The sequence below is a fragment of the Arachis stenosperma genome, chromosome 10 (assembly GCF_014773155.1).
Source record: "Arachis stenosperma cultivar V10309 chromosome 10, arast.V10309.gnm1.PFL2, whole genome shotgun sequence".
In the NCBI taxonomy this organism is placed as follows: Eukaryota; Viridiplantae; Streptophyta; class Magnoliopsida; order Fabales; family Fabaceae; genus Arachis; species Arachis stenosperma.
The window spans coordinates 5,586,190-5,656,015 of NC_080386.1; the positions used below are offsets into that span (position 1 = coordinate 5,586,190).

A 69,826-nucleotide genomic window follows, 5' to 3' on the forward strand; every position below is an offset into this window, starting at 1 on the left:
TGAATTTTTTTATTAATTAATAAATAATTAAATAAATAATACTCTGCTATTACTTACTTCAAAACATTCATTTATAAATAAATGTTAAAGAAAATGTTTTAACACATAAAAGAGAACACATAAAAATCAGCAAACATAGCTATCTATTTCAAATATTTTTTTTTAGTTTTTTTTTAGAAGAATATTGTATATGTAATATTAGTGTGAATGTATTATATTATACATTTATATTAAGTGACACTGTTGCATTTGTTTTTACTAACAAGATAAAATAAGACACTGAGAATAAGACATAAATGATAGAAACACAAAAATTTGTATTTTTATATTCTGTTTAGTAATAAATTAGAATAAATTATAAAAATTTAATTTATTCTTATTTTATTCGTTTAAAAAAATTGAGAAAAAAAATATAATAATAAAAATATAATTATAAAAAATAATAAAAAAATTGTGTCATTTATTAGTGTTTCTATATCATTCATATCAAAATGAATATAAGATATATTAATTTAATATCTCTAAATATAATATATTTATCTATGTCTAATCTATTAAATACAATTTTATATTTTATATCTCTATCTTAAATGTCCTATTTTTATAAACAAATAGAGTCTAATTTCTTACCACCCAAATTAGGCAAAATTGGGAGCCCCAGCCACCACCTAGTAAAAATTAATGTGGATTCATCAATTTTCTAGAGTAGTAAATAATGGAGGGATGGGTGCAATTACAAGGGGATGGGTTGGGCCAAATTCTAGCCGCAACAACATGGCCCATCAACTGAACACTGGACTACTGGAGGCTCACGAAGCTGAGGCCCTTGTTGTCTACCTAGGGATGAACTTAGCAAAAGAGTCATGACCAAAAAATCAAAAAAAAAAAAAAGAACTTAGCAAAAGAGTGTTGCTTCTTGGAGATTGTTGTGGAGAGTGATTGCTTCGAGGTGGTGAATGCCTTCAAAAACGGTAAACCAAATGCAACTTACTTTGGTGCTTTTGTGACTGATGCCTTGTCCTTAGTGCGTGAGTTTAGATCAATGTCTTTTAATTATGTAAAAAAAAAAAGTGGGAATAGAATTGTTCATAAATTAATAAACATAGCTCTTACCAATCTATATGTTGTGTGGATAGAAAGGTTTCAAATCAAGTTCGAAATTTTGTCTGGTTGGACATTATAAACCCTGTGGTATGGATACTCTTTTTCCTGTAATATATACTAGCGGTTTAACACAGTGCCTATTTAGCCACTTTTCTATTATTTTTAAGAGATTAATTTTATTTTTTTGTTAATATATTATTTACTCTTTAAATTTATTATTAGATAAGTATTTTTTATTTTAATATTGACGTAATTTTATTTATATAATATTTTATTAAAATTAAAATTATTATAAAAAAATCTTTAAAATATTAAATTATAAAAATTCACAATAAAGAGGTATATATATATTATCAGAAAAAATATAATTTAAAAAATAATGATAATAACATTATCCTGATTTAAAAAGAGTATATATAAACCAAAATACATATTAGTTATTTATAAAAGATAAATTTTACTTAAATATCATGAATATTTATATTTGTCTTCATCTTTTTTAAGTAGTAAGTCAAAATATGGATCTGAATATGAAAAAGCTTTCATTTTTTTTATAAATAGTGAAAAATAGAAGTAATGAGAATGCTTAATTTTTTTGTTTTTAAATATCAAACTATAAGAATAATTAATAAGCAAAATAGGAGAGTATAAAAATTGTGTATCCAGAAAAAATTATTCATAATTCATCATACATCTCTTTATCGATAACTTCTCGATTCTTGAAAAACTGTCAGATTTATTGACTATATAAATAACTATATAAACGCTTCAAGATTATTAGTTAAAAATTATGTGTAACAAAATCAAAATCAAAATTTAAAAATATTATTTACAAATTAACTATTTATAAATGTTATTAATAAGTTTAATTATTTATTTTTAATTGTAGTTAATTTGAGGTCGAGATAAAAATTTATATTCAAAAGACTCTTTATCTTCATACATAATTTCAATTGTTAAAAAATATTTTTTTTTTAATTTTATATTTAATTTTTTAAATTTTCTTTAATTTCATTAATTTTTTAAAATTATTAATTTATATTTTTATTATATCCTCTTACTATATTAAACAATATTATTTCTCTTACTATTATTCTCTAAACACATACTTGTCATTGTCTCATCGCCATTATTATATTTTCTTGTTCTTCTTTCTCATATTTTTCTTCTCCTTCCACATTCTTGTCACCCGATCGTAATTAATTATCACCAACTATTATTATCGCAACTTTTAATCTTGTCTATCACTTTGATTTATAATCATATATTCTGTTAACTTTTATGAGTTGTTGAAGTTTCGCTAAAAGAAATAAGACATAAAGCATTTAAAATTTTTACACAAATTATCAAATTAACTTTTAGAATGTATAAATTTATAAATTTAAATTAAATAAGATATTAAACAAATTTATTATGTTGTTATTATGTGTAACAAAATCAAAATTAAAATTTAGAAATATTATTTACAAATTAACTATTTATAAACGTTATTAAGTTTAGTTATTTATTTTTAATAGTATTTAATTTGAAGCTGAGATAAAAATTTATATTTAAAACACTTTTTATTTTCGTGTATAATTCTAATTGATAAAAAATATTTTAATTTTTTTATTTTATATTTAATATTTTAAATTATCTTTAATTTTATTATTTTTAAAAATTATTAATTTATATTTTTATTATATCCCTTACTATATCAAACAATATTCTTTCTCCTACAATTATTCTCTATACACATACTTGTTATTGTCTCATCACCATTATTATATTACCTTGTTCTCCTTTCTTTTTTTTTCTTCTCCTTCCACCTTCTCTTAACCCGACCGTAATTAATTATCACCAAGTATTATTATCGCAATTTTTAATCTTGTCTATCACTTTAATTTATAACCATCTATTCTGTTAACTTTTATGAGTTTTTGAAGTTTTGTTAAAAGAAGTAAGACATAAAGCATTTAATTTTTTTTTTTAAATTATCAAAATTTGATGTCAGTAATCCCAAAAAATAATCTCAAAATATATTATTTTTAACTAAAATAATAAAAAATAATACATAATTGTATGTTTTTTAATTAATAATTAAAAAATTAAGTCGCAATTTAATATAGTACCTTAGGACAAAAGGCAACCATTGCTATTCATGTTTGACTGCTATTATCTAAGTTTCACATTTATTTTATTGTGCACATTAATTAAAGTGTATTTTATTATTTTATTTTACATGTTTTGAAATAATGCCACTGTATTATAAGAATGAGATTAACTTTTATAATCTAATGCGAATCTTTTTATTATTTTGTTTGTCATTTGAATACTATTCATTTAAGATAGTTACTTAAAGTGAAACATTATATAAAGAAAGATAGAAAACTTTTAGATTTATAGTTTTAGTGTACTTCTTATTAATTCTCACATAATATACTCAAATTTAATAGTTTTTATGGTGGTGAATTTTTATAATTAGTTAAAAAATTTTAAATTTTTCTTTCTCTCTGTCTCTCTCTACGATTTTGAACAAACTCAATTTTATTAGTAAATAATTTTTTAAGTTCAGAATATTTTTAACTTTTTATATAATAATTAGACTTAATAAATTACTAAAATTCAAATTTATATTCTCTTAAACTACTTCTTGATCATATAATTCGAATCGTTTAAACAAAGATCGTTAGGCCTTTAAAATTTTCAAAGTAAAAGAATAATACAATAAAATAAATTAAAAAACCTAATAAAATAAAATAGTTAAAAAATAGAATATATATATATATAGAAAAAATAATAAATTAAAACTTACATGACTCATGAGATAGAAAAATAAAGAGAAGAAAATAATCATAAAAGTTAAAATAATAAAAAATGTATAACATAGTTCTTATTTTGTCACATTTAAATGTTATATGTCAATCTAATAATTAATAAAAAATAATATTATTAAATATAAAATAGATTAAAAATAAAAAAGAGATTAATAAAATTAATTAACAAAATTCTTATCTTAGATCGCCAGATTATTTGAAAAATTAATTAACAAAGTACTTATATTGCTACATTTATTGTGTTATCTGTCGAACTAATAATCAATAAAAAATAATATTATCCAATGTAAAATAAATTACAAATAAAAAATTAACAAAATATGTGTGAGAATTTTTCATTCTACCATTGGTAGATGTAGGTTTTTTCATCTTTTATATGTTAATTATGTGACAAATAAATAATATTAAATTAATTAATTTTCTTGCAATACAATTTAGGAAATTAATAAATGTCAAACCTACTCCTCTATATAATTAAATATTAAATGCAGTACTTAGATAATTTAGGAAATTAACATATTAAAGTTTTTAACGAATCTTTGATAAGAGCGAACTTTCTTGCGTTCTATGTATATGCCAATCGAATAACTTAGCCAATATACAAAACAAATAATATTGTGGTAGATAAAATTAATAATTTAATTTAGTTTCAAAGTAAATATTTGTGTATTCAAATTTCGAATATAATACTCTACATAATCAATATTATAGAAAATAAAAAAAATTATTGCAAAGCAATTAAAAAAAATAACAAAATATTTATAAAATTTTCACATAGTCAAAGACATATAAAAAAAATAAAAATAGATATCAAATAAAAAGAAACGGTTTTCTTTTGCATCAAATTGATAAGACTAAAAAACTTATTTCTTTTTATATTAAATTGATAAAAATAAAAGGTGATATAGTACTATTTTTATATATCAAAAGTTGGGAATAAATTAAAAAGGCAGAGAAATGACTGAAAATATAGATTAGATAAATAAACTAAAGAGGAGAAGAGATATAAGTGAATGTTACGCGCGTAAAAGTAGTAACTGCTGCAAATTGAAGGCAATGGAAGAGGATGGAGGCGAGAGTGTTGAAGAAAGGAGAATAACAGAATAGCAAGACAAATATAGAAAAGTAAAAACCAAACTGCAGTGGATGGAGGCAATAGAAGATGTGTTATTATAGTTATAGAAGTAACAAAAGTGTTTTTATTTTAGTGGGAAGTTATTGAATTTTTCAAAATAAATTTTATATCTATTTTATCCTTATAATTTGCTTTATGAAATAGTTTATTGTAGGATTAATATAGTCCAAAAAAATTGGACACCAAAATCATGGTCAACTCTTTTATTGGCTTTATATATTGTTATAGATATAAAATTCAGTATTTACTAAATTCGAAGAGCGGCAGCGATAACTTCCAAATGACGATTCTACAGTAGCGTTTGTTTTGAGATATTGAGATGGAGAATAAGAGACAAGTATTTAGTATTATATTTGTTGGTCTAGAGATTAATATTAAAATTTTAGTCTTCATCTCTAAAATTTTAAGATTTCATTATTTTCAAAAAGTAAAGACATAAGACTAAAATTTTTTAAAATGATGACTGAAATTTTAATAATATTTTATATTTAAAATACTTCTATTTCAATTAATTAATTTTAACTTTATTCTTTGTATAAATTAAATTAAAGTTTTATTTTTATTTCAGTATTTATTTCTTACTTTATACCAAATATAATACCAAAACTTATTTTAGTTTCTATCTCTTAGTTTCAGTCTTTCCGTTTTTATCTCTCTTTCAAACGTTACCGTATTAGTCGAAACCTGTTGCCTCAGTGATAGAATAGCAACTCTCTTCTTGGAGAGAAAGTGAGGACATTAAGTTATTAAAATTTTTATTTTAACGTATTAAAAAATTTCCCTTTTTAAGGGGCAATTTTGTTGTCTTTCTTTGAACTTAGTAAGAATGTTAACAGTTAAATTCAATGAGAAACAAAAATCTAGTTATTCTTGAATAGGGAATAGAAAAATTCACATGTTATGGCTTTATTTTATTTTATTTTTTTGAATAAAAAAAGGTCAACACAATAATGTGGAGCATAAAAAATACAAAATACAAATTAAAGCACAATGCACTGATCACATAAAAAAGTATAATTTGTTGTCATTTTCGGCATAGCCATCAACAATCAAATGAATCAACACCACACCATTCTCTGTAGTTCAAAAACGACCTATTTATAATTCTAACAACATCTGTCTCAGACTTCTGGAAAGCTCTGCTATTTCTTTCTAGCCAAACGTTCCAAATAACCGCGAAAAAACCTACTAACCACTTCTTATGCTCTGAATTATGACCAGTTACTCCAACCCAACTCTCAAAAATCTCTTTAACAATTCCCGAAATAACCCAATTTCTATCGGCATACCTCAACTAAGCGCACCACACCTGCCACGTAAACTCACATCCAAGAAACAGGTGATGCACAAATTCTACATCTTTTTTGCACAAAACACAAACATTATCATTTTGATGAATAATTCATAACCTACTCAATATTTTTTTCGTGTTAACTTTTTCTACTAAAACAAACCATGCAAAAAATTCCACTCTTGGAGGAACCAATCCTCTCCATATGGTGCTAGTGAAGCTGTAACTTGTGAGGTCCTCCGAGATAGTATCTTTCTGCAATACCTGCACAAAATTATTAGTAGAAAAAAATACCTATTCTGTCAAATTTTCATATAATTGTATCCTCTCTACTAGTTGACAATCTAACTAGCCTTAACCGGTCATGAAGTTGATTGAGAAGCTCTAACTCCCATTGGAATAAATCTCTCCTCCACTGGAAGTTCCATACCCACTCTAACACATTCCAGAACCCACAATCTCCTATAACAGATCCTTGTTGGTTTGAAACAGAGAAGAGTCTCGGAAAACTTACTTTCTGTGGAGCATAAAAAATACAAAATACAAATTAAAGCACAAGGCACTGATCACATAAAAAGGTATAATTCGTTGTCATTTTTGGCATAGCCATTAACAACCAAATGGATCAACACCACACCATTCTCTGTAGCTCAAAAATGACCTATTTATAATTCCAACAATATCTGTCTCAGACTTTTGGAAAGCTCTGCTATTTCTTTCCAGCCAAACGTTCCAAATAACCGCGAAAAAACCTACTAACCACTTCTTATGCTCAGAATTACGACCAGTTACTCCAACCCAACTCTCAAAAATCTCTTTAACAGTCCCCATAATAACCCAAGCTCTATCAGCATACCTCAACCAAGCGCAGCACACCTGTCACGTAAACTCACATTCAGGAAACAGGTGATGCACAAAACACAAACATTATCATTCTGATGAATAATTCCTAACCTACTCAATATTTCTTTCATGTTAACCTTTCCTACTAAAACAAACCATGAAAAAAGTTCCACTCTTGGAGGAATCAATCCTCTCCATATGGTGCTAGTGAAGCTGTAACTTGTGAGGTCCTCCGAGATAGTATCTTTCTGCAATACCTGCACAAAATTGTTAGTAGAAAAAAACACCTATTCTGATGAAGTTGATTGAGAAGCTCTAACTCCCATTGGAATAAATCTCTCCTCCACTGGAAGTTTCATACCCACTCTAACCCTCCCAGAACCCACAATCTCCTATAACAGATCCTTGTTGGTTTGAAACAGAGAAGAGCTTGGAAAACTTACTTTCAAAGTGTCACCTTGTAACCAATCATCCTCCTAAAACCGAACAAGTCTACCATTTCCCACCTTTATAGACAGACCGCTGATAATCTTATATCTCACCTGTTGATTCTGAATATTAAGCTAGCAGATATCTTTTCACGGACCAACTCTTGTCGGTAATGGCTGTTTTGATAACATTATATACGGGTTCAACTGATTACAAGAACATACAACCTTCTTCCACAATGGGCAATCCTCCTTCGAAAAGCGCCATCACCACTTGAACAGAAGCGATGCATTTCTAATCAATGCATCCCCACCCCCCCAGGCCCCCTAGTTTTTTGGAGCTTTCACCATCTCCCATTTCACTAGTGGTATACCGCTGTTCCCAGCTTCTTTACTCCACAAGAACCTCCTCTGTAGCCCAATAAGTTTTTCTGCTACCGACTTTGGCATCTTATATAAGCTAAGGTAGTAAACCGACAAGCTATTTAGAACAGATTTTATGAGAACTAGCTTGCCAGCCTTGTTGAGGGACTTTGCTTTCCATAAGCTAAGTTTATCTTCCACCTTCTCTATGATTGGTTTCCAGGTCTTCGCCAGCCGATGGTTCGCCCTTAGAGGAATAATTAAGTACCTGACAGGTAAAGCAACTTCCGCACATCCCAGCAAACCACTCATATCCGTCACCCAATCCTGCTCACAGTTAACCGAAATCAAATGTGACTTATCAAAGTTAACACTCAAACCAGACATAAACTCAAAACAACGCAGAAGCCTCTTATAATTCATGACTGTCTCCTTTTCCTGAGGGTAAAATAAAATTGTATCATCTGCGAACTGGAGATGTGACAACTCTATGTTGTCCCTTCCAATCAGCAGTGGAGAGATGCGTCCATTCCTCATTGCCTCACCCATCATCCTATACAAGACGTCAACGATAAGAACAAACAGAAAGGGTGAGAGGGGGTCTCCTTGTCTAAGACCTCTCTTCATTCTGAACGGCTTGGACGGTGACCCATTAATCAACACCAACATAGACATTGTAGTCACACATTCCTTTACCCATGCCCTCTATCTAAGTCCAAAGCCCATCTTCTGTAATACGATATCCACAAAGCTCCATCTCACCCTGTCGTACACTTTCTGAAATTCTGACTTAACAATTGCCGCCTTTTTCTTGCACAACTTCAGCCATTGGACTGTCTCACAAGCAATAAGTGCACCATCATGTATTTTGCGGCTCTGTACAAACACCGACTGAGTCTCTCCCACTAATCTTGACATCACTACCCGCATTCTTCTCACCAAAACTTTTGATATCACCTTATACACACAACCAACCATACTAATCGGAGGAAGGTCTTTTATTTCCTTAGCTCCCACAAATTTTGGAGCTAACGATACCCATGTTATATTAGCATCCGTTGGTAACCTCGCATTTTGGAAAAATCTCATCACCGCTTCTGTAAACTCTTGGCCAATCTCACTCCAACATTTCTTGATGAAGTTCATGTTATATCCATCACAACCCGGCGCCCTACTGGATTCACAGTCCCAGACCGCCTGTCGTATTTCCTCAGGCGATGGCATCACCTCTAACCCTGCTGCCTCTTCCTCACCAATTTGCTTGACCAACCCATCACGGAACCCAATCAAAGGAGCATAGTCCTACCGGTACAGCTCCTTATAAAACTCTCTGATTGCAATCTTAATTCTGGCCTGATTCTGCACCAGCCTTCTATTTATTAGCAGGGAGTCGATTCTGTTGTTCCTCCTTCTACCTGATGTTAAGTTATGAAAGTACCTCGTGTTCTTGTCCATATCTTTAGCATGTTGTGATCGAGACATCTGCTTCCAATGAACCTCTTTTCTGGTGTACCACTTCGCACAACAAGTCACATGAGCCTTCCGTCTAGCCTCCACCGTCCCGTCATAAATACCAGAACTAACCATGTCATCAACCTTTTTAATCTCTTCCTCCAAATTCTTGATTCTGTTCTCCATGTCTCCAAAGTTGTCCTTATGCTATCTTCTCAGCGGTACAGACAAGGCCTTCAGCTTATTAGTGAACTGGTCATTCCCCTACTTTCTCTACTCATCCTTAACCATCCTAAAAAATCCTCCATGAGTAAACCAAGAATCCAAGCTTCGAAGAGGTCTAGTGCCCATACTAACTCTTGTATCTTCTAAAATCAACAGACAATGATCTGATAGACCTCTAGGTCCCCCTTTCATCCGAGTATTCGGGAACTTTTCTAGTTACTCTAAACTGACAAGGATTCTATCAATCCGGCTACAAGATCGACCTCAAAACCATGTGAACTTTCGATCTGAAAGCGGTAAATCTACTAGCTGTAAGTCTTGTATCCACTCCTTAAAGTCCTCCGCAGATACTGGTAAACTAGTAGTGCCCTTCCTTTCCTCCAATCTTAATATCTCATTAAAGTCACCCATCAAGCAAAAAAGAACCTGACATAATCCCACCATATAGCTTAACTCTTCCCACATCACTGATTTCTCATTCCGAACATGGGCTCCATACACCAAGCAGAAAGCACAGTTAAAGTTATTTTTTGTCAGCAGCCCTTCATCGTAAAGCCAACCATCCCCCTTATAATAATTCGATCGTTTAAACAATAGATCATCCCACATGAATAATAAACCTCCGGAGGCACCTACAGATTCTAGGTAGTCCCAGTCCACCGTGTCACAGCCCCACAAACGTGCTATATCAAACTTAGTCACAACCTCTCGCTTCGTTTCAATAAGTCCTAATATATTTAATCTATACTTTTTCTTCAACTTTTTCACCATACTCCACTTTCCAATCCCTCCTAGTCCAGTGATATTCTAACTATAAATCATTTTAATAAAGTTTTACATATCTTATTATGTTTTTTGGGTCTGCTCTTCCTACCTTTTTCCTTCTGTTTTGCCATTCTTCTTTTAGCTACAATAACGTTATTTTGACTTTGCAAAATTGTCATAATGTCTATGTCTTCATCATACAAAACCGCATCAGACTCCTCTGTCAATTATCATGTTTTCTCTCATTCTTATTTTATTTTAATTTTTTATTAATTTTTAACTTCAAAGAAATTTTTTGCTTGAATTATATGTTACAATTTCTTATATTTTTAAGAGAGAAAGGGAAAAGAGTCTTAGAAACTTGATAGACAAGACAAAACAAAACTTGTCGAGCTGTTTCAACAAGTATGATGCGTTTCTATAAGTCCACTGCCCATGCACCCAATATGGTCGCCATCGTAAATGAATCCACGAGCAACATCCAAAAAGAGAATTTGCAATGTATAACCCAAAACATATGATGACTTTGTAATAATAATAAGTGAATTGAGTTTGAATTCATAAAATAAAATATAAAAAACAAAAAAAATGGAAGAAGGACAGAATTTGGACCAGGGAGATATAAGAAACAATAGTGCTGGTTGAAAAACAATAATAATGACAGCTAAAAAAAACATAATAATCAAAAAAATATAATTAATAGAAATATCATTTATATACAAGATTTTGTTTGAGCAAACAGTTTAATTAAATTTAAAAAAATAATTTAAATAATAAATATTTATATTAATGTTATTTTATATTTATTTTTTTTAAAATGTTTATTTTAAAAAAGAGTGATAATTTTTTTTAATTTTTATAAAAAAAGTCATTTTTTAAAATTTTTTCATAAGCACTAAAATAGATTTTTTTAAAAAAATTACAATTTAATTTTAAAAATTATACCATTGATACTATACTTTTTTTTATAAATTAATTTTTTTTTAAGAATATATCTAAATTGAGCCCTAAATATAAGTAACAATGGGATTAGTGGGCAAATTGTGGTGGACAAATAAGTGTGTGTGGATTATACTTTATAAATGGGGTTTGCATAAAATTGATTTTGTAAACTTGATTTTAATAAAAAATAAGTTTGTGTTAAAGTGATTTATGTTTGACAATTTTTGTATTAAAATATATTATAGTAAAATAAATGTTGTTTGGATTAAACTATTTAAAATCACCTTTAAATACAAAAATTATTAAAATAAACATCAACTTAAATAATATTTTTATATTATCCTATCATTTTAATTTAGACATTTAAATATATCTTATTAGTTAATTTTATAATAAAATTAATATTTATTTATTAAAATAAAAATAACATATAAAAATAGACATAATATATTTTTAAATAAAACTAAAAAAATATAAATTTTAGATATATGTATAAAGAATATTTAATCAAATATGTTATATTTTTAAGTATCAACATGAGAATGTTAATTTAATATTTTTTTTACCATCTTACTCTTATTTTAGTACTCTTAATAATCTTATTCTTAATATTATTTTGAAATTCATATTTTGATGATTTTATTATTATCTATGATTAACTTTTTATTTAATTTATCTTTTCTAATGAAATTATAATCTATATTATAAAAAAATTACGTTAAAACATAGTAGACGAAAATTACAATGATAAAAAAGAGTACTAAAAATAATAAAAAATTAAATATTTATCTTGTAGTGATCGAAATAAATCTGAAAATTCTTAATGATGTTTATTATACAGTATATTTTTAGTACGTTATAATTTTTTACTATTATTATTTTTTACAGTTAAATTTTTGTTTAATTTACTTTACCTAATAAGATTAATAAATCATACTATAAAAAGATAATAACAAAAATAATATACAAAAATTACAATTATAAAGATGTATTTTTTTGGTGACCACAATTATAAAGATGTATAATGTCAAACAAACAGTTAACAAAAAATAAAAATAATAAATAATAAAAAAAGAGTTCATATCAATAAAAATAATAATAATTTCATAACTAATACAATAACGTGTATAAAGGTCAAGGATAAATTTAGTAAAAAGTAAATAAATGTCTAGTATTAATAATTAAAAGTCAGTTAAAAAAATACAGAAGTTAAAACATATTACTCCTTATAAATGTAATTTTGGTAACAAAGTTATTTATGCGTTCATAAATAAAAAATTTACTCAAACAAAAAATTAAAGTTTTTACAAAATTTAAACATACTTTTTTTTTACATGATTGTCAAATACATCCTAAATAATTGATTAAAATAAAACTTAAAAGTAATTAAAAAATAGTAGAAAGAGATGAACAAAAAAGATTGAGACCAGACAAATCAATTTATTTAAAGAGTTATGTAGTTATGCTTATATTTATATTAATAAAACATAAACAAACTTTTTAAAATATTTGAGCATTTTTAAAAGAAAAATAGAGTTTCCTAGTAAAAAACAAAACACAGCACTGACATGTGAAATATAACAAACTGTTAAGCGTGGAATAACGTTTGAAATTTCAAAATTTTAACTACCAAAACTCCTTTTCAAAAATTTTTAAAATACTAACAAACAATACAAAATAAGAGGAGAAATAAAAAACAGTTATTTTTTTGAAAAAAAAAACTTCTAACTAAAAAATAAATCTTAAAACAACTGAATAACAAATTAAGACGTTAAGTCACCAAAAAACAAATTAAGACGTTAAAAAATGAAAATAGTATCCGTTACTAACTCAATTACAAATTCAACATAATTCTTATTTAAAAAAAAATTTTATTCAACTTTTAAATTTATGCCATCTAAAGAGTGTCTTAAAATAATTATTAATAAACCTTTATAAAAAATGTCATTTTATAAAAATTGTAAAATCAATAACGTGGAGTACATAGAATCATAGATAATTCATGACTATAACAAAACATTTAATTTAAATTTTAATATAATAAATTTTTATTTTCATCAAATTTAAAAGAAATTGAACTGAAATAGAAAATATTCTTATATATTATATAAATTAAAAAAATTATTTTATGGAGTGATTTAAGTTATTTTATTTTTAAGAAATATAAAAAAGAACAAAAAGTAAATAAATAATGTTTGTTTTGTAAATTAATAAGAGTAAGAATTTCTATGAAATAGATAGTACATAATTAGGTTCATTGTACAAAAATGGATTAAATGAGGGTGTCAAAGGAGATAAGAAGGGTGGCAAGGGCATATATTGAAATTGTTGACTGATGAGGCCGAGTTGAAAAGTCAAATGTGGGAACAAAGACCAACCTTAATTCCCTTCTTATGAAACTTTTGTCTTTCATCATCTCTTAACCAATCCGCACATGCGTCACATACTTACACCTCCTCTCATCTCTAAAAAAACGCCACAAAAGTTGTCATCCATTTCTCAAGTCTTCCCAATGTCAATGTCACTTCCAAAAGCCAAAGAGAATCTAATCTAATCTACCCTTCTTAATTTCTAGTTTTCTACCGAAATCTCCCCACACTATATATCAAATAAAGGAACACAAGCCTAGTAATTATAAGCTAACAAAGAGTAAGTCCACCACCATGTGATCCTGTTTACTTGTTTCTTACCTCAACTTCCCAAAATACCCCTCACCTACACCCTGCTGCCGCACATTTTTCATATCCTTTATGGTCAATCCACTCTATTTTTCTTTTTCATTTCCATTTCTTCCCCCTTCTATATACTCCTCATTCAGCACTATTATAATTTACCAGTGCTTAGTTTAAGCTTAAAGCACAAAACACAACAGGAGCGGCAACCAAAAAAAAAAAAAAAAAGACAAAACAGCGCCGTTTTGAGTGTGAGACAGTGAGAGTGAGAGTGTTTTGGAGAAAGAGAAATCAAATCAATGGAAGGGGGGAATAGGGCGGAAGCGGAGCGGTGGCTGTACACGGCCAACAAGCTCCTGAGTGCACGTGACCTGCATGGAGCTCGGTCATTCGCCATCAGGGCCCGCGAGTGTGACCCACGCTTCGAAGTCACAGAGCTACTTCTCACCGTAATCGACACCCTCGTGGCCGGCGAGGCCAGGATCAACGACCTCGTTGACTGGTACAGCATTCTCCAGGTTATTCGCTACTCACATAATCTCGACTACATCGCCGCCCAGTACCGCCGTCTCGCTGCCATTCTTGATCCACACCGCAACCCATTCGCGTTCTCCGCCTACGCCTTCTCCCTCGTCAACGACGCATGGTCCGTACTCTCAAACCCTTCCAAGAAAGCAATCTTCGATAACGACCTCAGACTCCTTACCGAACCTCCTCCTCCTCCTCCTTCCCAACCTGCCCCTGTTCCTATCGTCCCTCAAGCTTTTCCAATCTTGCAGCAGAGGCATAATCTCAACAACCACCAAAACAATCATAACCAAAGCCACGACTTGAACCAGAACCAGAACCAGAACCACTTCCTCCACCAAAATCCGAATCAGAATCAGAACCACCTCATCAACCAGAATCAGCAGCAGCGACAGCGTCAGCAGCAGCAGCAGCAACAACAAGAGGAGGAACGGCAAAGGCAAAAACAAGAGGAGGAACGGCAAAGGCAACAACAAGAGGAAGAACGGCAAAGGCAACAACAAGAGGAGGAACGGCAAAGGCAACAACAAGAGGAGGAACGGCAAAGGCAACAACAAGAGCAAGAGCAACAGAAACGGCGAGAACAAGAACAAGCGCTGCAACTTCAACGGCAACAACAAGAGCAAGAGCAATGGAAACGGCAACAACAAGAACAGGCGAAACTGCAACTGCAACGGCAACAGCAACAGCAGCAGCAACTGTTTTCACTGAGTAAGAACGCTATATCGACGGAAGCTCCCAGGGTTGTGGTGGTTGAGGAGGAGGAAGAGGAGGAGAGGCCGAGTCAGGACAATGTGACTCAGCTGACTGAGCCAACTCGGCCGGCTAGGGCTACTGAGTCGATTGAAACCGAGCTGAATGGAGCTTTCTGGACTGCGTGCCCTTACTGTTACGGTTTGTTTGAGTATCCGAAGGTGTACGAGGAGTGTACCTTGCTGTGCCAGAGCTGCCGGAGGCCTTTCCATGCGTTGGCGGTGAGGTCGCCGCCGGAGTTGACCGGGAAAGACGGGTTCATGTCCTTCTGCAGTTGGGGTTTCATGCCGCTAGGGTTTTCTGGTGATTTCAAGGATATAAGTGGTTCTGCTTCTCAATGGAACCCTTTCTCTGCTTTGGTTCCTTGTCCTCTCAAAGGTGCTGACAGATGGAGACATCTGAGAGGGCCTTGGGCTTACTATGATGATGAGGCTGCCGCCGCGTTTGTCGAGCATTCCGATACGACGGAAGATGATTCTGACGATGAGGATTGGAGGAATATTAATGCGAATAAGAAGGTGGGGAGGAAAAGAAGAAGAAGAAGGAATAGGAAGAGTTCTGCCACCACTGCTGGTGGCAATGCAAGCACACCAGTGGAGAGGCCTAGGAGAGGGGTTCGTAACCGTTCTGGCAATGCTGGTGTGGAAAATGGTGAGGCTGTTGGTGCTGACTCTGCAGCAGTGCCCATTGCAGCTAGGCTAGAATCTGGCAAGAAAGCTGCATTGGCAAGTTTGAGGAGGAGGGGTGCTGGTAATTTGGGGAAGTTGGATCTGAATGTGGAGTTTAGTAATGATGTGGAGGAGACTGCCAATGGAGTACGCGATAGGGCGAATGCAGGTGGGACGGGTAATGCGGAGGATAACATTGAAGGGATTGGTTTCTTTGAAGGGCTTGATGAGTTCTTGAGCAGCTTGCCTATTCTCAATGCTGTTGCAGATGATAAGGTTAAGGGTCATTAGTCTTTCAGTGACTTTTTTTTTTTTGTTTAGTTATTATTGTAGACTTTTGGTATGGTTGGTACTCATGCTGAACTTTTGTGAATTCTGGTTATGTTAGTCTATAATAACTTCAGCAATACCTCCTTATTTTTGTTTTGACCTGTTTGAGGAGGATGACTTAATTTTGTGTAGATTCTGCATGTTTTTTTGGGAAGCATATAATGCTCATTGGATTTTAGTTTATTCTCGCACTCCTCACAGATCCATGAAAGTTTGGAGTTGAATTTAAGCTTTATACATCACAATAATTTCTGGTACGTTGGCATACTAAGTAAGTACTAACCATGGCTGTGAGCAACACGAATCCTTAATGTATCTAAGTGTTTCATTTGGTGTTTGAGCTTTATTCTTTCAAGTTGTCCATCCTACAACATAGAGAGATACTCTTTGTTCTCTCTCGAAACTTGATTATCATGTTAATCACGGCGTGAAAATTGATTTGTGTTTAGTCTTCTTTCATTTCATCCTAATTTGTCTGTAGTTTTTTATTTTCTCTCTAATGGGTCCATTAAGATATGTGTTTGGTGGAGTTATATTAATGTTTACGTGTTTATACTGGTGGAGTCCTTCATCTTTCATAAGGGGCTGCTAGCTGCTTGTATTCTCCTTTTGACCGTTATTGTATTCTCCTTCACAAATAGGCTTTTGATTACATCTGTCTTGGAAATCTTTGTATTGCAGTATGTATTTGGTTCAGATTTTAGGTGTAGTATCTGGTCCTGTATATATAGGTTTTCTGTCAGGTTAATTTTTTACATCCCACCAGGTTGGTTTTGGTTAGTACTTCTCACAATCTCATAAGAATTGTTTATAGTATCTACGTTTTGATGAAGATGATATTGGTTTATATATTAAGCTCTGCGAAGTGCTACTGTGTATTGTCTTTCCTGTTTTGATTTTTGATCATGTGAAGTTGTGGTACTGATAAATTGCGAAGAATTCTACATATGTCATGTGCTGCTACATGTCACTTTTTATTTTTATAATTGGGTTGACAATGATGTTTTTTAACATTCTGATTTCTAATTTCAATTTTGGCACTATTTAAAATTTAAGGTACAAAAATAGAATTCTTTTAATTTTTTATAGTATAGAAATAGAACCCTATGATTTCTGTTTCGAACAAAATTAAAAAAAAAAATCTTAGGTACAAATACAATAATTAGACCCTTCGATCTTTGTTCCTTTCCTAATTTAAAAAATATAAAAAATAGTTTTAATTATTTCATTAATTTTTATAGTTATAATTTTATCAAATTTTTAATTAGATTTTTATATTTTTTTATGAGTTTCTACATTACTTTTAATTTTGTAATTAGGTCTTATTTATATTAAAAGCATTAAATAAATAGAATATTTTTTTTAATATATATGCGGTCAAAAATGTACTTAGAATTTTAATTATGAATATCTTTAATTTGTAAAGAAATATTCTATTAATTTTAATATTTTTTACACTAAAAAAAGGATTTAATTATAAAATTAAAATTAATATAAAAATTTAATTAAAAAAATAAAATATAAATAACTAATTAAAAATTTAGTAAAATTATATAAATCAATAGAGTAATTAAATTACAAAATTAACCATTATATGTTGCTTTTATTTTATTTTTTGGGTTTGACTTCACTGCTGTGGGTCTACCTTCTCTTTTCACTCAACCTAACCTGCCAAGTTTGGATTGAGCTCTTGGATCGAGAACATTTTTTACTTAAATTGGGCCCATTTAGGTGTTTCCTGGTGTATGATAGGGTACTGATTTTTCGGTGATCGTTGTCCAATACTTTTAGTCCATACATAGTTTTCTTTTTGGTATTGAGTCCATACATAATTTCTAACAAAACATGACCCATTCTACGAGCATGCTTGCTTCATAAATTTTAATCTGTAGTGCATTGTTATATTGTTGAAATAACTCTCTTGTCATACCAAAAAAAAAAAAAAGAAATAACTCTCTTGTACAAAACTTTGATTAGTGAAATTTAGCTTCTTCGCAAACAAAACTTTTCATTAATGAAATTCAACTTTTTCGATTATGTGAAAAAGAAGAATTAAAATTTAAAATGGTTTATATTTATATGGAATTAGGGATTAACAACATATTCAAGCATTCCTTTTTTTTTTCCTTCTCATAGTACATTTTGTACACAATCATAAACTTGTTTTCAGTAACAACGATGATTTTGGTACAGTTGTTAACGCAAACTATAACCTCAAGAATTTGGGTTCTGTTAGAAAAAGAAATTAGACAATTTTTTTGATGCTCTGATTAAAAACATTCAAATAATAATTTAAATGTAAAAGTGGTCAACACCACCATGATTATAGCTAATTTCAAAGAATACAGTTGTAGATCCCATAGCATAGTTCAAAATGAAGCGGGTACAATGTACTATGCTTTATTACTACCTTTCCTTTTTTCCTTTACACGTATTTGGCCTCAGATCTGCCACCAGGTTTTAATTCCTTTTATGTAGTGTACATTTTCGTCAAATAAAATAGAATCTTCCGTAGCAATTAGTACTTGTTAAAATTACTTAAAATAGAAATTTCTGAAACTCTTTATATATATATTGAAAAACTTAATTGTAAGTATTATTTTTAACATGAATTTTCTATTTTAGTTAAAATATTTTACAGTTGAATCCATTCGAGTATCCAGAAGTTTCCATAGTTTTACTGGCCCATGCAAAAGCGGAAAACGCCAAATGAACAAAAAGGAGGGTTTTGGGGGAATAAAGAAAGTCAAAAAAAGTTTACAACTTTTTCATTGGAAGGAATCATGGAGAAGTGGTGGTGCACACTTCACAGGCAACTGTGCATAATTAAAATAATACAAAAAAATAAAAGTATTTTGTTATGGTTACTTAAGAACCTTGGTTTCTCCGTCTTTGTTGGAGAAAACATGTAACCAACTTTACCTACTCATTTTTAATAATAATAGTAAGTACGGTCCTAACTTCCAACCAATGACTGTTTTATTCAGTTTCCCATTCCTAATTATTTTGAATTTTCATATTTCTATTTGTTTTTGTTCTCTCTTTCTTCAATGGCAGCTCCTCCTCCTTCTTCTTCCACCAATTGCTTTGTTGAGCCTGCCACATCACCGGTACTATTCTCTTTTCTTGCACATGTCTATTTGTTTTGTTATTGTACTTGTGAATTAGCTAATCATTGTTCAGTGAATCTGATGTAGCAGATATTTGGCGGTGCTCGCAAAACAGGAAAAATTTTTGAGCAGCCACATTTGAGAATTTTGCCAGCTTTAAGGTTAGTGATCATTGACTAACCTCTGTTTTTAGATATGTTAGATTTGCTTACTTTATTTTCTAGTCTTGTGAAAATTTTCATGTTATATAGTATGACAAATAATTACTTGAAGAACATGTTAGGAAATGAAGGACTCATTTAGGATCATTCGGTTGAGCATTTTTTATTGTTTGGATTTCTAGTTTTCTTTTAAACCAAAAAGGAAAAAGATTTTACATCCGAGGTTTATCATAGAAGTATTTAGTTTTCTAAACTGAAACAATAACCTTTCACAATTTGGATATGGCTATGCAGTTTGACTCTCCCCTGAACATTGAACATACAAGTATTCTAATCTCTGGCCATTTCATTTTGGTTACTTGAATATTTCAATCTTTTCTTGTTTCATAAATGATCTAATCACACTATTCTATAGGCTGATATTGATCATTGGCAATTGCAGTCATGGTAGCTAAATCTATACTAGTATTCTAATCTCTGGCAATTTCATTTTGGTTGGTTGAATATTTCAATCTTTTCTTGTTTCATAACTTATCTAATCACACTATTCTATAGGCTGATATTTGATATTTGGGAATCACAGTTATGGTAGCTAAATATATACTAGACTGATTTGCTGTGTTTTTGTAGCTATATTTATTTGAACTAAGAACAACATACTTACTAAGTCAATATTATTGTCATGAAAGCCAATGAAACTTTGTTTTGTCTTCCTTTTTTCCATGTGATTTCATGCGTCTCGCTCTAATGTTTGCAGGAGAAGTCAAGGTTTCGCTTTAAAGGCTTCTATGGGGTCTCCAGGATTTACACAACAACTTAATAAAAGCAAGCTAGAGACCTTATCTAAAGCTGAAGACAGATGTGATATATTTGATATTCTGAAAAATAGATTTTTAAGTTTTAAGAGTAAATATATGTAAGCATCTGAAAAAGGCCACACTCTAACTCAGTCATGTTCGTTTCTGATGCCTAACAAAAGGAAGAAACTTACTTAATGTTGATTTCTGTTTTCTGTTAGTGAAAATGTTGAACAGTTTGAAAATCTTGCTAAGGCTCAAGCACCAAAGGTAATTGTTCTTCCCTTTTCTATCTTTCATTTTGCTGAGTTTGTTTCTTATTCCTTTTACAGCATTTCTCTCCTCTCCCAACACTAACAACTCCCGGAACAGTTCATGGTTATTGCCTGTGCAGATTCCAGGGTTTGCCCCTCGAATATTTTGGGATTTCAACCAGGAGAAGCATTCGTGATTCGCAATGTTGCTAATTTGGTTCCCACCTTTGAGGTATCTATCACACTGTGTTCAATATATTTGGGTGTGTTTATTTACCATTTTGTTATAGTTGAAAGAATGAAAACAGATAACATACTTGCCTCTCTAATTCCTTTTCCCTTATGCAGAGTGGACCCTCAGAAGTAAATGCTGCATTAGAGTTTGCTGTAAACACTCTTCAAGTAAGCATCATTTTGTTCCCTACTCTAGGAATTCCTAATCTTATTCACTTTTTAGTTTGGACAAGTATTCATGTATCTAGAGTTGAAAATCATTTTGATTAAAATAATGGTTGATCTTGATCTTATGATAATTGCAACTTTTATTGGAAAGATTAAGAGTTGAGCAGAATAATTTTCATTATTGCAGGTTGAAAACATCTTAGTCATTGGCCACAGCTGCTGTGGAGGTATACGAGCTCTTATGAGTATGGAAGACGATGCCAACGGAAGGTTGGATTGCTTGATTTTAGTTGTTGGCTCTCATATATTACTTCCTTTGATTAAAATGTACTATACATTGCTAAGTTCAACATTCTTTATTTTTCTATTAGCTTTATACACAATTGGGTTATTGTTGGGAAGAATGCAAGAAAGAAAACTGAGGCTGCAGCTTCCACCCTCAGCTTTGATGACAAGTGCAGGCATTGTGAAAAGGTGATATTTTTTGTTGTCCCGTTTGGCTGTTGAGATTTCAAAATGTTGAATAATTTGAATGGTTCTAAAATAGTATGTTGCACTGAGAAGGGAGTGCCTATGGTATTTAGAGAGAAATAATCTTGAGGCCTTATCTGTAACTTTCTTAATATGATTTTGAATATACAAGTTTTGATGTATTCTTTTGTCTTTTGAATTTAAATGGAAAATTGGGGGTATTGAGGAATTGCTAACTTGGAGGCATGTCATGAAATGAGACACCTATCAGATTTTATCTCCATGAAAATGAGACTGCATTTCACAATACAGAATGAGTGTTTCTATTTATAATTTTATATTGTCTTCTTGCTGTTCAAATTGAATGTGTCCAATACTGTCCTTTCATGTTTCATTTGATCCCAATTATATATAGGATTGATGAAATATTAATCTATGTACAAATTGATTATATTGAGTGACTTCAAATTTTAATTTGTCAAGTGATTTTTGTACAGGAATCAATTAATCACTCCTTAGTGAACCTACTAACTTATCCATGGATAGAAGAAAAGGTGGCAAATGGAAAACTTTATGTTCATGGTGGCTATTATGACTTCATTAAATGTTCATTTGAGAAATGGACATTGGATTACCAGGGAACCAAACTGGAGGAAGATGGCAGAATTGCTGCTAAAAACAAAGTTTTGTGGTGCTGAGATTTTACACCTATTTTCCCTGTGGAATGTATTCTTATTTATTGTCTTGAGTTTGTATTATTAGCAATTTAAAAGCATAGGCTATGCATTTGATTACAATTCATAAAATATTGTATTTTAAGTAGTTAGAACTTATAAGAGACCCATGGACCATTGCAAAGCACGTGAACGTTTATCTGTGCATTCTAAATAAAGTCATTATCAGCCTTGGCCATGTGAAGCAGTGATGGAATTTTTCTTATTCACACATTGTTGTCTGTTGAAGCTAAATTGCTAACAAGTTATATGCTTATATTTGTTGTAAAAAAAAATGTGAAATGTTATTTAAAAATACCTCATCCACATGATGGTGGATGGAAGTATGTGGCTATAGTTTTTATGTAAAAAGTTACTTACAAAAAATAACATTTCTCCTTTTATGGTTCCATGCTTCCAAGTTGCAATAAGCAGATGAACAGGAATGACATTTATATGAACTACTGCTACATCTTGATTATTGGTTTCATCAATTATGAATGAAATTCCATAAAATTTAAACCTAGTTGATGAACATAATCCTCAGTATGGCAGAGAAAAAGCTGATAGGCTGATTTACAAGTGGCTCTACAAAGGTTTAAAATGTCTATCAAGATAACTTTTTTCATAAACCACATATTGTTTTACACTTGTCCCCATAACAGGACAACTAGCCTTACCATGTTCATGTGGTTTGTTCCATACCAGACGGATTCTGTGGATTTGGGCCTTAAACAAGACAATATTTCATCTCATCACCTATAGTAAAAACAAAAACCAGTGTCAGACAGCTAAGAGCTCTACTGGAATTGTTTTGTTGAATGATTTTATCATATAATGATTGCATTAATCAATTATTGATATCCTGCAATAACCAAATACTAGAACCCTTGGAAAATATTAGTAGGAATTTGCTACATCTAACATCAAAAGAAGGCATGCACAAGGAAAATTAGTCCTAGAAACACTGCAAGTTGAATTTTCCAGCAGATTCAGCATTTCATTAGACTTATGTTGAATGACAATTGATATATACTAACTACATTCTACAATATTAGTCCTTTAAGATTGTGCATTAAAATTAAGAAAATGCTTAAATGTTCTAAATTTTCTAAAACAATAGATATAAATGGCTGAAATAACTACAACAACAACAAAACTTTAACCTATGCAGAACAGATTACATAAATCAAACGATGATATTGAATCCTATATTGTATCATGTCTACAGTAAGACTGTTTACATATAGATTTCTTTTGACCATTTCATATATGGTTTTCTTAGGTCTTTTCTATTTTTTATCTTTCTATCTTATCTACCTTTTTAACTGGATGCTTTGTTGTTCTTTTTTCTACATTTTCGAACCATCTGAGACAAAATTCTACCGTCTTTTTAAAATAGGCACTACTTCTCTCTTAAGACTGTTAATCCATCTCTTATATCTCCACCTGAAATATCTAGTGCTAAGAAAAAATTCCCTTATGATATATATCATTATCATTATTAAGCAGCTGAATTAGTGACAGTAGCAACTTATCCTGAGTAGCAAGCTGTCCATATGGGTCACAAGTTTCACAACCTGGTCTATATAAAGGCCATGCTATAACATCCCTATTCACAAAAACATTACTGCTACAAAAGCATATATTCCATAACAACCATTTGAATAGACTAGAAACATGGCTTCTTTCACTTTCTCATCACTCCTCCTACCAATTCTGCTCCTTTCTTTCTCACTAATGATCACTGACATTGCAGAGGCACGTAATGCTCCCAAAGTGCATGGCACCAAGAAACTGGAGCTGCCGCCTCTGCCGGAGCTGCCGCTTGTGCCGGTGGTGCCATCACTGCTGCCTCCACTCCCAAAGCTTGATGTGCCAGTTTCAGGTGTGCCAATTCCGGAACTGCCAATTCCACCTGTGCCTGCTGTTCCTCTTCCTTCACTGCCTGTGCCTATTCCTGCAATTCCTAAGGCCATTCCAACCACTACTCCATGAAAGAACTAAAACTTACTATTCTTTGCTCTTGAATTTGTAACTTAGTGGTTAAGTTTCCTGCATCTAAATTTGGGTTCTGCTTTCTACTCTTCCACTGCATGTACTATCTATGTATTGTTTATAATATTGTTTGTGTGTGTAACTCTACGTGCCTCTCTTGTGGATTCCTTTTGTAACTGTGTGTGTCCTTAAATAACAAGTTATCTTCATTTTTTAGCATGTTATTGAATTCTTAGATACTACTACATGGTATTGTTTACTTTACTCCATATATATATATCCTCATCCATTGTTACTCAAGTTTAAAGTACTAATAAACCAAACCCAACTTAGTAGTTTATTACCTTTTTATATAGTTGGATGATGAATATTTTATATCTCAAAAAAAATTAGGAAGGCAATTTGCATGAGTGAATATTATAAGTTTCGTTAAATTTATTAATTCAACAATTATTTCAAGGCATGAAATCTACAATTCAAATTATTTAACTTAGTTTTTAAATCGTTCTTACCTTAAAGGACCAAAATCGTACGGAGGTGGCGGCAAAAGGAGAGATAAAGATAGATCATGGACAACTTCTTTTTCTTCATTCCTTCTCCCTTCCTTCTTCTCTTCTCCTTTTGTAAGAGCAAAAATACTCTCTTTCTCTTATTATTTTTTTTATTTTATAATTTTTTTGTTATAGGTAATTAGATTCAAAATTTTAAGATTTAAGTAAGAATAAATGCTATGGTGCCTAAAAAGTGGTGTCTATTTACTAAAAAAAGTTAAAAATTAATATTTAATTTAAAAGATATAAAAATAAATTATTTTTAAAAATTCAAAACTTACCACAAAAGATAAGTTAGGCAAAAATTAAGTAACAATTAATAGGTACCATAGAATTAACCTTAAGTAAAAAAGACAATTTTAAAATTTAGTTTTAAAGCTTAAGGAGGATTTTGTATGCAACAAAAGATTAGGCACGAAAAAATTTTTTTGACCTATACGTAGTTAACCCTTCTAGAAATCAAAAACCACATATTTTTTGTACTAGTTGGCCATAAAGGGACAAAACTTACCTTATCTAGTTCTAGTGGTTACATAGAGCACCCTCTCTCTCAGTAAATTCGTCTCCAAATATGACATTATACCTCGTATGGAGTTTGATGGTTCAATTATTTGAGTAACCGGCCTTTGCTGAGATATTACAGAAGCAATACATTTCGTGTACAAGGTATATAATGCCTTGTCAACTTATCAAGATTCAACTATAACCCCACAAAATCATGATGCAAATCACTCCAATGTATACATTTTCTTTTATGTATCTTTATTTTTTTAAAAAATATACAAAATAAAAATAATAAAAATACCAGGCCTCTACAAGTTGTTACTACTTACTATTGACAGGAAGAAAACATTAGTTTTGGATTAGAATAAATTAAACATTCATAGTCATCTTAACACCGAAGTCGTTGTAGTATAGTGGTGAGTATTCCCGCCTGTCACGCGGGTGACCCGGGTTCGATCCCCGGCAACGGCGTTCTATATTTTTTTTGCAGCAAAAAAGAGGTTGGTTGTCCTAATTTAGAATTTGCAACGCTACACTATCCAGTATCCAAGTCCAAGGAAGGTTAACTAACAAAACCAAATCTCTAAACATGTTTACCCACAAATTAATTAAAAAGCTTTATCTATAAAAAGGTCCCAATTGATGATAATAATATCTATCAAAACCAATTAAAGGATCTGCAATAATGGCCTCTTACCAGAGTTGGTTGATGATGGCAATTTTGGTTGCTATTGTTTCATTCTCAGGCATGAAGAGTGGCGTAGGAGCACGGCATCTTATGCAAGCAACAAGTGTAACATTGCCACCATTTCCAACACAGGGGAATGTTCCACCATTGCCACAGCTTCCACTTCCAAAGCCAACACTGCCCAACATTCCTTCTTTCCCAATCCCAACGACTATTCCAATCACTTTCCCCTTCTTCTCCCCACCACCTTCTACCACCACCACCACCCCCCCTTGAAAGTTGAAAATATGAATATGATGATTATTATAAGCGCTGCATATACCTTCTTATATATATGTTATTAGTTGTTCACTACTTAATGAGTTATTGTACTCGTCATTTATGTCATTTTTACCTTTCACTTTATTTGTTTAATTTTCTTGAGTCTTTTCTATTGTATGCACATCTAGATTATTGTATTTGGAGACCTATTGTTTAGAATATATTACACTTTATAATTAATATAATTCCCATTTTGTGTTTAACACATTATTTTGCAAATTATATATAACAAACTAATGAAATCTTGCACTTAAAAATTAAATTTAATAAATATTATATTACATTTATATCAAAATAAATTATTATAAAAAAGTATTAGTTAAAACATAAAAACATAACATCCATTACTAATTTTACTGAAAAAAATATGTATTTTAATTAAGAAACATAATTTTAGATTGAAATTGATCTACCCAATATATAATTTAAATTTGACCCAAAAAAATACCGAATAAAAAGACAAATTTAAACTCTATAAAATATGTCTCATATTCATGTTGGATTTATGCATCCCCCATTAAGAGCATGAATATGGGGAAAAGGTTAAAATGTTTACACCCTTCTTTTAACACGGTAAGTAATTACAATTAACTCTTAATATGGTGGATGAATTGATATCAATTATATATATATATATATATAAGTTAGACATGATTGTATAATAAGATTTCGATGATATTTTAAAATGCTCATTGAGAAACAAATTGAAAAGGGCAAATAATTACATTTAAATTTGAGATACTCAAATACTCCGAGTCCGAGAGCTATCGATTTGGATTTGATTATTATATAATTAAATGAATCTTGAGAAGTAATAAAAAAGTTAACTTATAAGCAGTCAATCTTAATTTTGGATATAAGAATTTTTATTAGAATTTAATTTTAATGCATAGTCAGTGTTAAACTATTTTATACGTGCATTCAATCACATAACCCATATTAATAAAAATAAGTATTTTTATATTGATAGTGTAAATAGTCATAAAAAAAACAGTTATAATTGCATAACTGTGTAAAACACTTTATAATTTATACTATTTATTGACCAATTATTTTTTATTGATTTTTGTTGTTTCCCTAACAAAAATCGTTTATAATTTATTTTCAATAATGAAAACATGAAAATAATTAATCAAATTGGAGCGGCTTACTTTAAAAAATTAAGTTTCTTAGTATCAAGTTAATTTACTTTATTAGTTATTATAGATGAACAGAAAAATATAACGTCATTCTAGTTTAAAAACTCTGATATTCCTATATCTTATGAAAATTTATCATAAGAAAATTTTCCAACTACTACAAAGTACAAACACTGCATCAACACATTTCTGTAGGAAATAAAAAAATAAATATAAAATGCCTCTTTTTGTTGGTCAAATTGAACTAATGGTAACTTTGAAAGTTATGAAAAGCTATATGCTGAACTCCATTAGATCAACCAACTTTACTAACACACAACAAATAATATAATATTCTTGTAAATTAGGCAAGAAATAGCAAAACTAGTGTTGGCCATCCTACATTTGAATATTTGTCTTCATAAATTATAATCAGTTTACACAAGTTACAATAACCAAACAAGAAACAAAAATGATTTATTCAAATTAAGGAAGGTGAACTAACAAGACCAAGAGTCTCTAGTTAGTTCTCCAAACTTTTGAGTTGAATAATTGAAATCACACACTCTAGCTAGCTCTATATAAGAACAAGCACCATATTCTGGCTTCTCATCCAATCTCAAACCAAATCAATTTACCATATATTCTCTTCTCTTCTCTCATTTCATCAGCCATGGCATCATCAGCAAGAAGATCTTTGATGACAGCATTGCTTGTTGCTGTGATCACCATGTCAAGCATGAGCATGAGCCTAGCAGCTCGCAATCTTTTGCAAACAAGTGTTCCAAATTTGCCTGGAAATATTCCCAATCTGCCAAAACCAACAGCATTGCCACCATTGCCTACAATTCCAACATTGCCTTCAATTCAGGGCAATAATGTTCCACCATTGCCAACTATTCCAACTCTTCCACAACCATCAACTACCCTGCCTCCACTTCCAAGCATAAGCATCCCTAAGATCCCAACCGTCCCACAGACGAACCTTCCCCCGTTGCCGGCCACTTCACTTCCAAACTTTCCCTCAATCCCAACAACTATGCCCTCCATTCCTTTCTTCTCCCCTCCACCTTCACCCTCTGGCAATTAAATGCTTTCTCTTGGTGGTTTATTATGCATGCAATGGATATTAAGCTAGCTTGATTTCATATACGTACGTTTGTGTGTGTGAGAGAGTTTTATGTTTGATGTTATCATTATTTCTTCTTTATAGTTTGGTGTGAGAACATTGTACTATTTATTTTCCAGTTCATGAATTTATTGGTATTGCTTGTACTTTTTTCATACATTATTTATAGATTGTGACTTATTATACAATTATGATGTCTTCTCCTTTTAAACTAATGACTTATTCATATGTATTAGAAATTTAGAATTTAGAGCCGTGACCTACCAACTGATAACAAAATAACTAATATTTTACCAAATATTGAAGTGTACATTTCAAATGGAAACTATATATCACCATTAATCAGCAACAAAATTGACCAGTCAAGGTTGGAATTTATGAGATTCAAAAGGTGTCATGATAATTCGAGCTTAAATCTATGCTTTCAACTAATGAGAAAGGTACAGTCCATAGATAATAAATCCAAAGATTAATTCTTGAGAACAAGACATGAATATCCACCACATATTAATCTCTTTAGCTAAAATGCATTTTAGTACTCTAAACTGCTGATCCATCATTACGGCCGTCTCTTTAGCTAGCCTAATTTTGGTCACTGACAGCCATTAAGGTAAATAAGCTATGAAGGGAAATATAACGAACCATAAGGTTGATCAAGAGGCATGAATCTTGTCACTTCTGCATCTATAGCAGACATATCGATGGCTCAATTAACACAGTCCAACATTTGATGCCATTTAAAACCAATTTCGATTAGGTATAACTCTATGAACTAATAATTTCCTAAACCGGGGACTCAAAAATCCAAGGGCAATACCTTGACTAAACTGCAAATCCCCTTGACCTTTTCAAAATAATCCTCGACACTGTCCACCTTTTCATACTAATTTACTACAATCATATACTCCAGCACTGACCTGTTCCCATTTAGGTCTCTTAGCTTTCTTCATTGGCATGTCACTTTTGAGGATTGGCAATGTCCAGGCAAGCGGGAAAATTTTGGCACCAACATTGCCTGATTTTGTAAACATTCCTGCCCTGGGTTTTCTTCCTTTTGCCCCCCAGAAACAGAGTGGCCAGAATAAAGGTTGCCTCCAATTACCACACTTCCTTGAGAATAATCTGGCACCTGTATGCTCCACAGCAAAGAATGTAGCATAATATAGGCTGCATAGCAAGTATATGCAGTAAAATAAAGGTTAAACTCTAAGTCTTCTAACTATGTTTATTTGCCCTCATGCCCATTAGTGGCCTTGTTAGGTAGTGTATCATACTATCATATGATTCCCTCTTTTATAGAGCATGTGTCTCATATGTATGGAAAACTCTATTACTATTGAGTAGTTTATGTTTATACTCTGCTGTTACAAGCTTCAGACTTGGGGGGACTATGGTAAACAAATTCAAGTCAATCAATAATTCAGACTCTTAGTTAATCTAAACAACTCCATCGTTAATAAGCACTTTACGCTGGCATATTCATCGGTTAATCAGACAACAACTACCATTCCATGCACTATAGGCCAAGAATGATGGAGCAATTTCTCGACCAGTAGACAGAGGGACACAATATCTAATAAGATTCAAGCATGCTTTTAAATATTGAAAAATGTAATTGGCATAAGCCACAAAATTCTGGTTTCACCAATATTAAGTCATATAAGCTGACCTTACAGGACCAAATCAATCAAAACCTTTTGTCTCAAACACATCAGAAAATTCAAAGTATTCTAGCTAGCTTCATATTTGGGGTCGGCCACGACCAAGTGATATGCTATAACCAAAGCAAAAATGAAAATGCCAAGAAAGTTGGCAAGGAATCCCAAGACTTCATCATCAATCATCTCTAACTTCCTGAGGTACACAAGTAACATTAAAAGGAGATAAGCACATCATCAAATACAGATAATTAACATAATCTAAAATATCATTATTGAATTAAATCCACAAACAAATATAATTCCCCATTGGCCAAGAAACTAAACACCAAAAGTGATAAAATTAACATAATTGAACTCTCTGTAAATATGATTCAAACAACTTACAACTCCATTTAACTATGATATACAAGTCATAACACTACCAAGTTTGCCCCAATATTCCAACACTACCAAATTCAAATCTCAAAAACCTTGCCTCACGATTATAGCTATCACCTACCCATGACACCATTTTCACATTCACATTGCTTTTAAATATACAATCCAATGCATCAGCTAAATTTTTAATCATGAAAAGAAAAAGATTTCAAAATCACATATCGTTGACAATCACAACGAACCAAAATGAAATGTCGTTCCTGCGATGCTTTTTCTTAACGGGAAAAATCAGCACTTCAATTAAGGGATAAACGACGAAGAAGTCGTTACCGAAACACAGGAATAACGAAATTAAAATAGAAAAGATGAGAATTTTGACCTTCTTGTGACGGTGAAGCAGTGGAGATGAGATGCTTTGTTTTGTAAATTTAGGATCGGAATTTGATATCAAACAATTGAGTTTAAAACTCGCTCTAGCTGGTTCAGTGGTTGACCTTGACCTGAAATAAGGCGAGTTGTTAAACGCCGTCGTTTTCACATCGGCTTTCAAAACGTTACAATTAAAAATAGAAATCTGTGGCTGCTGGGATTCGAGCCCAGGTCTCCACGGCCACAACGTGGAATTCTTACCACTAAACTACAGCCACTTTGTGCTGAGTTTTTCAACAATTAAAAGAAGAATCTGATTCTATTTACTACCCTCTCATATCTGATTTTTTTTTTATTTTATGCAAGCATTGTAGAAACTAGAAACGACATTCAAGGATAAGATAGAGAGTGGTGATTGTGATTGGGGTGGGACACCAATGTTTTGTTTTGGTTCAATAATTTCAGCATAATAAATCATTTTGGCTGAGGGTCTTAAACTAAACATAATTATATATGTGTACGTGTCACTTTGTTTGCATCTATTATCTTATTTTATGAAAAAATTATTCTAAAAGACTGTTATAGAAAATTTAATTATTAAAAAAATTTAATATCAAAATTATTAAGAAGGATTAAATTTTTTTATAATATTTAAAAAGAATCAAATTTTTTTATAAAAAATAAATATATTTTTAATTATTTTTTATTTATTTGTCATAATTTTTAATAAATGCTGTTTGATCTTTAATGCTATATAGATATGTATGAATATTCACTTGAGATTAATTAGTTAATTAATTTAAGAAAAATTATTCTAAAAAATCGTTAGGGAGATTTAATTATTAAAAAGAATCTTTAACATTAAAATTATTAACAGCAACCAAATCTTTTTATAATATTTATAATATTTAAAAAAAAGACCAAATCTTTTTATAAAGAAACAAATATATTTTTAATTATTTTTATTTATTTTTATAATTTTTATATTAACAATTTTTTTTCTAAAATTTTAGTAATTTTTATTATTTATTTATTTATTTTTTACTTTTCTTATTTTTTGTCTTTTTTTTCGTTAGGTAAAAATCACAAAAATAAAAAAATTAATAAATTTTAAGAAAAATAAATTTTATCAACATAAAAATTATAAAAAATAAATAAATAAAATAATTAAAAATATATTTATTTTCTAATAAAAGAATTTAATTTTTTTCTTAAATATTATAAAAAAATATTTTTTAATAATTTAATATCAAAATTTTTTTAATAATTAAATCTTCTTAATAGTCTTTTAGAATAATTTTTTTTATTATATTTCACATAAGGATTTATGGCTAATTTTTTTTTTGTTATAGAAGTAGAAGTGGTGATATACCTTAATATTGTAATTTTTGGTATTTTTTAAAACTGTAGAAAGTACACAAATCGGAGAGTCCGATTTTTGTACTTCAAATTTTTTATTTTTTTTTAAACACAAATTGAACAGTCCGTACCTCTAGAAATCGGACTCCGATTTCTGTACCTCTAATAAATCAATCCAATTTCTGCTTCTCTAAATAAACAATTCCACATTTGAGTATAACACCCCAACAATCCACATTTAAAAAAAAAAACAACACTACCACTCTAATATTAAAAATAAAAAGTTCAAGAACCTATTTCTTTTCCTCTCTCAGTTTGTTGTCCTTATCCGGTATTAGGTAACATTCTAGTTTAGTTTCTTTTCCAAATCAGCTCCTTTGTTTTTCTCTAGAAAAACTTTATCATGATTGAGTAGTGAGACAATCTAAACTGATCCAAAGTATTCTCTTTTCAGCTGTTGTGGCTTGGTGATGACCTTTTGAACTCTTTATGATTTTCTAGCTTACAAGTGGGATTTGGATTTTTCACCTGCTGTGATTCTTTTCAGGTATTTTGTCTCAACAAAATAGTTCATTGCTCATTATAGATTATACTGCATTTTCTTGTATGCTTGGGTTCTAGAGTTTGATATAGTGCTGAGTAACATATTGTCTGAGTTTGTCATGTGATTAAAATTCTGAGTTCTTACTGATCCACTGTGTTTTTCCAAGTTTTGCAACTTTGGCTAGTTCTTGTAGTTATAAATTGTTATAGTGAGATAGATATCTCTTATCTTGTTTTCAGACTCTGTACCAGAACTATTTTCTTGCAACTTTGTGACAAGAAATGGGAAGTTGCAATGAGGGAAAAATAAGGTTCTGCATTGACAGAGGTGGCACCTTCACTGATATTTATGCTGAAATTCCTGGACAAGCCAATGGCAAAGTGCTAAAGCTTCTCTCAGTTGATCCAGCCAACTATGATGATGCTCCGGTTGAAGGAATTAGGAGGATCCTTGAAGAATACACCGGGGAAAGAATTCCTCGAAACTTGAAAATTCCTACTGATAAGATAGAGTGGATTCGAATGGGGACAACTGTGGCAACAAACGCACTTTTAGAGAGAAAAGGAGAAAGAATTGCTGTGTGTGTGACTCGTGGCTTTCGCGACCTTCTTTACATTGGCAAGCAGGCTCGTCCTAACATATTCGACCTTACTGTCAAAAAACCATCAAATCTTTATGAGGAGGTGGTAGAGATAGATGAAAGAATTGAGCTGATCCATGAGAAGGAGGAAGAATACACAAAGCAATCTTATTCTGCAAATTTAATTAAGGGAATTTCAGGTGATCTTGTTAGAGTTGTGAATCAGCCTAAGGAAGAAGAACTGAAACCTTTGTTGAAAGGCTTGTTGGAGAAAGGGATAAACAGTTTGGCTGTTGTGTTTATGCATTCCTACACTTATCCTCAACATGAAGTGATTGTTGGTAAGCTGGCTGAGAGCCTCGGATTCAGACATGTTTCTTTGTCATCGGCTTTGAGTCCGATGGTTCGAGCAGTTCCTAGAGGCCTAACAGCTACTGTGGATGCTTATTTGAGTCCAGTCATTAAAGAGTACTTGTCAGGGTTCATCTTAAAATTTGATGAGACTCATGGGAAGGTGAATGTTCTGTTTATGCAATCAGATGGAGGGCTAGCACCAGAAAATCGATTCTCTGGTCACAAAGCAGTTCTATCTGGCCCTGCTGGTGGCGTTGTTGGTTACTCCCAAACACTTTTTGGGATTGAAACAAGCAAGCCCTTGATTGGATTTGATATGGGAGGCACTTCTACTGATGTGAGCCGTTACGCTGGACAATATGAACAGGTTCTTGAAACTCAGATTGCTGGAGTTATAATACAAGCACCTCAACTTGACATAAACACTGTTGCTGCTGGTGGTGGATCTAAGTTGAAGTTTCAGTTTGGTACTTTTCGCGTAGGGCCAGAATCCGTTGGTGCTCAACCTGGTCCTGTTTGCTATAGGAAGGGTGGAGAATTGGCAGTTACAGATGCCAATTTGATCTTAGGATATATTATCCCTGATCATTTTCCTTGCATTTTTGGTCCAAAAGAGGATCAGCCTCTAGACATCAATGCAACTAGAGAGGAATTTCGGAAGCTTGCCAACCAAGTAAATTCCTACAGAAGAAACCAGGATCCAGCTGCAACAGACATGACCATTGAAGAGATTGCACAAGGATTTGTGGACGTTGCGAATGAAACAATGTGTCGTCCAATACGGCAATTGACTGAGATGAAAGGCCATGAGACAAGGAACCATGCTCTTGCTTGCTTCGGTGGTGCTGGACCCCAGCATGCTTGTGCCATTGCCAGGGCACTGGGCATGAATGAGATACTTATTCACAAGTTTTGTGGGATCTTAAGTGCATATGGAATGGGACTAGCTGATGTTGTTGAAGAGGTACAAGAGCCATATTCTGCTGTATATGGTTCTGATTCTCTCCTTGAAGTGTCCCAAAGAGAATCCTTGCTGATAAAAGAGGTAAAGCAGAAGTTGAAAGAACAAGGATTCAAGGAGGATAACATAGTGACACAAACATATTTGAATTTGAGGTACGAAGGGACAGACACCTCAATCATGGTTAAACAAGAATTTGAAGGTGGAAATGCAAGTGACTATGCTGCAGAATTTTCGAAGCAGTTCAGGCACGAGTATGGATTTGATCTACAGAACAGGAATATCCTCATCTCTGATGTTAGAGTCCGCGGGATAGGAGTTACTAACATATTGAAGCCTCAGCCTCAGGCACCTGCTTCTGGAAATCCTAAAATTGAAGGTAATTACCCGGTTTACTTTGGAAGCTGGCATGATTCACCTCTCTACAAACTTGAAAATCTTGGCTATGGACATGTTATTCAAGGACCTGCAATCATCATGAATGGAAATAGTACAGTCATAGTAGAACCAAACTGCAGAGCTACAATTACCAAATATGGTAACATCAAAATTGAAATTGAAGCCCCTCTAAGCACTGCAAAAGTGGCAGAGAAAGCTGCAGATGTAGTTCAACTCTCAATTTTCAATCATAGATTCATGGGAATAGCTGAGCAGATGGGAAGAACACTGCAAAGAACTTCCATATCAACAAATATAAAGGAAAGATTGGATTTCTCTTGTGCCCTTTTTGGACCTGATGGAGGACTAGTTGCCAATGCTCCTCATATACCTGCACATCTCGGAGCTATGTCTACAACAGTTAGTTGGCATCTAGAGTACTGGGGCGAAAATTTGAATGAAGGAGACGTGTTGCTGACCAACCATCCCTGTGCTGGAGGTAGCCATCTCCCTGACATGACTGTGATCACACCTATTTTCCACAATGGGAAGCTTGTGTTCTTTGTGGCGAATAGAGGGCATCACGCAGAAATTGGGGGCATCACTCCTGGCAGCATGCCTCCTTTGTCAAAGTTTATATGGGAAGAAGGTGCTACAATCTTAGCATTCAAGCTTGTGGAAAAAGGAATTTTCCAAGAAGAAGGAATTGTTAAGCTACTCCAGTTCCCGTCGGCTGATGAAGCGCCATATAAGATCCCTGGAACTCGCAGAATTCAAGACAACTTATCCGATCTAAGAGCGCAGATAGCTGCAAACCAAAGAGGAATAAACCTTGTTGGCGAGCTTATTGAGCAGTATGGTCTTGAGACTGTTCAAGATTACATGAATTATGTAAGACTCAATGCAGAAGAGGCAGTGAGGGAAATGCTCAAGTCAATTGTCCCTAGAATTAAGTCTCAGACAGCCATACCTGGTGGTGAGAATAGTAATATTCTGACAGTTGAAGAAGAGGACTACATGGATGATGGTTCTGTTATTCATTTGAAACTTACCATTGATTCTGATAAAGGAGAAGCAGTTTTTGATTTCAGTGGAACAAGTGAGGAAGTTTATGGCAACTGGAATGTTCCAAAAGCTGTGACAGCTGCAGCCGTAATATATAGCCTCCGCTGCTTGGTGGATGCCGATATTCCTCTCAACCAAGGCTGTCTAGCACCAGTGAAGATTCACATTCCACCAGGATCATTCCTCTCTCCGAGTGACAAGGCTGCAGTGGTTTCTGGCAATGTTCTAACATCACAGCGGGTAACTGATGTTATACTTACTGCATTTCAAGCATGTGCTTGTTCACAAGGCTGCATGAGTAACCTCACTTTTGGTGATGATACTTTTGGTTACTATGAAACAATTGGAGGCGGTGCCGGGGCTGGGCCAACATGGGATGGAACCAGTGGTGTTCATGTTCACATGACAAACACTCAAATCACTGATGTGGAGATTCTTGAGCAAAGGTATGCTGTGATTGTGCACAAATTTGGAATAAGAGAGAATAGTGGTGGAGATGGATACCACAAAGGAGGTAATGGAATTGTTAGAGAAATAGAGTTCAAGTGTCCAGTTACATTGAGCATTCTCTCTGAGAGGCGTGTTCATGCACCAAGAGGATTGAAAGGTGGGAAAAATGGAGCTCGTGGAGCCAATTTTCTTATCAGGAAAGATAATAGAAAGATTTATATTGGTGGAAAGAACACAGTTCAAGCACAAGCAGGGGACATCATTCAGATTTTAACTCCTGGTGGTGGTGGATGGGGTTTTCCCAAGTGATTATTATTATTATTTACTTCATTACTTGCATTTTACTATGTTATTTTGTATGAATGAATATTTGTGTTGTGTTTTAAATACCTTAGTATGGTCTATACTATCAATAAATCTTGTCTAGCATGGATGATTGTTGATTTCTTAAGGAAAGTTTTTTGCAAAAATTAGAGGCAAACAAATCCTGAAGTTATATATCTTGAGGGAACCCCAAATACTAATTTAACTTATTTTTGAACCATACACAACTTCAAAGTTTTGCCCTATAAACTTGGAATCGTTTTGAATTCCTCTCTGGCTTGACAAGAACAAAATAAGTTCTTCTCAATTCCACTTTTTGGCCATCGGTGCAGTTTCTGCTGTCAACAAAATCTAAAAATCAAAATGCTGGACATTGTTAAAAAATATATAAATAATTTCTAGCTCATCCTAATACTTTTTAAACATTTTAAGAATGAAAATTTTGATATATATATATATATATCACTAGAGATCTGCATTGTATACTAGCATATTAATCAAATTAAAAAAAAAATAATCTTCTTAGCCTTTCTGCTAAACCAAGGCAATTATATAATGGCATCACAAGCTTACTACAGCTCCATTGAACAGGACAACAAAAGAATCAAGGAAAACAAGCCTTTATTCTTTATTTATAGTACGATCACATCACAATGACAGAGTACAACATGCACCATTCTTGGCGTTCCTTATTGACAAATTCCAAAATACAGAAAGAAACTAGAAAGAGGACAATCATCAAATCATAATATAACACTGGAGAGTGGTGACCATTCAGCGAAACACAAAAGACTACGCACCTTAATAACTAAGTTCTCCATTCAATTCAATTCAAATTCAACCCCACCATTGGTGAACTGCAACACCCTCATCTCTCAGCCTTCCATACAAGGCTAAGCACTCCCAATATGCTCTTCGTCTTCGACTACTCTTTCTCTTCCCCTTCTGCCACCACTCATTCTTACACTCCAAGAAGAGTTCATCCACCAAGCACACTGTCCTTTTCTTTATCATCTCCTCCACCACCTCTGCTTCTGCCTTCATCACAACAAACTCTTCCTCCTTCACATGCTTAGACAACCAAGCAGAAGCATCATCAGCATTGATACTACGAGTCTCGAATTCTGTGTTCTTCTTGGGGTAGTTATGTTCAAACCATTGTATTACACCCTTGTTTTCCTCAGCCAAGCCTACTTCAATGAATAGTCTTCTACTATAGCCTTCAAGAGAATCACCCGACAAGTCAGGTAGGTACTTGAAACTCTTTCTATACTCCAATTTGGTGTCAACCTCTCTAGGTGGCTCAAGGAGCACATCTTCAAGACCTTCCAACACCATTTTCTTTTCTTCATTTCCAAATTTGCAAAGCTTCCTCTTTTTGGAAGAAGATGAATCATCAGCCAACTTAATAGTGGCTGGGCTGGTCTTCCTCAATGCAACAATGATGGAATCATATCTCCTAAGGTACACAATTCTATAATTGGATTGTTCTCTGAAAGCTGCATTCAACGGTTGAGCAGCCAATGGAAGAGCCACAATGCCACCAACTTTCAGAATTCTATCGACAAACTCGGCGTCTTGGGAAGAAGTGAACACAAAGTCATAGGACTCATCAGGGAACAAGCCTTTCTTCATTTCCAAATCAGAGTCCATGACCACATCAACCTCATTGTTATTGAGGATAGCAACACTTCCAAATCCAAATCCAAATCCGCCATGGAAAGAGCTCAAAAGCAGAGCCTTATCATCCTTCTTGAATAGACCTTCTTCAGCCAAATCATGAACAACCGAATTCAGCAGCCCAGCATTGAGATAACCAGAATAGGTTCTGGTACCGGATACAGAAAACAAGGAGCTTGAACTCGAACTCGAAGAAGGGAATCCCGTAAGAATGGTTCCCAAGAAAGGCAAAGACACAATAACAATAGCTAAAAACAAGGATCGTGACAAAATGCGCAAAACCTGAGCCTCTGGGATCCTAATGACAAGAACAGCATCGGGATTGAAAGCAATAGTTCCACCATGAAAATGCATCCTTTTCCTCTTACCCTTACACACCTTACCGAGCTCCATTCAGACGCAGAAAAAAGGAATGTGATTGTGAAAACGAGAAAGGAAGAAAGAAATTCTGAAATCCCCAAATTAAGAAATTAAAGGAGGGAACTTTGTAGTTTCTAGCGAGTGCAGAACCTGGAAGCGGTGTGGTTTCCACCCACAAGAGTTACACGATTGCTTAGAATTCTGCAGCAGAGGAGCAACAAGAGCATGATCCTCTGGACCTCCATTGGCTCCGCTCAGATCGGTGGCGTGATTAAGCAAGTTGCTGTCATCTGAGAACACGTGGCGCACACGAGGAACGAGATTAGAGAAGACGAAAATGATTGAAGTTTTTGCGAGCGAGCGAGAAAGGGAAAGAGAGAAGAATGAAAAATTTAATGGAAAGGGAAAGTTGTTGAATTGAAACTCGAAATCTATGTTTAGAAATTTCATGGCGTGTGAGTGCAGTGTTTCCGTTTTTTTACTTTTACCAGACTCTGACGCTGGTTCCCTTATTTTTAGCATTTTCATGACTCTTGCTTAGGGGTGGCAAGCGGGGAAGCCCGCCCCGCCCCGCCAGAAGTCCGCCCTTTGGCGGGCTGGCCCACCCCGCCCCGCCTAGTGAGGCGGTCTTTCTAGTCCGCCCCGCCTAACTGCGGGCTGGCGGGCTGGTGGGCTAAGCCCGCCAAAGCTCCTCTTTTTTTTTTTTTTTTTTTACTATTAACTATTAAGTAATATATAATTTCACAACCATATTAATAAATTTATAATTTCTAATGGCATAAAAAATTATATTTTTTATATTCACAAACATTAAAGTCTTTGTAATTATAAATATCTAATAAATATAATTATAAACCAAATTTTTATTCAAAATATAAGTATAAATATTCTCTCCAAAGCAAAATAAATATAATCCAAAACATAATTATAAATATTGTCTCAAAAATAACATAAACATAATTCAAAACACTCAATTTTTATCTTCATACTCTTGTAAGTTAGGTTGGGGAAAGTTAGGTACTGGCAAAAAAATTACAAAAATACCCCCTCACTAATAAAAACCTTAGCCCGGCGGGAAAGCCCGCCCCGCCCCGCCAAAGCCCGCCAAAACCCGCGGTTTAAGCGGTGCGGGTTAGGCGGGCTTTTGCTATTTGGCGGTCCCGATTTTCCAGCCCAGCCCGCCTTTTTTGGCGGGTTACGCGGGCCGGCCCGGCGGGTTTAGGCCCGTTTGCCACCCCTACTCTTGTCTTGCTGTTATCGCCTTTGCCAATTTTATAACAATTCTCTCTTATTATTCAATTATGTTTTTTTATTTTTTAAACAATAAATTTGAGAATGAGTTATTTTTGGCTAATTTTTTTTATATTGATTAAATATATGTGTAATACATTGTTATTAGAAGATTAGGTTTTTTTTATATGGGTTTTTTTATTGGTATTATTTAAATCGAAGAATCCGATTTGTTTGAAGAAAAAAATAAACTACAAATCATCTCCGATTTGTATTTTTTATGTTTTTTATTTTTAAAAAAAAAAATCAGACGGTCCGATTTTAACATTACAAATTCTTTTTATTTTCGAAAACATAAATCGGACCGTCCGATTAGTTTTGTTTTCTTTTTTTTTTTCTAAAATCAAAACGGACCCTCCGATTAGACTTTTTTATTTTTTTTTATTTTTTTTTAAATCAAAACGGACCTTCCGAATTCTATTAAAACATCCTTGACATCACATACAGGAAAAGCATCCCTCTTCTCCATAATGTTATATCACCCACTCTCTCCTTCATATCCAAAATAAAAAGTGGTTATTTTTCTAGTGTAATAATTAATGTTTGTGTTTGCTTTTAGAGACAGAATATTGAGATAAAAATATAAAAATACAAAATTATAGAGAGATTGAATTAGTATATTTTGTATTTTTCAATAAAAAAAGATATTAATAAGAGATATAATTTATTTTTTATTTTTATTGTTTTTATCAAATTCTTATAATTATATTTTTTAATATTTTTTGTATAAAAAAATGAGAATAAATAGACTTTTATAATTTCTTTTAGTTTATCATTCAACAAAATATAATAATACTAATTTTATATATTTCTCATTTTTTTATTTTGTCTTGTTCTTAGAACCAAATAAATAGTTTGAGTTTTTTATATAAATTTTTTTTATACTAACAAGTAACAACATATAAAAATTAAATTCATTTTGTTAATATTTTATTTTGTTTGGAAAATGTTAATGTATAAAAAAAATTAAAATGAAATTGAAGTGTAACAAAGAATTTTGGCCCTTTATTATTTAATAAAATTGGAATATGATGATGTGATCTTTGTCCAAATAAAATTGAAATGTTATAGTTAATTCATTTGGTTCTATTTGAGAACATTGAAGGACAAAAATGCTAAGTATATATATATAAATTGGCCCCCTAAATAATTATTATGTATTTGTAAGCAGTGGCGGAGCTTGAAACGAAATTTTGGGGGGCCAGATAGAAGATAACTGTCAAAATACTTTTTATATGGACCTATTTAAGATAAACTCGTCTAACTTCATTTCTCTGATTTGAGTAATATTGCCAAATTTGAAGCCATTTTCAGGGCATTGTTCCAAAGAATTAAGGTCAAACTCATCAGATACAACTCTTTAAACTTTTGAAGGTTGTATCTTACTTTCTTCGTGATTCATTAAAGTAGAAGAACTATCTACAGATGTTGATATTGTAAAAGTTATATGTTTTACTTCTTAAATATTAGCCTTCCTCTTAAAAAATGCATCATCAACTCTTTGATTTTTTATGATTATTTTATATAAAAATTTGAATATATATCCGGTAAAATATGTAAAAAAAAAATTAGAAGGACAAATATTAAAATTTATAATATTTATTGAATTTTTTTATCAATTTATACAAATACAATAATATCAATACTTATTGAATATTCTAATATTTTTATCATATAAAAAAAATTAAATTAATAACAGTAAAATATAAATAATATTAAATTACATAAATAAAAAATATCTAATTGTTTATATTTGAACTCAAAGGTAGAGGGAGTGTTGCTTATTGAATAGAGAGTTGCGAAATGTGAATACACTCAATTCAGTCTAAATTCGATATGTTTTGAATGTTTAAAACTAAAAACTATTGTACAATAAAAGCAAAAGATGAAGATTGAACTTTGGTATTTTAAGTCATAATAAAATATTTGAGCCAATTAAACTATTTTTTATTTTTTAAAAAAGTATTACTAATTTTTTTAATAAAAGTTTGGGGGGGCCGTGGCCACCCCTTGTCTGAACTAAGCTCCGCCACTGTTTGTAAGTTTTGGTCCATTATAAGATCAAGGTGAATACTTTATGAAATTTTAATGTAATGCGAAAATTTTTAATATTTTGCAACACTTAAAAAGAGATATCTTAATAAATTTAAGTATTTTATTCTTTTTTTTTAATTTTAGAATTTATTGATGATAATATTGCATAAAATAAGTTTGCAGTTAAAGTTGTTTGTGTTATTATAATTAACAGTTATATAAAAATAAATTTTTTTATTTATAAATATTTTTCTAAATTTATTTGGTGAAAGTATCTTAAGTATAAAAATAATTATCTTTATAATGCAATAACTTTCTTAAAATTAGTTGTTATTAATTTATTATTATAATTTTTACATTATCTTAATATAGGTATCACATGTTAATAATTAAATAATATTATTTTTTATAACATTTTAGTGATAATGAATAAAATTATCTTTTAATTTATATTTTTCTTTTGTTTTTTATATTTTTATTTATTATATACATTTTTAATAATATTTTATTATTATGATTAATAAAAATATTATAACACGTTGACTTTTAAAAAATATTAAACATATTCATAGAGACTTTTTAAAATTTTAAAAATTTTTTAAGATTGAGATTTTTCAAATTTTTTCAAAAATTATTTTATATTTTATCTTAGAGACTAATTTATTTAGCTTGCGTATAAAAACAATAAACATTATAGATTATCTTGTATATTTTAAAATTTGAGGGACTAAAGTTAGCCAGTTAAGGGTGGCAATGAAGCGGATAGGAACGGATTTTTACTCTACTCGATCTCAGCCTGTCCTACAATAACTCGCATAAAACTCACCCCCACTCCTGACTCCTACCTGCAGGTAGTAAAAAATTGAACCCCTAACCCGCTTTCGCGGGTACCTGTCCCCCACCCCTATCCACCCATATAATTATTAAAATTCAATAAATAAAATTAAATTTCAAAATTTATATAACTATCATTACATACATATTATTAATTATTTTACTAATTATTTTACATATATTACACATATTATATATTAAAATTACATATATTGGGGCGGATATTATGTCGCACTCCGTCCCGCTCAAGAACCCGCCCTGATCGAGTAGAGGCGGGATGGGTACCCGCAGATTCGGATAGTGTTGCCATCCCTAACTAAAGCAGGAAGGATGTATGTGTGTATGATTGTGGGGATGAGCTCTCACTACAATTTAAATTTTTTTAGAGCAATATATGATAATAATATTTATTTGCTCCCATTAAAATCTTGAATTTGACCCTACACTAATTTTTTATTCAATTTTTAGTACTTAATAGTCAATTTAAAAATTTCATTTTAGATGTCTATTATAATTATTATTTCTCAATTTAAATAAAATTTGTGTTTTTTTTTAGAAATTGATTCAAAATTCAAAAGAGTATTATTTATCTTTTTTTATATTAGCTTTAATTTTTTTCGTAACAACTGCATTAATTGAAAAAAATTTCTCAATCATAAATTTCAATAAAAATTGACTTCTAATTATATAAAAATTAAAAAATAAAATTTTAAATAATTATTTGTTAATATATAAAAAAAGTTATTTATAATAACAAAATATAATTATAGTTATAATAATAATTATGTTATATGTATATAAAAAATAATTATAACTATATTAAAATATAAAATATATATTAAAATTAAATTAAATAATATTTATATTTATATATAAATATATAATAATTAATAATTAATTTAATAATTAATTTTTATATATACATAATATTTTTATTATAAAAATTATTATCATTATCATATTATATATATTTTGTTTTTACTGTCAATTTTTTAATTAAAACCTCGGGATTAATTTGGTTAATTATATAAAATTTTATTATTTATAGTTAAAAAACTGTAAATGGAAGGGTTATAAAAGGAGCTGAAGTGAAGTAGTAAGCGAAGAGTAGAGAGCGGTGGAAGAGTATAGTCGCTCTAGTTGCAGGCTACGTCGAGAATCAGTCGCAGAAATGGGAGTGGAGAAGCAATTGGTGAGGCCCGGCACCGGTCCCAAGCCTGTTCCCGGTCAGAACGTCACCGTTCACTGCACTGGCTATGGTCACTTTCTTGCCCCCTTTGTCAAACCCTAACTACATATTTTTTTCCTCATTTCTTTTCTTCGATGTCGGTTTTCTGTAATGATTTACATTTCACTTTCAATTCCGCTCTCCGATGATTATTTCTACTAAATTTAAATTACTTATACATATTTTGCGCTGAGCAGGGAAAAATGGTGACCTCTCCCAGAAATTTTGGAGGTTAGCTTATCATACCTTACATAACCTTACATAGCACTATTGAGATGTAATTAAGTATAATAAAGTGATTAATTATGGTTGGTTTTGTTATAGCACAAAGGATCCAGGGCAGCAACCTTTTAGTTTCAAGATAGGGCAGGGATCTGTTATTAAGGGATGGGATGAAGGTGTTCTTGGCATGCAAGTCGGTGAAGTGGCTCGTCTCCGGGTGCGTCATGCTTTCAATTTACCTGTATGTTTGTTGAGTTTGGATGATTGAATTTGAAGATAGTGTTTTCTGTTTTGGTTTTGCAGTGCTCCCCTGATTATGCTTACGGTGCTGGTGGCTTCCCTGCCTGGGGGATACAGCCCAACTCTGTTTTGGAGTTCGAAATTGAAGTCCTCAGTGCCCAGTGAAGTGAACACAATACACATACTATTGCTCTTTTCATTCTAATAAATAAGGACTCGTATTGGTATTAGTTTTAGTGTTAGTGTCTTATCATGTATTGTGTATGCTTGAGTACTTGGCTGAATCATGAATAACTTCCGAATGGTCTTTGATGATATAAGATACTACTTTAGTTGCTAGTTATGCATTTTTTTTGTTCCTTGGTTTTTTCTGTGTGCGTAACCAAGAAGAAGAAGAACAAATTAAACTTAGAAGGCCCACTTAATGTCCAAAAAAGCCCCACTTCTAAGAACTAAAAAAACTCAATTTATATTCATGTACAAAGAAAGGTAATAAGTAGGGCCACACTTTGGCTGCGACCAAAGTAAGGCCCAACCCAGAAACCGAATCCTAACCCACAACCGACCCGGTTTCCAAACAACAGCGCCACATTTTGAACGTGTTGTTTTTTGCCTCTCCTTTGCTGCTGGGTTCTTCAGGGTGGAGGCAAGAGTTCAGCGTTAAAGCCATCGACGCCTGTGTTGTTGCCTTGGACTCGTCACTATCATCTTCTCCACGATCAATGGTGCTACTCCAATTATCGTGGCAGAGGATTCTGAACCAAAATAAAAAGAAGGAAACGCCAACTCACGCGAGCATTGATATATTAGTTACGCATGCCTAAAGCGTAAGGTCCAAACCCCGAATGAATAGTTGACTCCAAAAACACACAAGACACCTCGAATCTAAAGGTTAGGATGTAGAGAATATTTTTATGTGAAGTTGAAATTTGAGATTGGTCAGATGATTTGATAAGTTTGACTAAATTATTATTTAATAGTTATTAATTATTAACTTTATATAAAAATAATGTTAAGGATTAACTTAAACTTCAGAGTTTAAATAATTATTTAAGCAGGAGAATGAGCTAATACTTGATAAATCCTAGTTGGTTATAAATATATATCTCAAGTTATATGTAACTTAGGTCAAGTAGTTAACTCACTCATCCGACCTTTAAATGGAGTTCAGATCTGCTATGGATTAGTTCTTGATTTGTTCGATTGGGGATACGGTAGACAACGGAAAAAAAAATAAAAGTAAAATATTATTTTATATTTAGATGTAATCATAAAAGTTTTTTAATAAAACGGTAAAGTATATTTTTTGTCGCTGAAGTTTGGCAAAATTTTCAAAAATGCTCCTAAGTTTTATTTTGTTTTAATTTTGTCCCAAAAGTTTTCAATTTGCATCAAATATACCATCGACGGCTAAATTTTCAAAAAATTTAAGACCAATCAACAATAATAAATGAAAATTATATTTGATTTGCTTGTTTCGAGGGTTGTTCTTATGAAATTGTTGTTGAATCGGTCTTAAATTTTTTGACAAATTAGTCGTCAGGGGTATATTTGATGTAAATCGAAAATTTTTGGGACAAAATTGAAACAAAATAAAATTTAAGAGTATTTTTGAAATTTTTGTCAAACTTTAGGGACAAAAAGTATATTTTACCCTTAATAAAATTATAATAGAGGTTACAAAAGGTTAATTATATAATTACTTTTAAATTACTAATTATTTCATATTCTTTTTATTTTAATATTATATAATAAAGTAATTTAGTTATCCAAATGATATTAATAATGATTTTATATTCCAAATATTTTAATTAAAAATTATTAATTATATTTTTAAAGGAAAAAATTTGTACTGAAGTAGCTAATTTCGTAACGCAAAGCTTTACTTCTTCCTAGCTTCTCAGTTATCTGTTAGTTATTACCATTCAAATATTTGCATTTCAGAACAAAGATCCTCAAGCTTATTTAATCTTGAGTTCTGATAAAGCTCACTGAAAAAACATTTGTAGAGGGAAAAAAAATTGCTGTGGAGCCCAAAAAAGGAATGCATTTCAGCATTTGCAATGAATTGAATTGAAGTGAATGTTGATAAAGGTTAAAGGGAATCCCTGAATTCAAGCATTTTAGTCTCTGAAATCCAACAACACTTTGGTATATATGTAACTTAAAGTGTGAACCTCATCATAGACATTAGGCATCTGGTGCTTGTACCCTCCACTCTAAGCAAAAGGGTGTACCACCACCAAGCACATAATTCACACTATTATACATAAATTATTGGGTACTATTGTTCTTCTTCTTCTTCTTTTTGGCTTTTCATCAAATGCACGGGTGTAATGTATTACATTGGATGATTGCACTTAGTGGACGAATAAAATGTGCATTGCACTTGATGGTTGGTTCTAGTATTTGCATAATTCCCATTTTTCTTTATTTTACTAGTATTTATTTATTTGTTTTATTCTTTTGTTTGGGTATCATGCTCTTGCATGATTAATACAATGCACCTTGCAAAATGTACAAACTTTTGGTGGGGGCAATTGGGCCCTTGAGATTAGTTGCATTTAAATGGCTAATTAAGAAACAAATTAGGTTCCTAAATGAGTAGATTATTAGATTTTTGATGAGTGAGTGGCACATGTTTATGTCTCTTGCAAAGTGCGAGATTTTAGACCATCTCCAATAGGGAACTCATCCTAGTTCCTGTTTATGGTCCACCTGTCATAAAAAGTAACTTCACATCAGCTTTTGCGTCATAAACAGAAAATAAGAACTCAAAACATCTCTCTATTTTCCATTAAGAGGAACTAACTTTAGTCCCTATTGTGGTCCTACTTAATTAATTAATTAAAATACTTGAAATTAATGTAATTAATTTTTTTTAATAATGTAATTTAAATTTATAAATTTATAAATAATTCACTATTAAAAGATATTAATATTAAATAAATTCATATATAATAATAATACACAATATATAATTCGGGGTTACACTAATTTTATAAACTTGGAAGAAGATGAAGAAGAGTAGTAGAGAGTGTAAAAATACAAGTGTATCTAAGTGGTATAGAGTAACAAAATATTAATTTATTAATAATAATGGTAACATAGTAACGTCTAGTTTCTAATGGCTAATTTTGCAACGGCTAATTTAATATAATAATATAAATATAAATAATATTTAATATTATTTTTGATATAAATAATTAATATAAATTATTAATTAAATAAAAATTTAATTATTTAATTATTATAATTATTAATAAATTATTAATTAAATAAGAATATCAATATTTAATATAATTAATTATTATAATTATTATTACATTAATTATTATTTAATTATTTAATATAAATAATTATTATAATTATTACTAAATTAATTATTATCTATTTATTATAATATAATTATTTAATATAATTAATATAATTTTATATAATTATTTATTTAAATAATAACTTGCCACTTGGCAAGTTATTATTGGTTTGTCAAAGTCCCTGTTTAGAGGGCCTGGCTTCCCCTAGAAATATGTGTGGGGACCTTTATTTGGTTTGCTCCAACGGTTGGGACCTATTGGTGTCAGAAAAAAGTAAAATTGGGTCTCTCCATTAGACTGCTCTTAACATCAACTAGACTAAGACCTGCGTATGGCATGACAAACTAAATTAATTATACTATATAGTATAAATTTAAAAGTATTATATTATTTAGAAATTAATTAAATAATATATAAATCAATATTAAACTTAAAGATCTGTTTGTAAAAAATAGAGATAAGCCTCAATGTAGTTCCTGAAGTTGCACTCGAGCCTCAAAGTAGTCCCTGAACTTAAAAGTTCCTCAGAGTCATCCCCGAACTTGCACTCCGGGACTCAAAGTGGTCCTTCCGGCCATTTCAGCACACGTGGCGCAACCGAAAAGCTTAGCTGGCAGCCTTGGTGACACGTGGGACTCACAATGGCTAGCTGATGTGGCAGAGTAAACTCTTCCGACTCAATTTGGTCCCTCAGGGTTAGTTAAAACCCTAATCCCCAAATTTGAAAGCCACATTGTTCACTCTACTCTCTTCTCGTTGGTGCTGTGTTCTTCTCTTCTCCCTCTCTGAAACCCGCCGGTTATGGCTACCACGAGCAATGCAGCTGGGAGCTCGAACAACCCACGATCATTTGGAAGCATTATGAGGAGAATGAATAAAAACAGAGAAACTCGTTTGCCAGAATGGTGTGCCTGCGGGTCGAGACCGGTGCTCCGGTGGTCAGGGACGGATTCTAATCCAGGGAGACCGTTCCTGGGTTGCCCAAACTACAAATGTAAGTGTTGTTGTTGTTGAATGCTGTATTGGAGGATATAAATTTTGCTGATTGAATTTTTTTTGATGTGCAGACCGTTGGGAAGAAATGGTGTGGATTGTTTTTGTGGGTTGATAAAGTTTTGGAAGATGCCATACCATGTGATGATAGAACAAGACATTCAGTTGATGATGAAGAATGGAAGATGAAGATGGCTTGGAAATTTGGTAAATTAGAAGCTGAATTTAGGGTTCTAAAAATGGGGGGAATTTTGATGTTTGTGTTCATGCTGCTGATTGTAATTAGTGTTCTTGTATTAAAGCTGGATAGACAGCAGGGTCAAATGTATCTAGCAAAAAACAAATGACATGCATGTTATATGCATTCCTTGTTCATGTAATTGTTCCTATCCTTTTGTTTGAAAGAAATGAAAATTAAGGTGTTTGATTATATGCATACTTCTGTTCCTGGACTTCTTTTCAATAAAATAGAAATGGACAGCACTTGAACTGGTCTTAGATTTGTAACAGAGGATAATATATAAAGAAAAGGCTGAGAAAACTCAATTGAATAAAATCATAATTCATAATTCATATTCATATTGGTAATGTTTGATTCAAAAAAGGCATTATAGAGCCAAAACACAAGCAAAATAGATACAAAAAAATAGCCTGCTTTCCCTAAAATTCCCAACACTAAAAAAACAGCCTGCTTTCCCTAAAATCCCAACACTGGGACAATGTTTTAGGCATTGTAAACAACATCAGCAAAATAGATACAAAAAAACAGCCTGCTTTCCCTAAACATAATCATCCTAATCTTCATTTTTTGTGTCTGGGTGCCTTGAATCCAGGATTGGGCACAAACTTCATGAAATTTGCAAGCCTTGTAGCAGTTCCCTGTGTTGCACCTTGCATAGGGTTAGGTGGGGATTCCTTGATGTATGACTACTTCCTGGTGGGGTAGCAGGTGGGGTGGTTACTGGTGGATTGCTACTTCCTGAAGCTGGTTTTTCACAACCCTTGGCTAACTTTCTTTTTAAAGGGAGCTTTGGCGGCCTAACAGGTGAGGGTAGAACCTATCAGGCAAGAAATGTAACATAGTTAGTAAACTAGGTAAGGATGTGAGTATGATAAATTTAAAATCATATAAGCTCGTGAACCTGTTGAGAGCCATCAGTTGCTTCCGAGGGTGGTTGACTTTGGTCAAGATTGATTTCGGTTGGGGCTTCTGGGACAGGGGCAGCAGAGTTGGCGCCACAACAACGACATCGACCTTTTTATATATTCTTTTCATCTTCGTCTTTAACTTCTTACTCCCACTTGACTCCTCATCAGCATCTTTTCTTCTTTTTTTCTTGAGTGGTCCGGGCTTGTTTCTAAATTTTGGTGCTTGTGGTCTGTTATATGGTGATTTTTCCCATAGTGCTTGACCTGGAATTGGATTGATATGGAAGGCATATGTGTTGTTATATGCTTCCATGGTCAACCACTAGTGACAGTAGTCCTCCGGTCTCTTACCAGCCCTTGCCAGTGCAGCACACGCATGCACACATGGCATCCCTAAACAACATTCACACAACAACGAAGACAACAACAGTAAGCCTACAACAAAGGTTGATAATGATAATAAGACTAAGACAATGAATTTAAAAAACAGTACCACTCAATTGCCAGAAACCACATGTGCAGAGCCTCTTTCCCAAGTCCACAACCATGTTGGTCGGCCAGCCATGTACTTCGAACTTCTCATAATCTGCGTCACCAGACCACATCGGGACCCAATTTTTTGATTCCTTCCGTATCTTTTCTAACCTGCTGCGTTGTATAGGAGGTAGAACTCCAGTGTTCGAATTCAGCTTCACCTTGTTCCTAGCTATCGATCTCATTGCATACATTCCGACTTCTTCCAAGAGTGTGATAATAGGCTTAGCTCTAGCATCTTTGATCCTGGAGTTGAAGACTTCACAGGCATTGTTGCAGATGTTATCTATTTTAGGTGCATTACTGAAGAATGCCCGGCTCCAAGAGTCTCTAGGCCACTTGTTCAAATACTCCCAGGCTTCCTTATTAACCCTTTCAATCTTTTTGATGATATCAAGGAAGCCATCTTGGCTAGTACACCTTGCACAATCCCAGAGTAGCCCTCTAAGATGGAGATCCTTCCATTGCTTGTTGAAGTTCTTCCACAGATGCCAAACACAAAATCTGTGATGCACATCTGGAAAAACCTCCTTAATTGCATTTATAAGGCCCTGTTTCAGATACCAAAGAAGGGGTCAGATAGTTGTTATCGAGCAGCAAATCTGTCCCTACAGTTATATAAGTGACATCAAAATAGTCCCTAGACTTATTCAAGTGACATCAAACTAGTCCCTACACTTATGTAAGTGACATCAAACTAGTCCCTACACAGCACTATTACAGAACATTATGCAGAACAGGATAAATGACTAACAACAGATTGACAGAACATTATGCAGCATATAATCAGTCCAGGGTTAATTCTGCATATATAGACAGCAGCCAATGTATTAACATCATATAGATAACTACAATAGATAGGTTGACACTAAATAACTTAGAATTCTTAAGTCACAACCCCTGTATAAATAAGTCACAATAGATTAATTCAGCAACTATAGACAGCAGCCATGTGTTATTATCATCATGTTGAAACACACCCAATAGGTAACTAATAAGTAACAACAAGTGACTTGTTATAACTAAGAAGTATTAAGTCACAACCAGTATATAAACATCATTTTAAGTCACAATAGATTAATTCAGCATATATAATCAGCAGCCCAATGTGTAAACATCATTTTAAGTGACAACCTATAAATATTGCATACCTTCTGTATATCTGAGATAAAACAGAGGTTGTTCTTCTTATAATCCCCCAGGTCTTAATGGAGTAATTCCAAGAACCATCTCCAGTTTTCAGTGTTCTTAACAGGGACAATTGCATAGGCAATAACATATATATGATTGTTTGCGTCTTGGCCAATTGCAGACAATATCTGACCACCATGCCGGGTCTTCAGAAAAGCCCCATCCAAGCCTATGAGGGGTCTGCAACCAGCCAGAAATCCTTTTTTACATCCCTCCAAACAGACATACATCTTTTCGAAAATTGGATCATCATCAGGGTTGGGCTGAGGTATAACCCCAACTGTGACAGTGGATCCTGGATTGCTCTTCAGTAGTGTCAGCCCATAATCTCTCACCATGCCATATTGGGCAGCTGCATCACCGTACACAACAGATCTAGCATCTCCTAAGGCCCTGGTCAGTGAAGACTTGTTTAGTTCTAGATCACATTTAGTCTTAAAATATTGTGCAGCCTCAGAGTGTCTCAGATTCGGATATTTTCTTAGTTTCTTCACCAATTTGCAGGCTAGCCACTTCCTATTAGCTAGTCTGTTTTTGGTCTCTCTTGCACAGGTGTGGTCATCCATGAATGTCTTGATCTGCCAGCAGTTGTTCTCAGTATTGTTAGAGGCATACACAAGCCAGCCACAACTCGCATCCTTACACACAGCTCTCATCCTCACGTTATCGTTCTTCTTAAACCAAATCCTTCTACCCTCTTGTATGCAATATTCACGCACAGCCTCTTTGAACTCCATTTTTGTAGTGAAAGTCATTCCAACCTCTAGCCTAAGCTCTCCAAACCTCCCTCCTTCTCTAAATGCAGGGAATACATCATCTGAATCAACTTCCTCCAACTCATCCTCAGAGTTTGGAGGAGTCTTCATTTCTTCCGAGTGCCATGAGTCTCCACCATCAGAGTCATTATAAGGATCATCCTGCACATCATGATAAGGAGCAACTGATGATCCAAACTTAGGAATCGGTCCAAAAATGATTTCATCATCCTCAGAATCTGAGTCTGCACAAACAGGACCATCATCTTCAACCATAACAGACTTCTTTTCTTTTATAAGTTTCTTCCCTGGCTTACTTCTCAATTTCACATTACTCTTTCCTGCTGACCTATCCGGAGGCAAGTCTTCTTCACTGGACACTTCATCACCACCAGGCCTATATGCTTCATCCTCTGCACTATCGTCACTGTCATGGCTGTCTGAGGATCCCTCTGAACTAGACAAAGCAACAAAGGCTGTCTTGGGCTGTTTTCCTTTACCAGTTGTTCTTGCAATATTTCCAGTAGCAGCAGCTCTTGTCAGTGGCCTCCTTCCACATGCTGCTGCTGCTATTTTTACATTCTTACAGCCTCTCTTTGTTTTAGTCTTCTTGGTTTCTTTTCCTTTGGACCAAGGTTTCGGAATTGCTGTGGGTTGGGGCATTTTTTTTGTGGGATTTTGGGCTTGCTTTTACTGGGTTGGGCCATTCTCTTTGGTGATGGATTGGGCTTAGGTCCAAGACTTGCAGTGGGTTGGGGGGAAACTTTTCCTGCTTCGTTTCGGTTACCAGCAACCAATGAGGTATGTGGCTCCTTTGGTTTTGTGGATTCAGTAGTATTTTTTAGTTCAGAAGTTGGATTGCATGGTGTTGTACTGGGAATTGGTTCAGCTGTGGCATTGGTAGTGAGTTTTCGGGTGGGGATAATGGTTAGTATCAGCATCAGCTCCTTGCCAGAAACCACTGGTTCTGCTTCCTCAATATACACAGGCTCAGATACTCCATGTTCGTAGTACACATGAATAACCCCCTTGTTCTGCTGAGCCAGGTAACACATCTCCATCAGCTCATTATCATCTGCTATTGCTCTTAAACCAGTTTGCATAGGCCGATTAGGCACCAGCCACCAACTTTGGCTAACCTTGTCATACCCAATTTTCTTGTGATAGTCTCGGACGAAGAATACATCCAGCGTGTCTGTATCAATATCCGGCAACTCACAAGTCTCTCCACCGTTGTAAGACATACTCCCATCGGCCTCTGTGATAAACGACCCTCCATGGTGAAATATAATCGTAATTAACGGATCACCCATCTACCAATATTTACAAAAAAAATTAATTGATCACACCCAAAGAAGGATAATGAATAGATAATGAATAATACATTTTTTGTCTTTGTTCCAACACCTATTATTATGTTGTGCTTTTCATGTTTTTTATTTCTAAAAGACATAAAATTTACAATTTATATTTTAATGTTTAAATTTAAAATACTAATAAACATGCCTTAAACAAGATGTATTAAAAATATATATAAAAAGAAAAAAGTTTTCCAAATCTCAGTTCAGTTTAGCCTTGTCATTCAGACTCACGCTTGGCTAACTACACTGAAAAAATATATAAATCCAAAACCAAAAATAACGGGGGCAGCAAAATAATATTTTAGATGCCATAACCATTAGAATGGATGCACAATTGTAGCATTACTTTATTGAGAAAAGGGTTGCCAAAATCTAGGCAGTTGCCAAAGTAGAATAATTATTTTGATAAGAAATTACTTGTAGAATCTATCTGAACAAACCTGTGGAATTTCAGAAAAATATTCCAAAGACTTAGCAGCCAATATTTACAAAATTAATTTTTTTTAGATAGTCTGTACAAACTCAACCCAAAACCAAAAAACAAAAAACAAAAAACCTTTGATTCATTATCCATTTGTTGGATAATGTCTACGAATCACATGATTTTATCAAATCACAATAATTACACTTTAAACCACAACAACTATGACACACAAAAGAGCACACACACACACAAGATAAACCAACCACTCCTAACACTACTCATAGGACAGAATAATGTATACTATTATAAAGCGGCATACACTAATTTTATGATTACTTTTGCATATATTGGTGTATAAAGCGGCATGCTTCTAGAAATGAAAATCGAAAAGAAAAATTCATACACTAATTTTATGATTACTTTTGCATATTTTTAGTGGTTTCTATGTTGTAACTATATACTTAAACTCACCATTTTTAGCTAAAAAACCACAATAAGAGGGATGACTTAGAAATGATACAATGCCCAACCTGATATGGAGGTTGCAAAATTCTAAACCAGATAGGTACAAGTGTAGAATTGATATAAATTAACAAAGCAATTTAAACCCTGCTACATCAAAGTTCAAAAAGTTAACCTTGGTCATTAAAGACAATCAACTACTATTATTGACCTAATTTCTAATTATTGTGGAATAAATTTTTTGGTTTAAAAAATCCGACTGAAAATTGTAAGGTGAAAATTATGAGTATTGAAAGTGCCAATTGCCACAGATTCTAGTGTTATTGATAAAAGTTTACATAGTTTTACATAGTTAAAATGGACTCTCATGCTTTCACCAGGTTCTTTCCTAATGGAGGTGCTAGCTTTAAGTCATGCGATCATATGAGACTAACTCATAGCTTATTATCAATTTATCAGAGTATTTTTGACATTTTTATTAGAACTCTAGAGATATTTGATAATAGAGCTGATATTATATAAGTGCTGACTATATTTGTATCACAGGAACCATTTTCAAACACTAACTAGGTGTGCTTAACTATGAGTGAAGCTATTTATTTTTGGATAAGCATGGACATTCGAAACCAAAATGATTGATTAGAAAAATAGAATTAGAAGACAAAAGGATACAATTGTGCCTACATGCCATAAATAAAATGTTTGAAAAGAAGATCATTGACAAAAACCAATGTACCTGAACCTGCAATTTTTGAGCAGAAAACTCCAGCAAGGCACCTAAGAGTCTCCTCTTGAATATAGGCAATGCTTCCTCACGCCTTCAAGACATTCAAGAAAAGTAATAATATACATTAGGACTTTTTTTTTCTATTTGAAAAAGTGCAGTCATTGGAAACTTTTTGGCAAAAAAAAAAGTTCCCAAAAGTCTTCTATGAAAAGCTAACCAGTATCATAATTGTGTATTCCAAGAGAAAAATAGTTAAATGAAGCACATAAAGAACAGAAGCACATTTCAGCTAAACTTCAGATAATGGCTTATCATCATTTAAAATCATTCATGAATTTTCTCTTCTACAATTTTCATCATCACTCTCACTAATCAGTCAAGTTCAGAATCCATTATCAGAGTTACAAAAAATTTCAACTCCCTAAAAATCTTTACTTCTACTGTGATCATGCAAACTCTGTTAAACAAATACATTGATCAGAGTCATTCTCCTCAAACACATTAACAGTTTGGAAACTCCTCCACTAAGAGCAGTAAATCCTAACACATAGAAAACACGTTTTCATATCATCAAAATACAAGAAACACTCCTACTCTATAATTTTGCTTGGCCAAACCACTACGAAAGCCAGTAGTGATCAAACCCTAACACAAAGAAAAGAACAGAGGCGTTCATACCCACCAATTACAATCGAAAAAAAGGCATGAACTTTGTGAATATTAGATGAACAACAACATCAAAAAACAGAGGAACCACATTTTTTTTTCATTTTTGGCTTACCTCTTTTAGAGAAACAACGCTGCCCAACTTTGTGTATGAAGGAGAGGAAAGCAGCGATGCTCCAGAGCCAACGTCTTCCACTGAAATCGGTCCGGTTAATGGAAGAGTACATGCGCCATTGGAGATTGACGGAGGGAGAAGAAGAAACCACACTCTGTGTTGTGTTTGTTTTGTGTGTAGAGAGGAGGGAGACAAAATGTTATGGAAACGTTGAGGGAGGGACGTAGTGAGCGTGAAACGACGTCGTTTCATGTCATTTTGGCGCCACAGCCAAAACGACGTCGTTTCTGTGAGTCCTAGGTGTCAACGACGCTGCCAGCTAAGCTTTCCGGTTGCGCCACGTGTGCTGAAATGGCCGGAAGGACCACTTTGAGTCCCGGAGTGCAAGTTCGGGGATGACTCTGAGGAACTTTTAAGTTCAGGGACTACTTTGAGGCTCGAGTGCAACTTCAGGGACTACATTGAGGCTTTGTAATTTGTATATAATTTAATATAATTATTTAAAAAAATAAATAAAAAATACAACAACAAAAGTACAAAATCATATGAAGTTGACCTCTTTCTTTAATATTATTTGTGTGTATTTTCTAATATCTTTATATAATAGAATTTTTTTTATATATTTTATCATGTAATATAATCAATTCTAAGAAGATAAACTCCTCTTTATTTATTGGTGTGAATGTTTTTTATACACAAATGATACCGACTTTAAAAAACAAATTGTATTTGTTTTTTAATATTTTTCAATGGATGGCGTTCCATAGTTTAATTTTGAGCTTTTTTTAAGTGTATTTGGAGATAATTAAAAAAAATTACAGAAAAATAATTGAGAATGAAAATATAAAAAATGTAGTATAAAATTATAAATAAACTTTACTAATTATGATACATTAGAATCTATACATACTAAGTCCGATGTTGTTGTGTCAAAGCCAATGTGTTTGGAAATGATTTGGATAATTGATTTGAGAAATTATGAAATAGGATAATAAATTAATAATAGTAGCAAGAGCCAGAGTTATAGAAAATATTCAAGTAGACTAAATACTTTACACTTTAAATATATGTAACAGAAAATTATTGTTATCATCGTTTTAATGTAGATATTAATTATATTTAATAGTTATTTTTAACTTAATTAAATAATAATAAATATTAAATTTAGTTGATTAAGAGGATTAGAGTTTTGTATCATTACTATATAAAAATATATTATCTCTTAATTTATAATATAAAGTTGTAAAATTTAACCTATGAAAAATTATTGATGTGATACACTTATAAAATCTAATATGGTATAAATTTATTTTATATAATAAATCAGTAATATTAAGAAGAAGTCTAAACTTGTTTTATTTATTAATTCTAACAATAATTAATATATTAAATAAGATAAGTTTTAGTTATTTTTAATTAATTTTTATTATCAAATACTTTTAATAATAAATTAATATTTATTTTTATATAATAAAAAAATAGATAATAGATAGAATTGTTATTTGTCATCATAATTAATTATTACTATTATTATTACGACTATTCAATCGTATGATAGGAAGGTTCATGCTCTTGATAATCATCAATCACGACCAAGCATCTATCATTCATTATTTAAGCAAACTTCCCAAATAATTAGTGCTTGCACATCTATAATCTATTGAGACGGAATTATAGACTTTATCGAAGTTCGGATAATAAGATCACAAGTTTATTCTTCCTTTTTTAGGGTGCATTTATTTATGATTATTTTAGCAAAAAATTTATTTTCTCTCAAAATTATTCATTTCAGCTTTAACAAACAAGTTAATAATAATCATGACAAGTTAATAGAAAAGCATAGGGGTGCACATGGCCGGGTGGAGCTGGGTTTGATGGGATCCAGATTCGACTCGAAATATAAATTGGGTCTATTTATTAGATTAAAACTCGATGAAATCAATATACTTTCGGGCCACAATTATACCGGATGAAAATCGAGTGAAAATCGGGTCGTTTACATTACATTACGTTAATATCTTCTTGTAAGCTAATATATAAAATATCCAAATTTCCAAGACTCTAACCATTATTTAACATGGTAAAATTCATTTAGAAAAATATAACAAGAACCAACCTTTCTTTAAAATTAAAGCATAACCACAATCAATACTAAAGCAAAACCACAATCAATACTAATATTATCTAATAATACCAAATATTTAAATCAATACAAATAACACAATATTATGCATTAGTCTAAAGTCTTATGCATTCTAAACATAAAACATTAACTTATAGTCTTATAATGACTAATAACACAAAATATTAAGGTTTACAATACTTAAATTCCACATAAGAATAGTCATGATCAATCACTAATAACACAAAATATTAATTGTGTATGATGACTGGGCCACCGGGCCGACTTCAGATGACTCGAGCTATGGTCCGGATCCGACCCGAAATAATAATCGGATCTATTTTTGAGATCTTTATCCAATCCTAAACCTGATAAAATCATACCAAATTAACCCTTAAAGTGTTCAAAACTAGACCGAGTCTTCGGGTCGGGTCGGGCCTGTGCACCCCTAGAAAAGCATATAGTTGGTTGGAATATATAGTAGATACTAGATAGTAATTGTCTTTAATGAGTGATTTTGGAATACAAGTTCTAATATAAAATTATTGTTTTTTACCGTTAATATAAAATTATTGGTGTAAGAAGAGTTATATAATTAGAGATATAATTATTTATATTGACTTCTTTTATCAGTTAAGTTTTTGAGATAAATAGTTGTATGAAATAGTATTAGAATTCTATATTCAAAAAATCTAAAATTTAATTTTTTGTGAATCTCAAAAGTAAAAGATAGTATAAAAGAAAAAAAAAACCTATACTAGAATTAAGCAAATCCAAATTTTTTTTTTTTTTAACGAAGATAAGGAGATTCGAATTCGCGACTTTTTAGGTGAGTATGGAAAAATTACGCTATTTGAACTATAACTCGTTGACAAAAAAAAAACTCTTACTCAAGAAAAAATAGGGTAAAGTATATTTTTTGTCTTTGAAGTTTGACAAAAGTTTCAAAAATATCCCTAAATTTTATTTTGTTTCAATTTTGTTCCAAAAGTTTTCGATTTGCATCAAATATATTCCTGGAAGCTAATTTTTCAAAAAATTTAAGACCGATTCAACAATTTCATAAAAACAACCCCTCATTACAAGCAAATCAAGCATAACTTTTATGCATTATTGTTAGATTGGTCTTAAATTTTTTGAAAATTTAGCCGTCAAAGGTATATTTGATGCAAATCGAAAACTTTTAGGATAAAATTGAAACAAAATATAACTTAAAGGTATTTTTAAAATTTTTGCCAAACTTTAAGGACAGAAAATATACTTTACCCAAAAAAATATTAGAGATAGTGTATTAGTATGATTTATATTCCTTTTTGAGACTTTAAGGGGAAAAAATTTAACAATGCGAAATAGTGTATTAGCATGTAATAAAAGAATAGTAAAAATGTAAAATAATCCAACAAAAAAGAATAGTAAAATAAGAAATAGTGGGAAAAGGTTAAATTTGAATTATAATGTGGAAATGAAGGGCAAAAGTGAGATTAAGTTGTGTATATGTGAGCATGCATAATAATAAGCACCACATCCACCTCTTTCTCCATTTTCTCCTTCTACCTGCTTCTCTGCCACCGCTCTAACAACTTTCTTTTTTCTCTGAACTCTTCACATTTGGAAGCCAATCTTATCAATCTCAATCTATTTGTAAGTATCTCAAATTCTGATACTCTGACCCTCTCTTCTTTCTGCTTCCTAAGTTTTCTGTTAAGGGGAAAAAAAAGGTAGCTGGCCCATGATAGAAAAATATTAAAGTTGAAACCTTTGTGAAATGGGTATATGATCTTCATGAAATTCTGTCTTATGGGGCTATTTATTTATTTTGTTTTTTGGGATCATTTTGCTACTGAATTAACGGAGAGTTTGGTGGTGGGAACTTTGAGGATTGTAGAGTAGTTTAATGGTTTACTTGTTCTTATTGAGATGGGGGAAAATGGTAAATTCATGCCCTTTTTTTCTGTTTCACCTAGAGAACAGCATGGTAGTTTTTACCTCTATTTTCTCTTTGAATCTCTGCCTGGTTTCTAAAACAAGCTTTTTTATTTTTTATTTTTTATTTTTAATTATCTATGGAAAAGGAAATTGTGATTTTTATTCTGATTTATCTCTTTTCAGGGGCATTGGTTCTTGAGGGCCTAACATCTGTATGAAACTTCAAGCAGTTCTGGGTATTAAGAAGAAGAAACCAGAATGCGGTGGTTTGGTCTTTCTGTTGATGTGTTTCGCAAAGTTGTATGCCTGAACTTGTATTGTAAAGTTATTCTGTAGATCATCACTCCCTTAAGTTCTCCATATTGTTACTTTTGTTGCATCATAGTTAGTTGCACCCATGGAAGTCAACCATTGTTTGATAATTTCTTCAGATAAGTATAGAATCAGCTGAAATCTCAGTAGTGAAGTGCAAGCCTGGTATTTTTTTGCAGTAGTGTTGTTCTTGTCTCCAATAGTTCTCTAGTTCTAGCTGATTTTTACTTTGTAGTTAGTTTAGTGTCTTCATTGCCATACTCTATTGTGGCATATTTTTTGGGGTGCATTAGGATCAGGTTGATTGAGTAGCGTGGTAAGGATTAAAAGTAGTTATGGTGTGCCAAGCGGCAAGCCAAACAAGATTTCGGGCATTAAAACATGAGAATGGAATTGAAGGCGAATCGACAATTGTTGTTAGAGTGATAGCATGCTTTCAACCCTTGCACGATTGTCAGGTTGGTACCATATGACTTACAGACATGATTTTGAAGCTTGATTTGTGATGAAAAAACTTATATCTATTTTGTGTTATCTTTATTAATTATTGGATTGTTTTATGAGCTCATGGGTGATGAATGCTATCTTCTAACTCTTTGCAGGCTGAGTACTTTCGTCATTTGCTTAAGCCCGTCACGTAGATAGATCAACTTTTTTTCTCATTTAGCTGAAGCCTGAAGTTTGTAGTTTTCTTTTTTAATTTGTCCACAAGAGAAATCAAGCTATTGAAGCTTCCATATCAAAGCACCATAGCATCTACTGGTAAATATTTTTATTTTGTACTTCTTCATTGGAAAGGGTCTGTTTTGTCATCTTTATCATTGATTGATCGACTATTGTTCTTTAGGTTATTTTTTTCGTTGGATGGTTAAGGATCATATGCCTTGGCCTTGCTCACAGCATATGGCTGGGTCATCACCTTGTTTGAATTGCTCCGGCACATTCCCAGAGCCAAACTTGTATGGTTCTTCAGCATATCTGAATCCTAGTACATTCATCTTGCCTGCTGTGAGTGTATTTCCTGGATTTGCGGCTCCTGCTGCCCCATACCTGAAGGCTGAGCCCACCAATGAAGTAGTGCAGGGGTTCCATCAGTATCTTCAGTCATTGCCAACTTTGAAAGAAATGCATACTGAAGAGGCTATGCAACTGCAAAATGCAAATTCTGTATCTTTGCAGAAGAAGTTACTTATTTTCGACCAATCTGGTAATAAGACAAGGTTGTTTTATAGTTCTGTCCTGCCTCTGTTCCAGAGTCCAGTTGTTAATGCTACGCCATATGTATACAAGGACGAAAAGGCAGCTAATTTGGGTCAAAAGCATCTACCGAACAGTTCAACAGAAGAGTCTGATAATGATCATATAGTTAATGAAGAAAGTGAAATGCATGAAGACACAGAAGAAATCAATGCCTTGCTTTATTCTGATGATTCTGATTTCAGTGGTGATGATGATGATGAGGTAACAAGTACAGGCCACTCTCCATTGGTTACTAAAAGGACTTATGTGATGCAAGAGCAGTATGAGGATTCAAAGGAGGAGGTTGCAAGCTCTGGTTTGCCAAACAAAAGGCGGAAGTCAATTAATGGCGAGTACTATAGATCACCGATGCCTGCAGGTACTGCAGGTTTAGCAAGACTAAATGATACTTATGAGTATGCCAGCGACGCTGAATCAAAATATTCCAGTGGCCGTGTATATTCTGGAGGTGCTGAGCAAACTAAAGACAATAGTTCAATGGTGGATGATATTCAACTGAAAAGGGATAAAATCCGGGAATCATTGAGAGTACTTGAGAACTTAGTTCCTGGTGCAAAGGGAAAGAATCCACTGTTAGTCATTGATGAAACAATTGAGTACTTGAATTCTTTGATGACTGGTACTTCCGAAGAAGATAATATCACCAAAGGCTCATCGCCGCCATAGCATACTTTGATATAAGGACACATCAATAGCAAAAAAGGTCATAGTCGACGAATTCTTAGCTGTGTTTCATGAGAAGTTTGAACTTAGCAATTAGCATGCTTGGTTCTTTTCTTACTTTCTTCCATTCTGCTTTCTCAAGGTTTATATTTAGTTGTGTGCAATAAGGGAGTAAAAGCAGCAATTGGAGGGGAAAAAAATGGGGCTTGGGATATCAATTTGTTGACCAGAATTTGTATCTTTTGGCTTTCTTGGAGTGTAGATGGTAGTGGAGGATGACTGTGCTGCAAAAGTGGATATTTATTTTCCACCCTCAAAATGTTGAAGTCTGTAGGTGAATGGTGATTGAATGCATGCGCGTTAGGTAACTTGGGTCCCACTCTGCACCTTCCTCTTGATTCCTGGTTTGATGCTTTTGGCCTCTCTTTCAAACTTGTACGCATATCATATCACATTGGCATGGGACTCTCTAAAAAAGTGTCAAGAAAAGTTTAAGTTTTGGATGTTGGGTTATGCTTCAAATTGAATGAGGAGAGTGGTTGTTACATCATGAGTTGCTTGCTGGGACCCTTTTTGTTGGATGTGTCATTTGTGGTAAAGGTTACTTTGTTTTACATCCTAGAGGGTGGAATCAACATCAAAGACATTTTTTTCTTTCTTTTTTCTATTTTCTACGTTGTAATTGAGAGGTTAGTTGAGCATTCGAGGTTTCCTTTTCATGATGCTACTAGCCTACTACTATTTATGTGTCGGTTGAGTGATTGTGTTAATAATTTGTTTGGGGGGGTGAATCTATCATCTATATATTCTGGTTTTTGTAGCTGTTCTTCACTGATTTGTCTATGTTGGTTGTCTTTTCTTGTGTTTTATTGTTTATACCTATTGAGCCATTCAATATTCAGTGATTCAGTATGATTATTTTCTCTTCCCGGAATTTTTTTAATCCTATACTAGTTCATGAAAATGGAAAGAATTTTACAAAGAGTTTGTAAAGTGATAAAGTGAATCATAATCATTATTGAATTTGTAATTTTTATCATATATGAATTTTATTATCTTGTTTTAAGAATAATTAGATGTTTCTTTTTTTATTTTTATTAACTTTTTCACTTTAAAAGAACCTGATCCAAATGAAGTTGATGGTTTATTGATTAAATCCTGGCCCCCAAAAAATATTTAACAACAATTCAATCTTTTTGAATTAAGTTGCAAAATTGATTTGTTTGGTTTAAATGTTTTTTGAACTAGAATACCTTTGCCACCTGAATAATTGATTATCTTGCCATTATCAAGGATTTGACACTGAAGTTGACTAAAATGCCACCTGGACTGTACATAAAAAACAACACTATAATCAAACCAATTAGAGAAGATGACTATTACCATAATAAAGATAATCATTAGCAGATTAACTTTTGCTCCCTAATTTTTCCCCCGGATGGTACCTTCAAAATCTGATGGTGATGAATGATGATATTTGGTGTTTCACCTGAAGCATCTGCAATGCCATGATTATTGATATTGTCCCTTGTCATGTGTTGTGGTATACACTATTTTGGTGATTTGATTTGATCCCATGCCATCAACATATTTACTTAGTGCCCACCTTGGAAGGCTTTTGCATCACATGACAAGCCCATCACTATTTTCATGCAGGGTGGCATAATTTATGTTGGAATATCTAATCATGTTTCTTCCTTTTATAGTTTGTGATTACATTAATTTTGCCTTAGCTTAGGTCTGTCTCCCTTAATATTTTGATATCATTATTCCCCTTTTTCATTGGTTCAATTTCTTCTATAGTCAAGGGTAAAAAAAACAAAAGAAAACAAGAGGATTCAAATATGCTTTTACACTGGAAATATATTATTGAATTTTGCAACAAATTATAATTTAGCTAGAATCTTGCTATAAGATACAATAGGAACTGAAAGAAGAGAAGCCTCATTTACTGTTCAAATGAAGAAAAGTAATGAAATATGACCAAAAAGAAAAAAGGTGGGGACTCAGAAGAAATGGTTCCAAGTAAAACTAGGACTTTAGGAAATCGAATTCCTCCACCTTCTAGTAGTCTTTCTGTTATGTTCTTCAGAAGCTGTTGGAAGCTGATGTGGTGGAACATCATGGTTTTCAACATTTGTTGTCTTTGTAAATTTGGTCAGCTTCTTCCATCCACTGCTCCATGCTGATGTATGCTTCTGCTTCAACATCATCTTATCAAATTGTTTCTGTAAAGTCTCCATGTCATTTTGGAGCTCTAAGTACTTGGCTTTCACACTCTCAAGCTCAAACTTGAGTGTGTTGATGTCTTTCTTTGCAGTTGACCAACCTTCTTGGAATGATTGTGGTGTTCCTTCAAGGAGTGTTTTTCGGTTCACAACCATTGGATGGTTAAGAGATTCATCATCACCTTTCAGAGAACTGCTAGCTAATGCATTGCTGATCTTCACCTGTTCAGAGAATAGAACTTGAACCACTACCCTTAATGGAAGCCTTTCATTTTGTGCAGCATGCAGGCATGCATCAATGGAGAGTTTCTGACAATCCATTACACGGCAGAGTCGCTTCCTTTCATGTTCAGACAGCGTTGGATGCGCCTGTTTATTTGTTTTGCAGATAAGAGAATTCAGAAGTAGAAATCAGTTAGACTATGAAAGAACTAACTAAACATATTTTTACTGTTAATTCTTTGGTAATTCTGAATTGAATCAATTCAATCTTTTATTTTAACTCTAACCAATGAAACGGTAGTTAGTTAATTACCTTAAGATATGAATCAATTGCTCTGTAAAGTCCATCATCACAGGTCCTAGCTGACTCCGGCAAAGCTTCGGCAAGCACCTGAAACTTTGTCAAGGACAGGTTTCTATCTCTGGACACTTCTGTAAGATAACTATCAACAAGCCTTGCAACTCTTGCCTTGGCATTCAAGTTACTACTTCCCATATGTTTGTCTGAAAACGATTGTCTACCTGGACTTGAAGTTTCAGTCTGTTCTTGCACAAGAAAATGCTCTAATAGCCTCTGAACAAGGTCCACATCATACATAGTCTCACTCTTATTATAACATGGAATCAGAAGATCAGCAAGTGTAGCCTGCTCAAACTGCATTCCCACCCTTTTCTCCAATTCAGTAACAAGTGCAGGAGCAACTTTTAACATGTTAGCCATTCTCAAAAGCCTAAGAAGGAAGCTGCATGTGACACTATCCTTCTGAGGTGGAATGATGCTGATGAGGCTCTCAATGATGAGTCTATGATCCTTAGCTTGAAGACTTGAAGAAGCATCATCTCTAGGTGCAGCCACAACCATGTGGAGCCCACCTTTCCAGCTATTGCCACTAGTATTACTACTACTGTTACTGATGCTGCAGCTACTTGCTTCATCATTTTGGAGTGCTGTGTCACTGATCAATCCTGGTAGCCACTTAGTTGCATAATGCATTATTGAAGCACCAATCAATTCAAATCTCATACCCTTAACCTTGATTGCAGTTACCACTCTAACAAAGTGATCGATCCTGAGGATCGAAACATCCTCAAACCACCAATCAGGAGGAACCTGCTGATTCCTACTTGGGCTTGAATCTTTCATGCTCATGCTATTCCATCTTGGGCTGGAAATTTTAGCTGTTCTTCCGGTGTAAGACCACCTTATTCCTTTAGGATTAGCACAAGCTTTCCAAGCTATGGACTCGCTGCACCGGCGAACAATTTGGAGGTTCTCGGCCCAAGGCGAGAGCTTTTCGCAGCTTTTCAACACCACTATGGAGTCTCTCCAAGAAGACAGAACAACATAGCTGAGGAAAGCTTCTGTCTTGAATATGAGATTCCCTTCCTCTAAGTCTTCTGTCATTTCAAGATACTCAGCAGCACATCTTAGGCCAGAGATGTTGCCTGCTGTTAAATCAACAGCAATTCCATAGCAGAATTTGGCTGCAAGCTCAAAAGCCTCAGGCCCACCAGGGATATCATCCATAACTATCTTATTTATATCCGGGTCTCTCGATTCATATATGATCCTATTCAGCTTTCCACTTCTAGATAGCAAGGGGTACTTTTTCACAAAAGAGAAAGGAGAACAAAAAATTTACAAAATTCAACAGTACAAAGATTAGTATCTTATCTCCTTGTATATATGACTATACATACTATAAGGTTACAAAAATTGCATACCTTATGCAAGTGGAAGCTAGATTCTCCAATTTGTACTAGAAAGTCACTTGGAATATCAGTTGCAACATACCTGCAATGGAAGGGACTAAACTTTTTAAGATTGTTCAAAGATTATGAAATGGACAAATTAACAGTATAAAAAAACAAACTTTTCAGTCCTATCTTCTGCCATGTGTCTTAAGACTTTCAAAGTTACTAGAATTAGTAAAGGAGATTAGTAACTGTTAACACCCTTAAAAAGGGTACTAATTAATCATACACTTTAAGTTTAATTAAACATACCAAGAGTGGCCTCTTTGAACAAATCCTTCTGTCTTGACACCATGCTTGGTTGAAGTGAGTACTCCACCCCCATATTGTTGTCCTACTGCTGCTGATTCACTTTCTGATTCCCACATGCTGCAAAAGCCAGATTCACAATGCAGAGCTCTTGAATTTTTCTCAGGAAAGTAGCTTTTACACACACAAGGCCAAGAGATAAAAAATAAAAAAAGCTATGTGAATGAGTAGAGAGACTAGAGTAGTAGACAAGAGACTTCAGTGAAAGGAGGAAACCACATGGGATGGTTGGAGTAATGAGTTATCACAAAAATTGTCGGCTTCTTGAAAGAAAAAAGTTGAAGGACTGGTTTACAGGCTGTGCTGAAATGGGCATAGTCAATAGACAGTGGTGGTGTTAGTGTTGTTGTTTTTGAAATGTTAATGATGAATCTGAGCTTGTGTTTTTATTCAAGCCTTTGGATTTTAGGTAACCCTTTCTTATGAGTCAATGTATTAAGACAGAAAGCTTCAGTTTTGTTTTGTAAACTCAGCTGTGAGGTTGTGAGTTGTGACCACACAATCATACATGTCTCTTCCTTTTCAGCTTATTTTCTTTATTCTTTAGATGTTACTGAATTTATTACATTCCAAAACATTCCTTTGACATTGGGAAAAATAAACAAATATAAAAAATAAACGCACTCCCATGCAGAATTTTTGGTATGTAAAAACTAAAAAACTTTAATCAATTATTACAATAATGCCAATTGATTACTACTAGGATTAATCATATCATAGCCAAAGGTAAAAGAGAAATAACTCTTGGCAGAGCAAAATTACAAGAGAGTAAACATGTCTCCTTTTATCCTATGAACAAGAACAGGTTTTGAAAATTGATGAGGTAAAAATGAACAAGTGGTAGTGGATTTTTGAGGGCAAAAATGACTATGACTTGTGGTTATATGTTTTGTCCTAGTGGTACCAACTACCAACATATCTGCATTTGACTGTTTCATAGTCCCTGTGTTAATCCAAACCATACATGTTTTTACAATTTGCTTAAGGAAAAAAAGTTACAGTTTTGTTTTTATAAGTTTAGTGTATTTGGAGTCATCAACAAGAGTGTTGGTGTAGTAATAAAGACAAATTAAAATATAATAATATACTTCAAAGTTCAGAGGAGCTTAAAGAAACAGAAAGGAATAAAAAAAAGGTATATTCTGCATCATCAGCAGAATTTTGTACTTCTTGTACATATCTGATAAAAAGGAAAAAGGTTTTATGGAAGAACTTACTAAAAAAAAATTGTACTTTACAAAGAATTATGCAATCTCTTTTTTTTTTTTTCAAAAGAATCATACAAATTCTCAATCAGTGCCATACTAGGCTAACTAAAATATGGTTAAATGTCAACAAGAAAACAACATTTAAATCTTGTCCTTTTGATAATTGAAACCATTAAGACACACTCTGAAGTCTGAATTGAATAAGGTAAGGGTAAACTTTTTGGGTCTTGTACTATAATCTTAAGAGATTATTCAACACTGGCAGAGTAGTTTCAGTTTGTCTCATTAGGTTGTACTTTTACCCTTAGACTTAGAGTGTGTCCCCTCAAAATAAATGTGTGGTTTTGGTTTCATCATATGAGATTAAATCCAAATAATCTGAACTACCAATCAATGAAACCTATCTGAATTTATTTCCTACATCATTTAAATTAATTATATAAAACTCAAGGATAGGATTATGATTCTGCTACATCATGATTTTGGTGGTTAATCTTCAAATTCGGGACATATCATATTCATGTCTTCCTACTTATCTGTCTGACCTTATCAATTATTAGAAGTCATTTGAATAATAGGCCATAAGAGAAGAATGGAGAAGCATAAGTTTCTCATGTCTAATTTTTGCCAAATTTTATTTTCTGAAAAAAAAAATAATTCTTGCATGAGATTACTTTTTGGCATGCCCAGTTAAGTGATATGCAACATGCAAATCTTTATTAAATTACTTGATTTAAGAAAATTAACTTATTTAACTCATGAAATTAGACAAGATTGTATATACAATTTTTTTTACATCTCTATATCAGATAAATTACTTTAAAAAATAATTTAATTTTGATGTACTATCAGTATAAAACAGTTTTATACGTGTATCTAATTACGTAACGATACGTCTACAAAAATAACTATTTTTTATATTGATAGCGTAAATAACTCCAAAAGAACAGATGTAATTAAATGGCTCTGTAAAATGTTTACACGTATCAAAATTAAACTCTTGAAAACTTGACAAAAATAAACAGACACAGTTGTGGATAGCTCAGTAGTGATTAGTGAACAGTATAAATTGGTAATAATATTTTGTAACATGAATTGATGGTCATGCATGATGCATAGTGTGTGAAAATACGGGAAAGGGATATTGTTTCCAAAGTGCATGGTGGGAGTTGTGCCGCGTAAGCTCACAACTATTTGCTTCACATGCTTCTGCCATTGGCTGTTGGCTCTTGACCAAGCATACTACCTGTATTCAACCCCCTTCACTTCAACCTTCTCTTTCCA

At 32.7% G+C, this 69,826-nt stretch overlaps 12 protein-coding genes and 2 non-coding genes across 17 annotated transcripts; 9 read left to right on the forward strand and 5 right to left on the reverse strand.

The window, feature by feature from the left end:
* Window positions 1-8,685: 8,685 nt before the first annotated feature.
* Window positions 8,686-9,618, reverse strand: LOC130956641 (uncharacterized). Its single transcript, XM_057883664.1, has 2 exons — window positions 9,346-9,618; window positions 8,686-9,282 (listed from the first exon to the last, which is right to left on the reverse strand). Exons 1-2 carry the CDS (start codon window positions 9,616-9,618, stop codon window positions 8,686-8,688), a joined length of 870 nt encoding a protein of 289 aa, XP_057739647.1.
* Window positions 9,619-13,873: 4,255 nt separating this feature from the next.
* On the forward strand, window positions 13,874-16,905 carry LOC130954493 (uncharacterized). Its single transcript, XM_057881240.1, has one exon. The coding sequence runs from the start codon at window positions 14,336-14,338 to the stop codon at window positions 16,274-16,276; it is 1,941 nt and encodes a 646-aa protein (XP_057737223.1). The 5' UTR covers window positions 13,874-14,335; the 3' UTR covers window positions 16,277-16,905.
* Window positions 16,906-19,220: 2,315 nt separating this feature from the next.
* LOC130955703 (beta carbonic anhydrase 5, chloroplastic-like) lies at window positions 19,221-22,581 on the forward strand. Of its 4 annotated transcripts, XM_057882631.1 has the most exons (10): window positions 19,225-19,259; window positions 19,373-19,425; window positions 19,499-19,586; window positions 20,344-20,502; window positions 20,605-20,653; window positions 20,756-20,869; window positions 20,986-21,039; window positions 21,227-21,309; window positions 21,411-21,513; window positions 22,008-22,577. In XM_057882631.1, exons 4-10 carry the CDS (start codon window positions 20,375-20,377, stop codon window positions 22,206-22,208), a joined length of 732 nt encoding a protein of 243 aa, XP_057738614.1. In that variant the 5' UTR covers window positions 19,225-19,259; window positions 19,373-19,425; window positions 19,499-19,586; window positions 20,344-20,374; the 3' UTR covers window positions 22,209-22,577. The 4 variants fall into 4 exon arrangements, with proteins under 4 accessions (XP_057738613.1, XP_057738614.1, XP_057738615.1 ...); XM_057882630.1 differs by having other exon boundaries at window positions 19,221-19,425; window positions 19,516-19,586; XM_057882632.1 differs by lacking the exon at window positions 19,225-19,259 and having other exon boundaries at window positions 19,293-19,425.
* A 1,182-nt stretch (window positions 22,582-23,763) lies between these two features.
* LOC130955705 (protein PELPK1-like) lies at window positions 23,764-24,440 on the forward strand. The gene has a single exon (XM_057882633.1). It carries the CDS (start codon window positions 23,904-23,906, stop codon window positions 24,219-24,221), a length of 318 nt encoding a protein of 105 aa, XP_057738616.1. The 5' UTR covers window positions 23,764-23,903; the 3' UTR covers window positions 24,222-24,440.
* Window positions 24,441-25,675: 1,235 nt separating this feature from the next.
* On the forward strand, window positions 25,676-25,747 carry TRNAD-GUC (transfer RNA aspartic acid (anticodon GUC)). The gene has a single exon. It is a non-coding gene; the product is annotated as a tRNA-Asp (tRNA).
* A 214-nt stretch (window positions 25,748-25,961) lies between these two features.
* On the forward strand, window positions 25,962-26,240 carry LOC130956642 (U1 small nuclear ribonucleoprotein C-like). The gene has a single exon (XM_057883665.1). The coding sequence runs from the start codon at window positions 25,962-25,964 to the stop codon at window positions 26,238-26,240; it is 279 nt and encodes a 92-aa protein (XP_057739648.1).
* A 1,791-nt stretch (window positions 26,241-28,031) lies between these two features.
* On the forward strand, window positions 28,032-28,687 carry LOC130954208 (protein PELPK1-like). The gene has a single exon (XM_057880936.1). The coding sequence runs from the start codon at window positions 28,077-28,079 to the stop codon at window positions 28,491-28,493; it is 417 nt and encodes a 138-aa protein (XP_057736919.1). The 5' UTR covers window positions 28,032-28,076; the 3' UTR covers window positions 28,494-28,687.
* Window positions 28,688-28,964: 277 nt separating this feature from the next.
* Window positions 28,965-30,386, reverse strand: LOC130954209 (dolichyl-diphosphooligosaccharide--protein glycosyltransferase subunit 4A). The gene has a single exon (XM_057880937.1). It carries the CDS (start codon window positions 30,374-30,376, stop codon window positions 30,263-30,265), a length of 114 nt encoding a protein of 37 aa, XP_057736920.1. The 5' UTR covers window positions 30,377-30,386; the 3' UTR covers window positions 28,965-30,262.
* Window positions 30,387-31,146: 760 nt separating this feature from the next.
* Window positions 31,147-31,218, reverse strand: TRNAH-GUG (transfer RNA histidin (anticodon GUG)). The gene has a single exon. It is a non-coding gene; the product is annotated as a tRNA-His (tRNA).
* Window positions 31,219-32,644: 1,426 nt separating this feature from the next.
* On the forward strand, window positions 32,645-37,064 carry LOC130955419 (5-oxoprolinase 1-like). Its single transcript, XM_057882269.1, has 2 exons — window positions 32,645-32,846; window positions 33,083-37,064. Exon 2 carries the CDS (start codon window positions 33,125-33,127, stop codon window positions 36,938-36,940), a length of 3,816 nt encoding a protein of 1,271 aa, XP_057738252.1. The 5' UTR covers window positions 32,645-32,846; window positions 33,083-33,124; the 3' UTR covers window positions 36,941-37,064.
* A 493-nt stretch (window positions 37,065-37,557) lies between these two features.
* On the reverse strand, window positions 37,558-39,431 carry LOC130958202 (uncharacterized). Its single transcript, XM_057885176.1, has one exon. The coding sequence runs from the start codon at window positions 39,026-39,028 to the stop codon at window positions 37,793-37,795; it is 1,236 nt and encodes a 411-aa protein (XP_057741159.1). The 5' UTR covers window positions 39,029-39,431; the 3' UTR covers window positions 37,558-37,792.
* Window positions 39,432-44,224: 4,793 nt separating this feature from the next.
* On the forward strand, window positions 44,225-45,186 carry LOC130955983 (peptidyl-prolyl cis-trans isomerase FKBP12). Its single transcript, XM_057882998.1, has 4 exons — window positions 44,225-44,412; window positions 44,579-44,612; window positions 44,706-44,820; window positions 44,907-45,186. The coding sequence occupies exons 1-4, from the start codon at window positions 44,325-44,327 to the stop codon at window positions 45,006-45,008; spliced, it is 339 nt and encodes a 112-aa protein (XP_057738981.1). The 5' UTR covers window positions 44,225-44,324; the 3' UTR covers window positions 45,009-45,186.
* A 14,989-nt stretch (window positions 45,187-60,175) lies between these two features.
* On the forward strand, window positions 60,176-63,651 carry LOC130956179 (transcription factor bHLH143-like). The gene is made up of 4 exons (XM_057883220.1): window positions 60,176-60,300; window positions 60,769-61,355; window positions 61,500-61,659; window positions 61,745-63,651. Exon 4 carries the CDS (start codon window positions 61,762-61,764, stop codon window positions 62,821-62,823), a length of 1,062 nt encoding a protein of 353 aa, XP_057739203.1. The 5' UTR covers window positions 60,176-60,300; window positions 60,769-61,355; window positions 61,500-61,659; window positions 61,745-61,761; the 3' UTR covers window positions 62,824-63,651.
* A 1,011-nt stretch (window positions 63,652-64,662) lies between these two features.
* On the reverse strand, window positions 64,663-67,750 carry LOC130954726 (root phototropism protein 3-like). Its single transcript, XM_057881486.1, has 4 exons — window positions 67,278-67,750; window positions 66,996-67,065; window positions 65,584-66,876; window positions 64,663-65,417 (listed from the first exon to the last, which is right to left on the reverse strand). Exons 1-4 carry the CDS (start codon window positions 67,391-67,393, stop codon window positions 64,860-64,862), a joined length of 2,037 nt encoding a protein of 678 aa, XP_057737469.1. The 5' UTR covers window positions 67,394-67,750; the 3' UTR covers window positions 64,663-64,859.
* Window positions 67,751-69,826: the final 2,076 nt, after the last annotated feature.

What these genes read in the sequence shown, in the direction of transcription:
- LOC130956641 (XM_057883664.1), bottom strand. Translation starts at nt 9,618, where the DNA reads ATGGAGAACAGAATCAAGAATTTGGAGGAAGAGATTAAAAAGGTTGAT. An exon ending in TGCTAATAAATAGAAGGCTG is followed by an intron (nt 9,283 to 9,345) that starts GTGCAGAATCAG and finishes CTGTACCGGTAG; the next exon opens with GACTATGCTCCTTTGATTGG.
- LOC130954493 (XM_057881240.1), top strand. Translation starts at nt 14,336, where the DNA reads ATGGAAGGGGGGAATAGGGCGGAAGCGGAGCGGTGGCTGTACACGGCC.
- LOC130955703 (XM_057882629.1), top strand. Translation starts at nt 19,366, where the DNA reads ATGGCAGCTCCTCCTCCTTCTTCTTCCACCAATTGCTTTGTTGAGCCT. An exon ending in CTAAGGCTCAAGCACCAAAG is followed by an intron (nt 20,654 to 20,755) that starts GTAATTGTTCTT and finishes CTCCCGGAACAG; the next exon opens with TTCATGGTTATTGCCTGTGC. An exon ending in GAAGACGATGCCAACGGAAG is followed by an intron (nt 21,310 to 21,410) that starts GTTGGATTGCTT and finishes TTTTTCTATTAG; the next exon opens with CTTTATACACAATTGGGTTA.
- LOC130955705 (XM_057882633.1), top strand. Translation starts at nt 23,904, where the DNA reads ATGGCTTCTTTCACTTTCTCATCACTCCTCCTACCAATTCTGCTCCTT.
- LOC130956642 (XM_057883665.1), top strand. Translation starts at nt 25,962, where the DNA reads ATGGCCTCTTACCAGAGTTGGTTGATGATGGCAATTTTGGTTGCTATT.
- LOC130954208 (XM_057880936.1), top strand. Translation starts at nt 28,077, where the DNA reads ATGGCATCATCAGCAAGAAGATCTTTGATGACAGCATTGCTTGTTGCT.
- LOC130954209 (XM_057880937.1), bottom strand. Translation starts at nt 30,376, where the DNA reads ATGATTGATGATGAAGTCTTGGGATTCCTTGCCAACTTTCTTGGCATT.
- LOC130955419 (XM_057882269.1), top strand. Translation starts at nt 33,125, where the DNA reads ATGGGAAGTTGCAATGAGGGAAAAATAAGGTTCTGCATTGACAGAGGT.
- LOC130958202 (XM_057885176.1), bottom strand. Translation starts at nt 39,028, where the DNA reads ATGGAGCTCGGTAAGGTGTGTAAGGGTAAGAGGAAAAGGATGCATTTT.
- LOC130955983 (XM_057882998.1), top strand. Translation starts at nt 44,325, where the DNA reads ATGGGAGTGGAGAAGCAATTGGTGAGGCCCGGCACCGGTCCCAAGCCT. An exon ending in CTCTCCCAGAAATTTTGGAG is followed by an intron (nt 44,613 to 44,705) that starts GTTAGCTTATCA and finishes GTTTTGTTATAG; the next exon opens with CACAAAGGATCCAGGGCAGC. An exon ending in GTGAAGTGGCTCGTCTCCGG is followed by an intron (nt 44,821 to 44,906) that starts GTGCGTCATGCT and finishes TTGGTTTTGCAG; the next exon opens with TGCTCCCCTGATTATGCTTA.
- LOC130956179 (XM_057883220.1), top strand. Translation starts at nt 61,762, where the DNA reads ATGGTTAAGGATCATATGCCTTGGCCTTGCTCACAGCATATGGCTGGG.
- LOC130954726 (XM_057881486.1), bottom strand. Translation starts at nt 67,393, where the DNA reads ATGTGGGAATCAGAAAGTGAATCAGCAGCAGTAGGACAACAATATGGG. An exon ending in CTAGCTTCCACTTGCATAAG is followed by an intron (nt 66,877 to 66,995) that starts GTATGCAATTTT and finishes TTTGTGAAAAAG; the next exon opens with TACCCCTTGCTATCTAGAAG. An exon ending in CAATTGATTCATATCTTAAG is followed by an intron (nt 65,418 to 65,583) that starts GTAATTAACTAA and finishes ACAAATAAACAG; the next exon opens with GCGCATCCAACGCTGTCTGA.